The sequence below is a fragment of the Narcine bancroftii genome, chromosome 8, assembly GCF_036971445.1.
Source record: "Narcine bancroftii isolate sNarBan1 chromosome 8, sNarBan1.hap1, whole genome shotgun sequence".
Lineage (NCBI taxonomy): Eukaryota > Metazoa > Chordata > Chondrichthyes > Torpediniformes > Narcinidae > Narcine > Narcine bancroftii.
The window spans coordinates 102,811,432-102,872,379 of record NC_091476.1 but is presented as its reverse complement, the minus strand read 5'-3'; the positions used below and the strand labels follow the sequence as shown (position 1 = coordinate 102,872,379).

Here is a 60,948-nt window from a genome sequence, read left to right as displayed (position 1 = left end):
CATCTAATACAAATAACGAAATTCACACTTTTATTCTTCATCATTTGAATAAATCTCCTTCAGTTTTGTAGATAGTTCTTGCTTTTTTTGGTTTAAATATTCAAACACGTTGGTCATCAACTGTCTATTAAAAAAAAAGTATATATTATTACATTATATATGGAACTGCATAATTCCATCTGTGATATATGGTCTTGGTATATTTGTTGGAAACATAATAGGGAGTTTTACTCTAAATTGGTCACCCATTATGTAACTTCTTGGGTGTATTTGAAGTTAAGTGTGAAGTGGGAGCTTCCCTCTTCATGCAATCTCCTTGGTTAGTAGAGTACAACAAATCTACAGTTACTTATCAATGAAGATTTCTCTTCCAACTGCCTTACTTCAGATGCAACTTTAATGAAAATTAAAATTCTGTTTTCATTTAATGAATAGCATCAGAAGGAAAAGAGACGGGAACTCGGACCGTGGAGGGTTGCCGGGAAACCGGGGGAAGAGAGGGCGTCGCCATGGTAACGGGAGGCCGCCCGAGGGAACGGGGCGGAAGGGCTTTCGGTGAAACCAAAGAGAAAGAGGAGAGATAGATTCCCGTTGCCAGCGGACGCACCTCGACAATGAATATATTGATTATTTAACAGTTCTTCTCAACGCTGTTGCATTGGACAGAGCGGCCACGGCCTTTTACTGAGCGAGGCAGTCGCTTTGGGCCGAAGGGCAGGAATTGGAGCGAGGTGCGTTGAAGACCACGGTCCATCCGATTGCATGACCGTGAAGCGACTAAGGATGTTTGACCATATTAACGGTGCTTTGCTGATTGGTGTGGGTTTAAACTGATCATATCATCTTGCTTTGAAGTTTATTGCGCAAGATGAACATTGCAGCAAGGATAGGATCCTGGAACCGCTAAACCTTAATCAATCGCTTGACAGAGTGTGCTTTGTTTCAAGAAAGTGCCACATCACAAATGAAGATCAGTCAAACGGTGGGGTCCCGCCCAAAATGATGGTTTTAGCAAGTGCACTCCATGCTGTCTACTGTCCTTCATTCAGTTCATCTGATTTTGTTTCAACTCTGAAATCTTGACTCATGGCAACTTATAAAACTGAGAAAACATGGGGTGACTTGCAGAACAGGTAATGAGAAGAGTCGTATTGTATGTTTCGTTGCTAAAATTACAAATACTATATGTTGTAAGGATGGAAAAACTCGGTGGCTGCTTTATTCAATCTAATTGTATAGTTACTATCTAAAAATGAGAACTCAAAACTGCTTAGCTCATAGAGCCAGAAGCTGATTGGAGCAAGAGAGGTCAGGTGACCAAGGAGGCACTGAGGCAGCCAGGATCAACTCGATATGAAATGCAAGCTGATTAACAATGAAAGAATAACTTTATTGTATTACGTTATGCTACAGTATATCTGTTGTGTTTCATCAGGATTTGACTGGAACCAAGCTGTGATGGAAAGATTGCAAGGCCATCATCCCACAAATTGAAAATCTTTTGTAATTAGTGAAATATTTAAAGGCATTTTGATGGGATATTGAAGCATCATAACCTTGCTTGTCAGTGGCATTGCAGATGTAGTCAAGATTTTTGACCCTAAGGCAAGATGAAAGATGAGAATACATTGTTCTCTGGCTCTGATTTTCATCATCTCTGCACTTAATACAAAAATAACTTTTTAAAAATTACATCTCTTTGTGATCTTTTCATTTTATTGCTTTTAGTGTTGCAAGCACATTTATATTTTGGGCCCAACCCGCCACCTCTTTTGGTGCTTGTGTTGTTCATGGCCTTTAACTTGACCACCTGATAGTTTGTCCTTTTTGGAATTCTTTTCCCAACACTTGATTGTTGTTGCAAAGCAACTGACTGATTTCTGCAGAAGGGAACTTGGTAAATTTCATAACAATATTATTTTTTCATCTCCAAAACAATATGAATGCCTGATTAAAAATAAAAGAAAATGTTTACAAATAGATCTTCATATCATTTTGAAAAAATTCTTTGTTTACTTGGTACAACTTGCTGTTAATTCAGTCTGAGTCATCTCTCTCACATAATGTTCAAGAGGAATCTATTTTATAATTAATTGATTAAAGTTGTGTTAGTAATCTTCTTGGAAGGAATGATAAGGTATGGCTCATTTTGTTTTTGCATTTTTGGTGGTAAATCAGTACTGCTCCTTTATTCATCATTCAAAAGTTACACGTACTACATTAGTCTACAATTCAGGCTATTCTTACAAAACATATTACAAATGACAAATTCACACAAAAGACAAATCTCTGTTGATACTGTCAAACCCTTGGGGAGCCAACCATTTCCAGAGACCCTCAAAAATGCCAGTGAGCACTTTGGTTTTCAGAAGAGGGGCAGGCATTTAGTTCAAGCTGAACCCTCTACTGCCCGCTGCTAGTTATGGCTCACTTCAAAATGTGTTTTTCCTTTAGTCTTTAGAATTCACTATCCTTTATCATTATATTTTCTGTCACGTAAATTAACGCTGCAGAGATTCATTGAAAGGACTTTTTTTGTGCTGTACCGTACAGGAAGTCATCAGACTTATTTAAGGCTATGCCTACTCTTTAAAAAAGTAACTCTTTTCTTGTTAGATTTTCTTTCCACATAGCGATACCATTTTTCTTCTTATATTGCCTACTTATCTTTAGAATACCCACCATTTTATCAATTTATACATTCCAAATCCTAATCTCTCACAACCTCAAAATCTCCCAAGATACTTTACAGCCAACTTTTTAAAATTTATTCTGTTTTGTATTGTGTGGACACAACAGCTAATATGTGCACAGCAAGGTCCCACAATGGGTATTAAACATTGGCTCGGTCACTGTGGAATATTGTGTCCAAAAGGTTTCAAGATGTGCAGAAGAGAGAAACTACAATTATTCCAGAAATGAGTGACTTCAAAAATGTGAATAGATTGGAGAAACCTGGATTTTTCTCTTGAAACAAAGATTGTGAGGTATGCCGACAAAGGTATGAAGAATCAAGAAAGCATAAACAGAGAAGTTAGAAAGAAAGAGTTCACATTGATGGAGGAGTCAAAAACTGCTAGACATTGAATAAAGTGATCAGCAAAAGAACCCAAGGTAACAAGAGGAAACATTTATTTGTTCACTGGTTAAGATTTGGAATGTACTGCTATGGGTGATAATGGAACCTAATTCAATTGTAGCTAAATAAACATTCACATAGAGAATTTGCTGGGTGGGGAGAAAACAGGAGAGTGGACTAGCTGGATTGCTCTTACATACAATTGTTACAGGCTCAAAAGGCTAAGTTGTCTTTTTCCAAGCTCTAACCATTTAGATTTCAGATTTATTGTCAGAGTACATACATGACATCACATACTTCCCTGAGATTCTTTTTTCTGCTGGCGAGGCAGAATTTTGACTTAATGGTACTGCAAAAAATAAACTGTACTCAGTGAATACATGTAAGTAAATAAAGAACTGTAAACATATAACAAATGTAAAGAAACTGACTGCAATATAGAGAGAATTTTAAAAATCAATAAAGTGCACAATTAAGAGTCCTTAAATGAGTTGTTGTTGAGGAATGTGATGGTGGAGGGGTAGGAGCTGTACCTGAACCTGGTGGTTTACTTTATTACTCTATCAGTCCCTAATGGCACTCTATATTCCTTTGTAGTTTTAATCACATTCGACGACAGCTTGGCCTTGTTACTTGGACAGGATGGGATAACCCTGTGGATAGTGATGTTCATCAACGTGCCCATTCAAAGAGTCATCATTACAGGCAGAAGGTGTACTCCCCATCCAGCTTGCCCAGGTATGCTTATTTCAAAGATTCTTGATCATGTTTTTCCAATCATGTAGATAATTACTGATATGTACCTCAGATCCTTTCATACATATTGGCTGAATGTCCCTTGTTCATTCTGTAAAAATGGAAGCAAGGAAGAATACATGACAGCTGTGGCAAGGTGTAAATGACATAAATTGCTACTTTGCAGTAGGAGACAGCAAAGCTTCACTCCCAGATGAACACTTGATTTGACCTCAAAAATAAGGAAGTACCACTACTGCGCACCCCCTTGTCCCCTGATGATCTCCTGTCCGTATCTGAGGATGGCATGCAGACTGTCTTCAGGAGAGTGAATCTGAGGAAAGCAGTACACGGCCAAGTATTAAGAACCTGTGTTGACTAATTTGCCAATTAATTCACAGATATCATCAACATCTCCCTCCGGCTGGGCGTAGTACTGTGTTTCAAACAGGCCAAGAAAAGTGTAGTAACTTGCCTTATCGACCAGTGGCTCTCACATCCACAGTGATGGTGTTTTGAAAGGCTAATGTTGAAGCATATCAGCTCCTGTCTGAGTAACAACATGGATACGTTCCAATTTGAATGAAACATGAAAGTCTGCAGTAAAAAACAAACACTGAAAATCTGGAGTAACTCAGCTGGTCTTTTCAGCATCCATAAAAAGCAAATATATATTGCTGATGTTTCAGGCCTGAGCCCTTCTTCAAGGAATAAGAAGAATGAGCCAGAAGCAGAAAATCTCAAAATTCGGACAATGGCGGCCAGGGGAGTAATTCAGACCAACACAAGGTGATAATTGGATATGATAAGGGGTGAGGTAAGAGAATGGAATGGAATCCTTACAGGGGGCAGGGTGGGAAGAGGTGCAGTCAAGGAATTTGTGGGAGTTGGTGTGTTTGTATAAGATGTCTGCTGAGAGTTTGTCTTCTGAGATCGCATCTGCTCCTAGGATGAGATCTTCCATACCAGATCATTAGATCCGCCGCAATACCGTTGATCTATCAGTGGCCACCCATTTCAGTTCCCCATCTCATTCCCTTGCTAACACATCTGTCCATAGTGTCATGTACTGCCAGACTGAGACCACCTGCAAAATGGAGGAGCAACACCTCATCTTCTGACTGTGCACCCTCCAATCAGATGGCATTAATATCGACCACTTTGGCTTTTGTTAAACCACCTCCCTCACTTCTTCCCCCAGCTTTGTCTCTCTTCCTTTTCCCTGTCTCCTTTCGCACAAACATGATAAATTCTTGCCTCGTCCCTTATCATGCCCAATTAACACTATTTGTTGGTCTGGATTCTTCCCCCTGAGATTTCCTGAGATTCCTCCCTCCTGAGATTTCCTACTTCTGACTCATTCTGCTTATTCCTTGATGAAGGGCTCAGACCTGCAATATAGAGTTGCTTTTTATGGACACTGAAAAGACTGGCTGAGTTTCTCCAGCATTTTGGTGTGGTTTTTAATATGTTCAACTTTGCCTAGCATAGCAACAGGTCTACACTGGATGCCATCTCACTGCTTGACACATGGCCCTGCAACATCAAGGATACATTAATCAGGATGCTCTTTATCATCTACAGTTTGGCATTTAACACTATCATCCCCTCAAAATTCATCAGAGAACTCCAGGACCTTGGTCTCAATACCCCACTGTGCAATTGGATCCTGAATTTCCTCACCATCAGAGCATAATCAGTGAGGACTGGTAAGAACCTCTCCTCTACAATCTCCATCAGGTATGCAGCCCCCTGCTCTATTCACTATACACCTATGACTATGTGGCTCACAATGTTCCACAACACAATTTACAAATTTACTGATGATACTGCGGGATATTGGCCTGTATAAAAAGCGACGGAGAGTCAGCATACAGGAGGGAAATTAAAAACTTAGCTGAATGGTGCACCAACAACCACCTCACACTCAATGTCACCAAAACTAAAAGAAGGTGATTATTGACCAGGAAGGGAAAACCAAAGGTGTATGATCCAGTGATCACTGAGAAATCAGAGATGGAGAGGGTGAGCAAATTGTAAGTTCCTGGGAGTCAATATCTCACAGGATCTTTCCTGGACCCAACACACTGAGATCATCATGAAGAAAGCATATCAGCGCGTCTACTTCCTCAGGAGTTTGCGGAGGTTTGGTATGACATTGAAAACCAAGCAAATATCTCCACATGTGCGGTGGAAAGGTTGCTGACTGGATGCATCACTGTCTGGTATGGGTAGACCAATACCCCTGAGTGGAAAGCCATGCTAAAAGGTAGTGGATGCAGCGTAAGACATCACAGGCAAAACCCTCCCCACCGTCGAGAACATCTACAGGGAATGCTGCCATCAGAGAGCAGCAGCAATTACCAAGGATCCACATAACGCACACTCTGTCCTCACTGCTGCCATCAGGAAAATGGATTAGGTACCACAAAGTATGCACCACCAGGTTCAGAAACAGCTGCTACCCTTCCACCATCAGATTCAACAAAAAACTCATTCAGAGGCTCATTTAAGGATTCTTCCTTTTGCACTTTATTGATGGTCTTTCTCTCTGTATTGCACAGTTTGTTTAGATTTCTTTATCTGTCTACCTGTATACATATCTTAAATACAGTATTTTGCACTACCAATCAGTGGTAATTATACCTCAGCTGCAGGAAAAATAGTCTCAGGGTTGTATGTGTACTTTGACAATAAATCTGAATTTTACACAAAATCCATGCACTCTTAACTGAAAATTTCAAGTGATTCTAAACACACAGCTTTTTGAGGGAGTGTTCATAAGTCCATGTTTTCGCAGCTTTGTGTAGAATATGTGTTTCTTTATTTCAACTTTTGATCTGGAGTGAAACAATTTCTCTCTATTCTGTCAAATCAATTTGTCAATTTAAAAAGCTCACCTCATAATCTTGCTAAAACCAAATAAATGTACTCTAATCATGATTCTGTTTTTGGGTAGTTGAAATTGAAGCTGCTAGTGAGTTTGAATTTAAAATTCTTTAGATTCAGAAATGGCAAGAAAATTTAAATTCTGGATATGATTCTTTTAATCATTCTTTGAAATAGAACTATTCAGTACTGTCCCTCAAACTAGTTTATATTGGAGATGCATGAAATTGCAAATGCTAGAATCGGGGACAAAAAAAAACCAGATTGGTGGAGAAACTTGACAGATTGACTAGCATCTGTGGTGGCATGAGTGGCATATGGGTCTCAGCCCAAAATGACAACCATCCTTTACCTCTATAGATGCTGCTTGATCTGCTGAGTTCCTACAGCAGTTTGTTTTAAGAGTTTATTGTTCATGGGTAGATAAAGGATATAGTAGTTGGGGGGTAGGTTAGTGGGCAGTTGCCATGACTGATTTAGGAATAGTTCTGAGATCATGACAAAAAAAAAATTGATTTCAGCATGAGTTATTGAATAAGGCCCCAGCAAAACACAGTTCACCTGAAAGTTGAAATAGACTTCAAACTCATTACTTCCATCTCATTACAATGCTATTAACATAATTCAAGGATTCTTTGTGGAATAGAAGGTATCCCAATTACCATTTCCACTGAATAGTGCAGAGTAGCTTAATGTTTTCCTTATGTTTTCCTGTTCAATAAAAGAGTCATGGAGGAATATACAGGCTAAATTGCATTGCAAAAATTTACATTGTTATTTTTATTTGAGATGAGTTGATATTGTTTTTAATTTTACCATAATTAGCTTGGTAATTATTTTCTCCTTTGTGCACATTCACTATTCTAGGTTGTTGGTGACATCCAATGCAATTCCTAATCAATCGTTTGCTGATCTTCGACGGGGGCACTGGGAAGTGATTCCTCCACTGCACAATGACAGGTAGAGGAAATAAAAATCCACTTTAAATAATTGTGGATCTATCATTATTAAAATTATATTGTATTATAAAAGGATGATATGCAATAAGACAATAGGTGCAGGAGTAGACCATTCAGCTCTTCAAGCCAGCACCGCCATTCACTGTGATTATGGCTGATCATCCACAATGAGTACCCCGCTCCTGCCTTCTCCCATATCATATAACCATATAACAATTACAGCACGGAAACGGGCCAATTTGGCCCTTCTAGTCCGCACTGATCCAAGTACCCTCCTCTAAGCCCATTTACCAGCACTCTGCCCATATCCCTCCATCTCCCTCCCATCCATGTTCTTACCCAACTCTTTCTTAAATGACAAAATTGACCCTGCCTCCATCACCTTTCCTGGAAGCCCATTCCACAAAGTAACCAAACACTGAGTAAAGAAGTTCCCCCCTCATGTCACTCCTAAACCTTTGCCCGTCAACTCTCAACCCATGACCTCTTGTATCCATCTCTCCTACTCTCAATGGGAAAAGTCTTTCCACATCAACTCTATCTATCCCTCTCATTATCTTAAACACCTCTATCAAATCCCCTCTCAGCCTTCAACGTTCCAAGGAATAAAGACCTAATTTGCTCAATCTTTCCTTGTATTCCAGATGCTGAAACCCAGGCAACATTTTTGTAAATCTTCTCTGCACTCTCTCTATCTTGTTAATATCCTTCCTATAAATCAGTGACCAGAACTGTACACAATACTCTAAATTTGGCCTCACCAATGCCTTGAACAGTTTCATCATTTCTTCCCAACTCCTATATTCTATGCACTGATTTATATAGACAAGCATACTAAAGGCCTTCTTCACCACCCTATCCACATGCGCCCCTACCTTCAGGGAACAATGCACCGCTATTCCTAGATCTTCCTGCTCCACTGCATTCTTCAATGCCGTCCCATTTACCACATAAGTCTTGCTTTGATTATTCTTTCCAAAATGAAGCACCTCATACTTATCAGCATTAAACTCCATCTGCCATCTTTCTGCCCGCTCCTCTAAGCAGTTTAAATCCTTCTGCAATCTTTGAAAACCCTCTTCATCATCCACAATTCCCCGTATTTTAGTATCATCTGCATATTTACTACCGCCCCATCCTCCAGATCATTAATATATATGACAAACAGCAACGGTCCCAATACCGAACCCTGAGTACACCGCTTGTCACCGGCCTCCATCCTGACAAACAATTATCTACTACTATTCTCTGGCACCTTCCTTCCAGCCACTGTTGAATCCATTGGACTATCTCCGAATTAATACCAAAGGAATTAGCCTTCCTAACTAACCTCCCATGTGGAACCTTATCGAAGGCCTTACTGAAGTCCATATAGACAACATCCACTGCTCTACCATCATCAACATTCCTAATCACCTCATCAAAAAATTCAACAAGATTGGTCAAACACAACCTTCCACGCACAAATCTGTGTTGAGTGTCCCTGATCAGACCCTGTCCCTCCATTTACTTATATATACTATCTCTAAGAACACTTTCTATCAATTTACCTACCACAGACGTCAAACTTACAGGCCGATAATTGCTAGGCTTGGTCCTTGAACCCTTTTTAAACAAAGGAACCACATGCGCAACACGCCAATCCTCTGGCACTATACCCATCTCTAATAACATTTGAAAAATCACTGTCAGAGCCTCCACTATTTCCTCACTACTCTCAAGGTCCTGGGGAAAATCCTGTCAGGACCTGGAGACTTATCCACCTTTATATGTTTCAAAAGCTCCAGTACTACCTCTTTCTTAATCAGTATAGTCTCCATATATATCCCCTTTGCTTCCTTTACCTTGCATAGTTCAATATCCTTCTCCTCAGTAAATACTGAGGAAAAGAAATTGTTCAAGACCTCCCCCATCTCTTTTGGCTCCACACACATTTGTCCTTTCTGATTCTCTGTTAGACCAATTTTATCTCTCACTTTCCTTTTGCTATTTACATATTTGTAGAAACCCTCTGGATTTATTTTCACGCTGCTTGCTATAGCCACCTCTGATGTTTTAGCTTTTCTAATTTCTTTCTTAAGATTCTTTACATTCAATATAGAACCCAAACATCTCCTTTTTTCCCTTTTTCTTATATTTATTGTAGTACTCCCTCTTTATTCGAACCAAGTTTCCAATATCCCTTGAGAACCATGGCTCTCTCAAACTTTTGACCTGACCTTTCAACCTAACAGGTTTATAAAGATTTTGTACTCTTATAATCTCTCCTTTAAAAGACCCACCATTTCTCTATTACATCCTTCCCAGAAAACAAATTGTCCCAATCCACCCCTTGTAAATCCTTTCGCATCTCCTCAAACCTAGCTTTTCCCCACTCAAAAAACTCAAATCTGGGCCCAGACCTATCCTTTTCTATAATTACCTTGAAGAAGCTAATGGCACTATAATCACTGGACCCGAAGTGCTCCCCCACACATACCTCTGTCACCTAACTCATCTCATTCCCCAACAGCAAATCCAACACAGCTCCCTCTCTAGTTGGTACCGCCACGTATTGATGTAAAAAACTATCCTGCACACATTTTACAAACTCTAACGGAATGTGTTTCCCAATCAATATTCGGAAAATTAAGATCACCCTCAATCACTACCCAGTGCTTATTACAAATATCTGCTATCTCCCTACTAATTTGTTCCTCTAATTCGCATTCCCCATTTGGAGGTCTATAATACACCCCTATAATTGTAACTTCCTTCCCATTCCTCAATTCCACCCTAATAGCCTCCCTGGACGAGCCTTCTATTCCATCGCACCTAAGCACCGCTGTAATATTTTCTCTAATAAGTTGTGCAACCCCACCCCCTCTTGCCCCCCCTAGTTCTATCACACCTAAAGCAACTAAATTCAGGAATATTTAGCTCCCAGTCATATGTAAACATGGGGAACATGTTTCCTGCCTCTAGCTTGTCCAATCCCTTAATAATCTTATGTGCTTTAATCAGATCCCCTCTCATCCTTCTAAATATATATATAACAATAGATAACAACTAGACCTCTTAGTTAAAATTAGAGTTTTACATCATGTAAAATTTCACTGTTGAAGAACCATTTTCTTATCCTGGAAACCATGAAGTTGCTTACAGCAATATCCCAATGTTCATTTAGTGAAAAGCATTTCCTGAGGCTTGAAGATTGGCTGAAGGACTTGCGAGAACCACAAGATTCTTGGATGACTAGGGCAATCATAAATCAGAAACCTGTGTAATACACTTTAGATATCCTCACTTAGTAATCAGGTTTATTTGATGAAGGGCAAAAAAAAACTGCAAATGCTGAAATGAAAACAAAACAAAAAAATCAGGAAAATCAAAATTCAGTGAATATATATTGTAAACATATATATTTCATTATAAATCCTTGGTCGTGCTGAAAGGTAACGACATTTTATCTAGCCTGATATTTTAGTGCAGATTTGCCTTTTTAGAGGGACATTCGTTCTTGTGATTTGTTAAACAATCACTCAAATATTCCCAAATACTTGTTTCCTCATGCTGTAATCGAGAGTAATGGCTGTCATGTTCAAACCAGTTGAAAGAGTTATTTTTCAAGGACAACTGTGGGATAGCATTAAATGTTGGTCTGCATTCCATCACAAACATTTCTTCTGTTTTCTCCATACATCTTTCCTTTTGCAAAGTATGGTTCTTACTTTTCCAATTCTGATCAAGTTTCCTTGACTTTTTGATTTTGTTCCTCTTCCCATTGATACAGCTTGATCTGCAAAGTTATTTCAGCAATTTTTTTCCTGACTTCCAACGTGCACAGCGTTTTTCCTCTCCAATTGCTAATCTTCTGTTAATATCATGTGGTATGATTTTCTGATAAAATTTCTAAAAATGCCAATTGTATTTTTCAGACAAACCTCACAACTGAGTGCAATCAGCCAACAACCAGCTGTATCAGTATCAGAAACACTCTTGGAGGAAGAAATTAGTGACCTCATGAGAGAAATGATCAGAAATGTTTTTGAGGAGTTTAACATTCACCTGACCACTGCCACCGTCAATGAATTAATAATGGAGACGATTGAGCCAATGGTGCCACAAATTGTAGGTCTCCTTGAAGAATATTATTAGATTGAGAAGTATTCTCTGTAAAATTGAAGTTTGACATTTGTTAAATTTCCTCTTAATGAACATCGACTAAGCAATATTTTTAAAAAAATGCTCTTTTCCTATAATGCTGTCAAAATAATAGATGGATAAAATGTTTTCCATTTATTGGAATTGATAAATAAAGCAAGAAAATGTTCCCTATTTTGATTTTGGGCACTTCAAAGCACATCACAATCAATTAAACATTCTTAAATTGTTGTCATGACTGCAGAAAGTTTAGCCTGAAAGCCAGTTTGTGCACAGCATTCTCTCACCAACAACAATGTGATAATAAATCGAAGGATAAACATTGGGGATTTTTCTGCTGCTCTTAGAGATTTTTTAAATATTTCCATAATTAAATGTCTCGTCTTAAACCAAAAAAAACCCCTCTGTCTGTACAGCACTCTCTCAGCTCTGAAACATCAACCTTCAGTTTTGTCCTCACATCTAGAGTGGGTCTTGAACCCAACAAACTTCTGACACAAATTTACAAGTACTACCAACTGAATCATGGCTAGGAAAATGATGCATGGTACTTTAAAAATGGATGTTAAGCTCCAATAGATATAGAATCTGAAATGTAGTCACTGCTGCCATAGTGGAAATGATGGAGCCAATAGGTGCACAGCAAGAACTTGCTAAAAACAATAATGTTGGTTGAGAGCAAAAAAATATCTGGAACTCTTTTGCTCTTTTTACTGGTAGTGGCATGGTATTTCAAAGTTTTTGGCTCATCATCCAATCAAAATAATTTCACTGCTCAATGATCCCATGGTTCTGGTACAAAAAAATTGGCCAAGAATGTCAGCTCATGTTTGAATAAATTCTGATTAAATCCTCTGAGACTGCTTGAAGACGACCATTTTAGACAATATTTTTTTCTTAACCAATGCTTCAGAAATTGTGAAAATACCCATTCATTATATTGCTGTTTATGTAGTGTTGCTGGTGAAGAATGGTTGCCTAGATTTCATGCTTCTATATATCTGCCTCGGGGCACTCAAAGATGTTTGTCACTGAACCTTTTATTAACATCACAGGTGAAAGAAACAGTAAATGAGATGGTACTAGAGGAAAATATCCTTTCGGTTGTGTTGGATGAGGAAATAAGAGATGTTCTTCGGCTTCAATTAAGTGAATGTGCCACTAAAGTATATAAGCAGCAGGTGGAAAAGGTAAGTTTTTCAGGTGATGGTTGTTGTCCCTTGTGTCATGTTCAAGTCATGTCAAGTTTTTTATCATCTGATTGCACAAGTAAAACCTGAAGAAACTGCATTCTCTGGTCCTCAGTGCAAACAACATGCAGACACTCAACTAGACATACAGTCATACAGGCAAGCAATACCTATGCAGGACAAACTCCTATATAGAAATAAATAATTCTACATTGTTTAGTAAATATGAGAGTCTAGGATGGTTAGTGTAAGCAGTTCCTTTTGTCATTCAGCATTCTCGCTGCCCATGGGAAAAAGATGTTTCTCAACCTAGTGGTGCCAGCTCTGATACTCCTGTATCTATTTTCTGACGGGAGTAGCTGAAAGAGATACAGGAGTGGAAGGAATCCGCAACAATTTTGTGTGCCCTCTTCAGACTATGATCACTGTAAAAATTTCTAACCTACTGGGGAAGCAGAGACTCAAGGATAGCACTAGAGCAGTATCTTAAGTAATAAAATTGACATTGTTGTGAAGGGGAAATATTAAACGTTGGAGACACCAACTAGTTATCTCTGTTGACAAAGATAACCGCATGCTTATCAAGACCTCTGGATGTGATTGATGACCTTCTGCAGTTAAATACCTGGCTGGTAATTCCTGTTAAGGCTTACACATGAGCAATATTCTTTTGAAGAAGTACTACAGGACTGTGGTGATTTCTTTAATCTGTTTTTAAGCTATGCATCCTTAATTCAGGTGCAAGTGTCAGGATCCATTCCAGTGCTGATTTTGCCAAAGTTTGAGTGAGCAATGAGAATGTTATAAATAAGCTGGGTGGGTATCTTGGAGATATATCATTGAGACGTAGTTTGAAAAATGGTGACACTGTCAGAGCTGCTGTAATGGGAGTGCTGCTGGTGTGGACCCATGGGGAGCGGAGAGACAGTACTCCCATGGGGTCCAACCGCCCAGACTGACTGCCATCAACTTCGTTCAGGCTTTAAACGACCTGACGATGGTGTTATTTAAAATCCTGCAACCACAGGATCTGCACCCAAGATGGCAGTGCCTAGGATCAGCAGCAGCTACAAGGGATTGCAGACTCCAGGGAAGTGGAGGACTGGTCCAGGGCACCAGAAAATGGGGAGAAGAAAGGAGAAGCAGAGGAGATGATCCATGGGACATTGACCAAGGCAGTGAACGTTGGGGGTTCTGTGGCTGAAGGACCCACACAAACAGCGGGCTGTTGATAACTTGAGGAGAGGAACCTATTCAGGCTATGGGGTGTTGGAGACTGTGGTCCAGGGAGTAGCACCAGGTAGTAGACTGCTGGAGACTGGCTTGAATGGGTACTAGGTATTGGAACCGGATGCGAGAGGGTGCCAAGTAGTGCACTGAAGGGTTCCTAATCATATTGGTGGTTCTGATCTGGAACTCGGGTGGCTGATTATTTGAACTGGACTCTGAGTGGCTGTGGAGTCTGCAGGAGTGCTGGAGGCAAATCCTTGGACACTGGGTGACTCTGGGGAGAACTTTCTTTCTCTGACTGTAAGAGGCCCTTCAAGCAATTTCTGTCGATGGTAAATCTGTCTGCCTTACAGCAGACTTTTTATTACGTGACAATAAATTGAATCTTGACACAGTCTGATAAGCAAGTCTAAACAAAGCAGTGAATATTATCTCCTCTCTTAGCTCCTACAAGATCCATTTGGAGCTTCAGGTAACATAAGTGGACCTGATATTTATTGATATCAACTGATTGCAAATGTTGACTAAGAATTATGAAAATGTTAATATTGGATTTGATGGGATTGTATGTGAGGTGAATGTCTCAATGGATACTATTTTGTAAAATTACAAGCATAATCGGACGTTGCGAACTAACATAGATCTTTGTGCAGGTCAGAATATTTGCTGGCAGAGATTGATTAACGTGTTTTTTCTGCAGCTTCCATTGAAGACTTTGGGAAATGAAGAGAGAACATTCCCTGAAGAGACTGAACTGGACAGAGTGTTGGACAGTAAGTTCTATTCTCCTTCCATCCACTCACAGTAGAACACTTGGGTTAAGCAACCAACAATCTACTGAGTGACCAGTGAGTGGCAGTGCAGAATTTTGGGCTTTTCCAAGTTTCTATCTGCATGGTGAGTTTGTTGTACTATGCTGTCAAAGGTTTCCCAGCCAAGGAGGAGACAAATACAAGAACTCATGAAGTACCTTTCCTTGCGCTGCATATTGTAAGTTGTTGAGGACACTTTGCAGAGTTCCTAGTTCAAACATTACTGTAAGGAATATTGTGTAGAAAAGATGGGATGATGTGTTAGGAATAAGGAAATTTCCAGTTACAAATACAAATTGGTTTATGATTGTGTCATAAAGCAGGAATTCACAACTTCCTGTGTCATCTGAAAATGATATCACCAAGCTAATGAGGTGCATTCTCAAACAAGTTTGCAAAGAATGATTCATTTATTTTATCGCAGAATTTTTTTTGCTGGTTGATGACTGAGAAAAGATATCTCATCCTTTTTCAGGTTCAATGCTTGACACCCTTTTAGGACAATACCTCAACGTCAGTCTATACAATTGTGCTCTGAAGGATTACCATTTTAAGGCCTTTACAGATGTGGTGAGTGCAACTTTGTTACATCTGATTCCCAATATTTCCTTTTGGAGTTTTTACATCTTCATCCCTCCTATAAAATGTTATATATGGATTGTGGAGGAACACGTGGCCTCCCTAACAGCACCTAATAGCCTGAATACAACTGGGATTGTCTGATCTTGGAAGCTAAGTAGGCACAAGATTGGTCAGTACTTGGAGGGGAGACCGCCTAAGAACACCAAGTGCTGCAGGTTTCTGTGAGGGGCATTGGGCAAAGTGGCAACTCTCTGCCTGACAGTAGATAGAAGTTTAAAGAATTTCATTCTAAATGTAGTATTGTGTGACAATAATGGAACCTTTCTGGAATATTGTGCAGGGTCACGTGACCTCCCTGTCTGAAACTTATTTGGAAGTCACATCACATACCAATCAAGGTAGAGCACACCTTACCATTGGATCATTTAAATTACTCAGTGATATCATTGGCCAGATGCCCAGCTCAAAACAGTATAAAGGTCGATGCATGCCATATAATCATTTACGGAGCCGAAACAGGCCATGTTGGCCTTTCGAGTCCTCACCGGTTCACTAGAACAACTCCATCGTCCTTTGATAATTGAAAAACAGCTTACAATCCTCTTTGATGGTGCCTGACCTGCTATTTTCAGCATTTTATAATTTATCATCTTCTTTCTGGTTTAGTGCTGTGAATTTCCAAAGTAAATAATCAACAATAGATGCATGGAAAGATAAAAGAATTGAAAACAAAGAAAATCAATAAAGTGCTGCAAGAGTCCTGAAATGAGTTCCTGATTGAGTTTCTTTCCTTGCCTCTTGGCCCAGGTCCTGGACATTGGTCCATGCCAGGTTGCTAATGTGTCCATTGCTGGAGGAGTCACAGGCAAAGTGTGCAGTACACTGAGTTGAGTCGTAGTACTGCAATAGATCAGTGTTTGCAGAGAGCCGCATCTCCATTGGTACAGGGAATTAGGAGTGTGTTTGAAAGTCCTTGTCTGTTAAGTGTGTATGTGTATGGGAGAGTGTAGTAGGGTAAGCAGCCACCAATATCAGAGTCCCTTGTACCCAATGTGCCTGCTTGCACTGTTATCGTTTTTGTCTCGTAGAAGATGGGCAGCTACTGGTATCAGAGTCCATCCTAGGTTTGATGTGAATGTTGTGACAGAGTATTTAGAGGTGACTTGGGAGGAATCGCTAGAGCAGCTTGCACACACACATTATAAAACACAGAATATTTGCAGGACTTTTGCACAATGGTTTTTGCAAAAATATAACAAAGTAGCAACAGCAGCAGCTTGCCTGGAAGAGCCTGTGATCTTTGCAGCCAGGGAGAGAACAGTTTTGCTCTCAGAGAGGGAGGGTGTAAAACAGAGAGAGAGGAGACAGAAATCAGTTCCAGAAGGACAAAGCTGGCAAACTTTGGGAAGACTGTCTGATCAAAGAGAAGACTGTCTGTCTGAAAGGTGACCTGAAAGAAAGAGGATCATCTGGAAAACCCTGAAAGGGGCAAGTTCGTCAGCAAGACTGAATGAGAAGGAATCAGTTGCAGATGTCCTGAAAATCAGCAAGAATCCTCCTGAGTGGTAACCCTTTGCCTGTTAAGCACCAAAGCCTGGTGAACTTTGTTAATGCTAACTTCTGTGCACAGTCCAAGAATTGCCAGCAACCAGTGAGATTGGACTGTGATTCAAGAACTTTTCTAATCTTAAATTACATTACACACACCTGCACTTAGTATTAGAGGGGGGGAATTAAGTAGGTTAAGTAAGTTGATAGTAATAAGTTAATGTCCAATTCTGTTTCCTTGTTCAATTATAATTAAAAACTACTTTTGTTTAAGTACCCCTTTGTGTCGTGGTGCATATCTATTGCTGCTGGATTTTGGGGTCCTCTGGAGTCTGTAACAATATGTATATAGTTATATAGTAGTAGAGTAATTAAGTATCATTTGATGCAGTGGTTCCCAAACTTTTTGAGGCTGCCACTCCAGGGTTAATGGCAGCGCCAAGGGTAGTGGCAGCGTTGAGCGGGGGGGGGGGGGGTTAGTGATAGCATTGAACAGGGTGGGGGGGGATAGTGGCGGTGCTGAGAGGGGGGGGTAGTGACACCAGTACAACATTGTGACCACCGAGACCAACTCTCGTGAGAATCCTTGTCGCCGTTTATTTTGCTCATTATTGCCACCCCGACTCTGGCTAAAAAAAATTTCTGCAGTGGCTTTTTCATTAAACTTTGCAACAAACTGAATAACAACAAGACGGAAGGTTCAGACTGGCCCCTTTTATCTCAGTGCTCCCTAATCACCCCCTTTTTCCCTCACCACCCTCTTGGATCTTTTCACTGCCTACCGTGGGGTGGCAGCACCCACTTTGGGAATCATTAGTTTGATGTCTTCCCCTGTTCTGTCACCCATGTGTTTAATAAAATTACCTTTAATTGCAACACTTGCATCAGACCTGTCTCTCTGTGAACCCACCGAACCTGATACTTTACAAACACAACATAAAATCATTATTTTTTTCTCATTTTTAAAAAAATAATTTTTGTGATTCTTGTAATTGTCAGATCAGGGGATTTTAAGAAACAATTTCTGTTCAAACACTCACTACCAGCACAAGCTGGCTGCTCTATACAATGTCCTCAAATACTACTGGAGCAGGTACAACAGTTTAAGGAACAATCCAACTGTTTTACTGTAAAATGTGCTTCTATCTCTTTTCCAATGCACCATAAATTACTCGTGACTCGATTTCAGTTCCAACACTGATCAACTTTGAGGAAGCTTGACAAATTAAAGGATTGTTCCATCTTGCATGCACATTAATGAATGTTATGAACAACCAATAAAATATGGTTCCTTTTATTATCATGAAATAATACATTAAAAATGTAACATACGTGATATACTGTAACCTGCCACAAGGCAGACAAAGAGTCAGCATTAGTATTGTCCAGTGCCCCTTAAATGAGAGAAAGAGAAACAAAAGAGAGTCCCTTCAGGGACACTGAGTGTCTGTGGATTAACCTCCAGCATACCTGCAGCATCTACAGCTGTACAGATTCCTGTTCGATTCATTGGCAGTCCGAGCTCAAGATCCAAACTCCGACACAATCAAGAAGCCTTCAGCAACCGAGTCCTTCTTGCCCTCAGCATCCTCTTGAACCTTGGCATCAATATCTGGTTCCCATGAACCAGTATTCAGCAACACGCAGCCCATGTGGGTCCCCTAACTGTAAGACGCCCACAGGCTGTGTGGGTCCCTCAGCCACTTAGACCCTCGCTGGTCCGCTGCCATGATCACTCTCCTGTAGGGCCATCTCCCATTCTTCTCCTTCACATTCGGGTTTATTCTCCCCTTTCTTGGTGCCCTGCTCTGTTCCGCTGCTCCTCCAGAGTCTGCCATCCCTCAAGGCCGCTGTCCAGTAGAGGCACTGCAATCTTGGGCACAGACCTCACAGTTGCAAGATTTTACTTACAAACACTTTTGACTCCTTTAGCAGGCCTTTTAAAGCCTGCTAAAGTCGCAGGCATTAGGACTGGGCTTGAAACCTTTGGACCACCCGCTGTGTCTTCACCCACCGCTCTCCTGAGTCCACAGTAGTCCGCAGTCTGGCAGTGCCATCGTTATTTTTTTACATCATTATTATGCGGTGATAATACACAATGGTAATGGAATATTGTTGCAATTACAGTTTTTCCCCTCTGACATTTTCAATCTTTTTTACTGAAAATGTTCTTCAAAATTCAGAAGGGTTATTGAGAGTGAGGAATCTAGACTGTAATGCAGCCCATTACTTCCAGTGAGTTTTCCAGTCAGGCACCATTAAATTAATGATGATTGCCCTCTGTTTATATTGAACAGGCACTGGATGTGATCCTGACAGAAATGAGTGAATGGATGGACGATGATACGGCTGACCTTTTCCAATATGAAAATTAAGCAAAGGAAGTAGGCTTGCTTGTAAAGAAATGAAGCCATAAGACTCAGACTGCTGATGTTGGGGAGGTTCTAACTATGGTTCTGTCATCCTTCATCCTTTCCTGATTCACCAATCCTCTCCAGGATCCTATCCAACCTGTTGCACCTTATCCTCATTATACCAGAATTCAGAATACCTCTGAATTCTTAGTTTCGATGAAGGGTTCTGTCCTAAAACATTGCAAATTCTTTCTCTCCCCTGATGCTGTTTGACCTATTGAATTCCTTCAGCAGATCATGTTTAAGATTCAAGATTAAATTTATTATCATAGAGATAATACATGAAATTTCTTTTTGCCTGCTGCAAGGCAGACAGATTTGCCACCAGCAGAAATTGCCTAAGCGCCTCTTACATTTCTTGCAGTCAGACTTTCAGTCCGAGAAAGAGAAGCAAAAGAGAGTCCCCCCAGAGTCACCAGACTCCTGATAATAGCATTGATGTACTTATAAAAGGATTTCCTCTCTTAAGAAGATACTTGGGCAAGACTTCTTCCAAAGAATGTTTCATATTGAGATGGGCTGGTCTGCACAATTATTAGAATAACTCCTGTATCATTCCTTGCCGCAGGGTAATAGTTTCCATTCTGCTATCTTTACAGGTTTTATAAGGGACTGTCATTGCTGCACTTAGTAAATCTAATCAAGTGTCTTCAGTTTTGAAGTATTCAATGTACAGATTAATGAAGTGTTAAATACTAATGTTTTAAAGTAGAATAGGCCATACTGATACTGTAATATGGTGCAGTCTGAAATCTAATGGAGTAACTCAGAAAGTTCATTTATTGAATGACAGATATCCAGAAATGGGAAACTGATAAAATACATAATGCAACCGGTTTTTAAATTGGGGGAGGTTAAGTTCTAATGAAATTGCTGTTAGAGAAAATCACTTGCAGCAAATGGGTTGGGAATTAATAAAATATATTCTTCTTCATCTCGCCTCTCCCCATTTGTCACTTTAAGTGACCAGCTTGGTTAACTGGTCGCCACAGGGATTGTAGATTCACATCCTGCTTCAGCGGTTTAAACACAACAATATAGTTTGTTGCTGAAACTCAATACTGATTTACATTATATATCGAGTCTTGACCTTTCTTTTAATTAGAAATATGATTCAGTTCCATCGTAGGAATAAGGCCAGATTATTCAAAATCCTTTTTACGTTGATTTTCCATTAAAAATAAGCGCAGAAGAAAATTGCTCGAATAGTATAAGTAACAGAAGAGTTCAGCTACCTCGAGATTAACCTTGTTTGTTATCTTTAGAGAAAGTAAAATAATGCAGTGAAATATTATGACCTGTTATTAGAGTGTATAAAAGTGTTGTGGAAGTAAGTTAAAATAATAACATAAAAGAATCAAAATGAAACATGAAAGAGAAACTATACAAAGGTATCAAAAGCTCTTCTCCAAAAATTACCACTTGTTTCCTCATAAATAATTTACTTGGTTTCTTTATTTAAAAAGTTTAAAATGTTCTGTTCATGTTGATTTTTAAAAATTTTGTTGAGTGAAACTGCTACACATTATGTACAAATTATATCCATTCCTTCAGTTGCTGTGAGGATACCATTTATCCACGGCAATACAGGCACCAGAGTGAGCGTTTTGCTTCTGGGTTAGAAAATAATCACAGATCCCTCGTGTTGGTTAGATCCCATGACCCTTCTGTAAGATCTATTTATCTGGTCATTGAATAAGGGTAAAATCAGTATACATTTAAATGACATCCACATTCAATAAGGAAGTTGATACTCTGAAAGATTCAGTCGTGCAAGTAGTACTTTGGAACACATCAGCAGGTTTAAACTTGAGCTGACCTGCCTCTTATCCATGAGTCTTTCCATTCTGTGAGTGACATTACCTAGCCAGCTCTTCAACTACAGTAAGAAAGGTCTTGTTTTAATATGGCTCAAAGGTTCAACCATATAGATTTGCTAGGAATATAGATTAAGCTCCATCTTTATAATTGGTGCTTAGTGTTGGAATCTTTTTTAATTTTACAAATTTTCAAGTCAAACAGTCCAAGGGACAGAATAAGTTTCCGAAAAAATAGTAATATGCATCCATTAATAGCTATTGAATGTATAACTATAATTTAAAAAAAAAATTTAAGACAGCAACTCAACCAACCAAAGATAAATGTATAACTAATTAACCGTACCTCCCCTCCACTCCACTCCCCTTGAGGAAAAAGTAATAAAAATAGAAAAAGGTTAGAGAGCAAGAAAACAAGATAGTTCAAGACTAGACTAAAAAGAGATTTTTAAAAAAGGAGGTTGTCAGGTATGTACTGTCCACTTTCCGGGCCTTAAATTATCTAGCTTTTCTAGGTCCAAGGGAGGAGTACAGACGGGGCACTCTGAAGTAGTGATAGAAACTTGTCTCAAATGTCATTAAGCATCTAAACTTGGACGAACATTTATTTGACATGTGAGAGTTGTTTAAGAACCAACTGATCTCACATCTGACATGTAAGAGTCCAGGATCGCCATGTTCGATTAAGGAAGAAGAGCAGGGATGGGAAGGTAAGAAAACTGATGATGAAAGAGGTTACAAATTTAGCCAAAAGGAAAAGGAAGCGTATGTATTCCTTGGGGGAATATAAAAATAGGAGAAAAGAGTTCAAACAGCACATTAGGAGGATCAAAATGGGCCAGTAAATGTCTTGGGAGAAGAATTAAAGAGAATCGCTATACTTGCATTAAAAACGAGGATAACTGGGGATAGGGTAGGACTACTCAAGGACAAAGGAGGGAATTTGTGTTTAGAGTCAGGGGAAGTGGGCAAGTTGCTACGTAAGTACTTTGCTTTGGAATTCACAATGGACAAGAATATGGAGCATAGAGAGAGCAGTGTAATTTTTTTAAAGCATTTTGAAATCAAGAAGGTGGTAGTTCTAGGTCTAGGTAGATGTCCCTCAGTCCTAATGGGATATATCCATGTGATGAGAGGGGATTGCTGGAGCCTTTTTTATTTATTTTTTTAATTTTTCACACTATGAACCATATTAATCAAAATACACAAAAACATTTCCCTCTTGAATATACAGTGTCATTTTCTCCCCTTTTCCCCCCTCCCTCCTTCCCACCCCCCTACAAACAAATTAATCGTTCAACATATACAATACAATAAACCCATTAAACAATGTCATCACACAATGAAAATAAACAAGAAAATTATGTCATCTACTGTTACACACTGGGTCAGTTCATTTGGTCTTCTTCTCATTCTATCATTTTAGGGGTTTGTTCAAATAATGTGACTTTATTTTTTAAATTATACGTTATTTTTTCCAATGGAATACATTTATTCATTTCTATGTACCATGGCTGTACTCTCAGGCTCTCTTCTGATTTCCAAGTTAACATTATACATTTTTTTGATACAGCTAAGGCTATCATAATAAATCCAGTTCGAGGCCTAATTCTTTACTTCTTGTATTACTGAGAAGAAAGTTCTCTGGATTTTTTGGTATGTTGCTTTTTGTGATTTTAGTTAATACCTGATTTAGATCTTCCCAAAACTTTTCCACTTTCTCACGTGCCCAAATTGCATGTACTGTTGTTCCCATTTCCTTCTTACAGCGAAAACATCTATCTGATACTGTTGGGTCCCATTTATTTAACTTTTGGGGCGTGGTATATAGCCTGTGTAATCAATTCTATTGTATCATGCGTAACCTCGTGTTTATTGTATTTTTCATAGTTCCGGAGCATAGCTTTTCCCATAATTCATTTTTTATCTTTATGTTTAGATCTTGTTCCAACTTTCGTTTGGGTTTACAGCCAATTTCATCATTTTCTTTCTCTTGCAGCTTGATGTACATGTTTGTAATAAATCTTTTAATTATCATTGTGTCTGTAATCACGTATTCAAAGCTGCTTCTTTCTGGTAACCTCAGCCTGCTTCCCAATTTGTCCTTTAAGTAGGTTCTCAGTTGGTGGTATGCATTGTACCGTGAGTTATTCCATATTTGTACTTCATTTGTTCAAATGATAATAAATTATTTCCCAAAAAACAATTTTCTATTCTTTTAATCCCTTTTCTCTCCCATTCTCTAAATGAAAGGTTATCTATTGTGAAAGGGATTAGTTGATTTTGTGTCAATAGTAATTTTGGTAGGAAATATGAGTTAGGGGGATTACGTTTACCACATTTTCAAAATTATTATTATGAGGTATCCCAACTTAAATTTATCAGTTCATTGATGGATTTGGTACGGCCTCCTAGTTGGGCTAAAATCGAGATGGCAAGTATTTCTGAATTTGAAATACATCAATTTTTGTTTAGGTGGATATGAATTTGTTACAAATAATGTGCCTATATTAAAACATTTAATGAAGTTATGGATAAAGAAAAATAAAATGATAGGGGTAAATTATTGTCTTTAACTATAATAAACATTTCTTTTTCAATACATAATCAAAGTTTATTGTATTGGAGATTTAAAGGTGTGGAAAATTTGGGAGATTGTTTTAAAGAGTGTAAGTTTTTATCTTTTAATCAGATGAGGGAAGATTTTGGTATTGATAAGAATTCTTTATTTCTTTATTATCAAATTCGATCTTTGGTAAAATGTATGTTTGGTAGAGATATGATTTTACCTAAAATGACTAAAATTGAGACTTCTCTTATGAAGGTACCAGAGAAGGGTTATATTTCATTTATGTATCAAATATTACAGGATGGTGTGGATAAAAAGGGTTGGGATAGATCTAAAATTAAATGGGAAGCGGATATTGGTTTTACTTTTTCTGAAGAGGATTGGTTAGATATTTGTTATGATAGTGTAACTAGATTGATAAATGCACGTTATGCAATGATTAATTACAATTTTTTACATCAATTATATTTGACACCTGAAAAATTAAAAAAATATGGTTTTAATGAATCAAATTTGTGTTTTAGATGTGGTGATATGGTTGGAACTTTTTTTCATGCTGTTTGGTCATGTGTATATATACAATCCTTTTGCAAGAAAATTCAATCGTTTTTAGAATATCTGTATAAGATTAAAATAGTTTTAGATCCAACAGTATTTTTATTGGGTAGTTTGCAACCTCTGAAAGACTTGGGATTAGATAAGTTTTAGCTTGCTTTTGTATATTTAGCTTTATCCGTAGCGAAAAAATGTATGGCTAGTATGTGGAAAGATACAAATATGATTGATATTAATAGATGGCATAATGAGATGAAATATTGTTTAATAATGGAAAAATTATGTATGTTTCACATGATAATTATAATTTTTCTATTAATGTGGTCGTTATACTCAGAATATTTACATTTCAATTTATATTGATTAGATTTTAATATGTATATTTAACTTTTTTAATATTTTTTCTTTTTTTATGACTCTCCTTAGGAGTTGGCTGAAGGGGGGATCTTTTCTTTTTCTTTATATATCTAAAAAAAGGTTCATGTTTAATTGCTGTATATGTCATATTATTTGTTCTTTGAATGAATAAATAAAGTTTAAAAAAAATAGTAATTTTGGTAGTCAGTAATTTGTTTTTTTTTTCCTTTCTACGTGAATCTTCTTCCAAATGTTGAGCAGATGATGTAGTACTGGTGAATTGCCATGTTGCACCAGCTTTTCATCCCACTTATAAAGTATATGTTCTGGTACCTTCTCCCCTATTTTATCTAGCTCTATCCTGGTCCAATCTGGTTTTTCCCTTCTTTGATAAAAATCTGATAGCTATCTTAATTGTGCTGCTCTATAATAATTCTTAAAGTTGAAATCCGCATTATTTAATTGGCATCGCTTCACTTTTATTTGCATTGACCTTGTACTCTGATATTTCTCTATATTCTTTTAATTTCTTATGTAATTCATTTATTGATAATTCTGGTTCTGTTAAGTATACTATGATGTCATCTGCAAATAGACTGATTTTATATTCCCTCTCTTTTATTTTTATCCCTTTTATTTTATTTTCTGTTCTTATCAATTCTGCCAGTGGTTCTATTGCTAAAACGAACAGTAAGGGAGATAGTGGACATCCCTGCCTAGTTGACCTGCTTAATTTAAATTGGTTCGATATATATTCATTTACTGTCACCTTTGCCATTGGGCCCTTATATAACGCTTTAATCCAATTAATATATTTCACTGGTAGGTGGAATCTCTGTAATACTTTGAATAAATAATTCCATTCTACCCTGTCAAAGGCTTTCTCTGCTTCTAAAGCAACAGCTACTGTTGGCGTCTTATTTCCTTGTTCTGCATGGATTAAGTTAATGAACTTACAAACATTGTCCGTTGTTCGTCTTTTCTTAATAAATGCAGTTTGATCTAAGTTTACTATTTTTGGTACACAGTCAGCCAATCTATTTGCTAATAGTTTTGCTATTATCTTATAATCTGAGTTAAGTAGAGATATCGGTCTATACGATGCTGGTGTTAGTGGATCTTTCCCCAACTTTGGTATTACTGTAATTATTGCTGTTTTACATAAATCTGACAAGTTTTGTGTTTCTTCTATCTGGTTCATTACTTCCAGGAGAGGAGGAATTAGTAACTCTTTAAATGTTTTATAGAATTCTATTGGGAGTCTGTCGTCCCCAAGCGTTTTATTGTTCGGTAGCTTTTTTAATATATCTTGTATCTCCTCTATTTCAAATGGTTTTATCAATTTGTTTTGCTCCTCTTCTTGCAATTTCAGTAGTTCAGTATTAGCTAGAAACTCATCTATTTTGTCTTCTTTCCCTTCGTTCTCAGTTCGGTATAATTGCTCGTAGAATTCCTTAAAGTTTTCATTGATCTCTGTTGGGTTATATGTAATTTGTTTGTCTCTTTTTCCTTGATGCCAATACAGTTCTTTTAGCTTGTTCTGTTTTAAGTTGCTAGGCTAGTATTTTATGCGTTTTTTTTTTTCTCCTAGCTCATAATACTTCTGCTTTATTTTCATTATCTTCTTCTCCACTTTATACGTTTGTAATGTTTCATACTTTATATTTTTGTCTGCCAGTTCTCTTCTTTTTGATGCATCTTCCCTTGTTGCTAGTTCCTATTTCCCTTTCCAGCTGTTCTATTTCCCGATTGTAGTCCTTTTTCATTTTAGTTACGTAACTTATTATCTACCCTCTGATGAAGGCTTTCCCATAATATAAATTTGTCTTTCACTGATTCCGTATTTATTTCAAAATACATTTTAATTTGGCGCTCAATAAATTCTCTAAAATCCTGTCTTTTAAGTAGCATGGAGTTTAATTTCAATCTATATGTTCTTGGTGGGATGTCCTCCAGTTCGATTGCTAATAACAGGGGTGAGTGATCAGATAACAATCTAGCTTTATATTCCGTTTTCCTAACTCTCCATTGGATATGGGCTGACAACAGGAACAGGTCAATCCTTGAGTATGTTTTATGTCTACTCGAATAATATGAGTATTCCTTCTCCTTTGGGTGTTGTCTCCTCCATATATCCAAAAGTTGCATTTCCTGCATTGATTTACCATAAATTTGGCTACTTTGTTTTTTTCTGCTAGTCTTTTGTCCAGTTTTATCCACCTTTGAATCCAAATTAAGGTTAAAGTCCCCTCCTAACAATATATTCCCCTGCGTATCTACAATCTTCAAAAAAATATCTTGCATAAATTTTTGAATCTCTTCATTAGGTGCATATATATTGATCAAATTCCAGAGCTCTGAATATATCTGACATTTTATCATTACATATCTCCCTGCTGGATCTATTATTTCTTCCTCTATTTTAATTGGTACATTTTTATTGATTAATATAGCTACACCTCTGGCTTTTGAGTTATATGATGCTGCCGTTATGTGCCCTACCCTGTCTCTCCTTAATTTATTGTGTCCACTTCAGTTAGATGCGTTTCCTGCACGAATGCTATATCTATTTTTTTCTTTTTTCAGTAAATTTAATAGCCTCTTCCTTTTAATTTGGTTATGTATTCTGTTAATATTTATAGTCATATAGTTCAACATGGCCATCTCATACTCTGTTTACATCTCATTTCCACTTCCTCACCACCACCTTTTCCCTTTTCCCCATTTTCATTTCTCAGTTTTCTTTTTTTGAACGCACTGTGTATGACAACACTTCTAAAACATAAAATATTTTAACCATTCCCACATTTAAAATTCCCCTAATCCCAAGTGTCCACCCCCACCTCTCTGAGTCACCCCTCGTCCTTTGACGGGCAACCGCAACTCCCCTTTCCTTTCGGACTGCGAACTCGTTCGCAAGTGTCAACTGATTTTGAAGTGACTGTTATTCTCTTCTATCCAACCCCCTCCAGAAAAGACTTTTATCTTCACATTACAACAAAGCTCCCCCTCTTCTTCTCCCTTACTTCCCTTTTCTTCCCTCTTTTAGTTCTTACTTGTACATTATTTTTACATCTTTATATGTAATTTGTCGTCGTTCTTTGTTCTTCATCTCTCTTTCTGTCTTGCAGGCGTTCTGCAAATTCTCGCGCTTTCTCCAGATTAGAACAGTCTGTTTTGGTGCCCCGGGATAACTATTTTAAGCACCGCTGGATATCTTAACATAAATTTATAACCTTTTTTCCATAGGGTCGATTTTGCTGCGTTAAACTCCTTCCTGGATTGCTGGAGCCTTGAAGAAGATCGTTGTATTGTTATGAGCCCATAGGACCCCAAAACCCAGCAGCAATAGATATTCACCAAGACAAATGTTTACTTAAACAAAAGTTGCTTTTAATGATCTTTAAACATGAAAACAAAATCACACTTTAACTTATCACTATTGACTTAACTAACCTAACTTAACTCCCTTCTAATTCTAAGCGCATGTGTATGTAATGTGTGTGTAAGTTTAGAAAAGTTATTTGATTCACAGTCCAATCTCACTTCTCATTCCTCCAAGTTTACTGGTTGCAGGCAATTCTTATACTGTGCACAGAATTTAACATTTATAAAGTTCACAGGCTTTGGTGTTTGAAAAGTAAATGGTTACTGCTCAGGAAGGTTCTTGTCGGTTTTCAGAGAGATATTTGTTGTTCACTGGACACCCACAACTGATTCCTTTTTAATCAGCCACTTCAGTGTCTTGCCAAAGAAACCTGCACCCTCAGGGTTCTCCAGATGATAACCTCTTTCTTTCAGGTCACCACAGAGTTCCTTTTTGTTTCTCTTATTTCAAGTGAAACTTTTGGTAGCCAGTCCGCTCATCTTGCATGAACAACACGGGCTTTGACCAGGCTGAACTAAGCACTTGCAACCTGCCTTCCAAATAGGGTTTTCCACAAGCTTGCCAGCTTGTCCTGTTCCTGTCGCAGCTGCTCCTGCTGACTGTATAAATGCAGAATTGATCTCTGTCTCTCTGTCTCTCTGTCTCTCTCTCTCTCTCTCTCTCTCTCTCTGAGAGAAAAGCCTGTTTGACTCCCTCTGATTGCAAAACCACATGACCCTCCTGGAGCAGCAAGTTCTAGAAAATCTGTGGCTCTGACAATTTCCTTCATCTGTTGCCTTTTTGTAAATGACAATCCATTAGTGAAATCTCTTGGGTACTCTCCAAAGCTTTTGCAAAGGCTCTGGGTTTGACATTAACACGCTCCAGGTTTTTAAATAAGATCTGTTTTAAAATGTTTGTATATGACCTACACTAAAAAAAACCTGCCCCAATTTATCTCCCAAAAACATCTATATATAATACAAACACAACATAATCTGTCACGGTATACTAATTTGGCAATAGTTGAAGTGAAAAAGATGAGTGGGTTAGTAGGTATGCAGGTGACACATAGATTGGTGGAGTTAGAACAATGTAAAGGCCTATCAAAGAATACAGCTGAATATAACACAGTTGGTTTCATGAGCAGAATGTGACAGATGAAGTTTAATTTGAGAAAAGGAAAAACAGGTGAATAGTGTGCTTCGTTTCATTGGGCAGAACATTGACTATCAGATGAAGGAAGACATGTTGCAGCTATATAATTCATTGGTCAGGTCACACTTGGAATATTGTGTTCTTTTCTGTTCACCACTTTGCAGGAAGGATGTGGGAACTTTACAAAGGATACACAAAAGATTAACTAAGATGCTGCCAGGATTAGCGTGCATGAAGTACAAGGAGAGATTGGGAAAACTTGGGTTGTTTTTTGTGGAACATTGAAGACTGAGGGGAAACCTAATAAAATCCATAACATTGTGAGAGGGATAGGGTAAAATATCAAATACTAGAAGACATGCCTTTAACGTGAGGGGCAAAAGTTTAAGGAGATTTGCAGGCAAGCTTTTTTTACACTGAGTTGTAGGTGTCTGAAACAAGCTCCTAGTGGTAGTGGTGGATGCAAATATGATAGCAGAATTCAAGCATCTTGGAGATAAACACACATCAATAGGAAGGTAATGGAGAGATATGAATCATGTTCAGGCAGAATGCATTTCATTCAATTTGGTATCATGTTTAGTGCAGACATTGTGGGCCGAAGGGTATGTTCCTGTACAGTACTGATCAGTGTTCCATTTCAATTATGAGCCAAAGGAAACTTATGAGCATAAAATAGCACATGTTGACGTGACCAATCCAAGCAATGCACAACTATTCTTAAAAGATAAGCAGCCATAGCAATCACAATTAGCCAACTAAGACTATTATAGCACAGTTTATCCATTTCTGCAGTATAATGTTTTGAAATGTATATTTTTATGACATGTAAAGAGTCACTTAGCTGGTCAAGGCTTTTCCAGCACTCAGAACATTCATCAACATAATTCCACTTTTTTCTTTGTATTTATTCTCCCACAATTTCCCATTCCCCTAGACTGCTACCCACAATATGGAGGAAATTTATGGCAGTTACCAGCATGTCTTTGGAATATGGGAGGAATTAGGACTATCCAGGAATAACCCCAGAAAATCCCATGTGCAGACTCAACGCAGATAGCACCCAAGCTTGGGTGACAGGAGCTGTGCAGAACCATCTCTAACTTCTGCACCACCATGTTAGCCATACAAACATAAAAGCCATGGAATTTTCAGATTATTTTTTATTTCTTGATAATATTGTAAATCTCATCTAATACAAATAACGAAATTCACACTTTTATTCTTCATCATTTGAATAAATCTCCTTCAGTTTTGTAGATAGTTCTTGCTTTTTTTGGTTTAAATATTCAAACACGTTGGTCATCAACTGTCTATTAAAAAAAAAGTATATATTATTACATTATATATGGAACTGCATAATTCCATCTGTGATATATGGTCTTGGTATATTTGTTGGAAACATAATAGGGAGTTTTACTCTAAATTGGTCACCCATTATGTAACTTCTTGGGTGTATTTGAAGTTAAGTGTGAAGTGGGAGCTTCCCTCTTCATGCAATCTCCTTGGTTAGTAGAGTACAACAAATCTACAGTTACTTATCAATGAAGATTTCTCTTCCAACTGCCTTACTTCAGATGCAACTTTAATGAAAATTAAAATTCTGTTTTCATTTAATGAATATAATTTACTTAAATAGCATAAAGATTTTGTGATTACTTTGTTGTTTGAAATGTAGAAGAGGATCTAATGTTCTCCAAAGCAGTTGATAAAGTATTTTCAAAACTACTTAAGTAATCCCCAGTTTGTGGAGAGGGGGACGTGGGATTGACTTCTTCAACAGGGGTGGCATTACATGCTGTAAAATAGAGTTGAAAGATACAGTATTAGAACTACAGTAACAACAGTAGTCCATGTGTGCATTAAGTATGAAAAATTTTAAAAATGAGTCTGCAGACACCATAAGAATCAAAACCGCATTCAATCTAAGTTTTACCCCAGCCGGTGAATTCATTCTTAAATAAAAATGGGGTTGATTGTAACATCTGTTATGAGTGCTAATTGATCTGGTTCCAAAGTTCTGTCATTTGGTTGTGACTAAAATCAAGGCCCAGAAACACTGTTCACTTCAGAGTTTATGAAGATATGAATTTGAGCTAGAGCAAACAATCTTTTATTGGTAAATAACATTGAACTAACTTAATTCCTAATGTATATTTTCACTAAGAATATTGTTATCTCCCGCTTTAACTGTTCTCAGAAGGTTGCTAGGGCTATGAGAAGCGAGTCATAACCAAACTGAGCTAAGTAGAATTGAGACAGTTCAAGGCTGGTTGGGTGTGAAAGGTGGATACTGTTTCAATCCCTAGAGTTTTATTCAAATGACTTCCTGAGTAAATAAGAACATTTGTTAACAGTTTTTTCAGTTAGGAGTCATATACGTACCAGCCAGTGTTACAACCAGAAGAGCCAGTGTTATGACTTGAACCTTCATTTTGATTTTCTTGTCCTTCTATATTTTGGATTCTATTAGAGAAGTTGCAGTTAGTTGACAGCATAGTGTTGAGTTAGTGGGTAATCAGTATGAGCTGTTTAATTTCTGACTTTTTGATTACCTCATGTTTGTAGCCCTTTCTATTTACTCATTTATCCATCTCTCGTATCCTGATTATGTGACCCTCCATGCCAGTGCTTCCATTATACCTTTCTTTTAACTCAACCATATGTACAGCTCTTCCTGGATGTCCAGGCCCTTGACTGCCCATTATATTTCCTGCATTTCTACTTTCCCCCTTTCTCCCTGCATCTAGAAACAGGAAAGAATTTCCATACCATACCTCAGCATGTTGAAAGGTAAGGATAGTTGGGATGTGTACATAGTTCATAGACCAGAATATCAGAAGATGCAGATGTATTTCTGTCTGTCTTAATACCAGCTGTTAAAATTGTGAACTATTTTGGTTCAAACTTTTCTTCCCAGGCACTATTTCTCGAGTATATAAACTCACAAAAATGATGTCAGCAGAAGAGTAATGTCCAAAATGTGTCTCCTGAGAAACTTTTAATCACATTACTCTGAATATTGACAAACACATTTGCTTCCAAAAGAATTAATGCTGTAGTCTCAAAAGGAATGTTCATGAAAGACCAATTTTCTATAAACTACATTTATGATCAGACTACCATATGTCATTTTGCTTACAGCTTCTTCTGTATACTGCCCACATGAAGACTGATATTTCCATGTTTAATTTTTTTTTTAATTTAAATTTTAAATTTAGACGTACAGTACAATAACAGGCCATCTCGGCCCATGAGTCCGTGCCACCTAATTTACACCCAATTAACCAACACCACCCCCCCCCCCCCCCACCCACCCAATATGTTTCAAATGGTGGAAGGAAACTAGAGCCCCCAGGGAAAACTCACACAGACACGAGGAGAATGTACAAACTCCTTACAGATCCTGGGAGTTGAACCCTGGTCTTGATTGCTGGCTCTGTAAAGGCATTACCTTAACCACTATGCCAGCCATGCTGCCTTTCAAATACTTCGCTGCAACCAATCAGCAAATCACTGCAATCTGTGATCATTGGTTAAAATCTTACTCTCATCTGTATTGGTTACATGGACATGTGAACAAAATCTTCCTGATTTCTGAAGCAGTGATAGGAATTATTACCAAATTACTTTCTATTCCATTACATTGGGACTCCATCCACATATTAATCAGCCCACAAAAGCATTAGGTTGGGCACATTCACTTGTTTGCCATGCAGAACTTGCTGGAGAAGAGGCGTGCAGAGGTTAGAGTCATACAATGCAGGGAGCTTCCTGGAAAAATGCCTGTAGTTCTGGAGGATGTCTTTCAGGGCAGCTCATAATCTAGTATGCTCTGCAGTCTTCTGTCTATCAGCAAAATCCTCAACATCAATACCACCCCTCCCAAACACAAACAAATTATTCTGCTAACTTTGCAACGTCCTATGTTATTAAACCTAAGCGCAAATGCTCCACATTCCCAAATCTCTAATGAGGTTGTCTCCTGTAACTTCGTGATTGCCGACAGGCATTGTGTGCTCTCAGGCTGGCTGCTAATTTCTCAGTGAGATGTCAAAGTGCTGCTGGCAGTGAGAAATTTTCTGAACACCTTGATAATAATGAGAAAGCCTAACAAAACTTTAGGCACTCTTACACAGTCACTGAACAGCAGAAAATTTCTGCTCCAATGGCAGTGTAAAAAATGTTGGGATGGAATTTTTATGCAAATTCCATCCTGTAATTTTTCCACTCGTACCCCTACACATTTTTATGGAGTGGCTGCAGTGTAAATTGACCACAGCCTCTCCGTAAGAAACAGGTATAATGAATATGATGTTCCCCTGCGACAAACTCCATAATGCAGGAAGGCTGTGTAAACAATCATATCGGGACACACTGGAAGGAAGTATGCTAATTTTTTTCAGAATAATTCTGAAGTTTCTGTGTAAAAATGCCATTTGAAAACCACTATCTTGGAGCTATGTTAAAACAGCTCCAGAAACTTCCTCTGCTCTTTTGAAAGCATGTCCTCAAATATTGTCAGAATGGCCCATATAGCTGTTGGTGAATAGGGAGGGATTCCTATAAACCAGGCACTATGAGCAGAAAGCTGACACTCCACTATCAGTGGTCTTTATAATTTAGTATGCTTCAGCCCTTCCTACTCCAAAGGAAGCCATCCCAATCTATCCATGCTCTCCCTGCAGCTGAAATGGTCTTTTGAGGCCAATATTCTGATGAAGTATTTAGCACTTGAAATGAGGTGCCATGGAAAGCAAAGAGCAATGGTGTGAAATAAGATTAACATAGATAGGTACTTGATTGCTGACCTGGTTACTGGGAAATAAATGGAAGGATATAATTGATGGTTAACACTCTAGAGCGAGCTGATCTCAATGGCCTCCAGTGTTATGTGAATCTTCAGAATGGAAGAAAAAAATTGATAAAAATCTGAGTCATTGAAACATCTGCTACTGACTATGTTCCTGTATGGATAGAATCACATTGTGAATTTGTATCCAAATTAGAATCGCATATTGAAATTTAGTGTCTATTTTATATTTTGATTTTATTTTCAATCCAGTCACTTTAGTTTTCAAAAAATACTTATAAACAGCCAACACCACAATGTTTCAGCATTGTTCCCTGGTTGTTGGTCATGAGTTATTTTTCTTATTCTCTCTCTATTCTCACCCTTTTAATGTATATTCCTAAATGGGCAATTTAACATTTGGTAAACATAATCCATGTTATTCACATTTTCCTATTTTTAAATGAAAATTTGAAATAAAATGTTGAGCCATGTCTGAGTAACAGCCTCCTGGTTCAAATAATGGTTTTCATCCTGGCCCAGAAAGGAGAAAGGAGTAAATCTTACCTGGAATGTGCAAGCTGCTTTATGCTTCTGTGAAGCAGTTTGCCTTCTATATGTACACATTTATATATCACCTGATAAGGGTTTAAGATAAGATAAAGTTAGTGAATAGTCAATGTGTTATGAGTTTGTCAACAGTAGCACTCAAACCATGAATTCTGTTGTTTTCTGGTATTTCTGCTAATCCAATAGCCCATGTGCCTTGGCTTTTGAATCAATTTTCAAGATTCAATTTATTGTCATAGTAATAAAACGGTGTAATTTTCTTGAAATTTCTTTTTGTCTGCTGCAAGGCAGACAGATTCACCACTGGCAGAAGTTACCTAATTGGCTCTTACATTTTTTACAGTTAGAGAGAGAAAAGCAAAAGAGAGTCCTCTCCAGAGTCACCAAGTGTCAGTAGTTTTGCCTCCAGTGCTTCCGCAGCACCCGCCACTGCACAGAGTCCAGTCCAAACCATTGGCAAGCCAGGCTCCAGATCTGAACATCCAATACAGTCAGGAATCTTTCAGCAGCTTCGCCACCTCCTCGCATTCCAGTTCCGATACCTGGTACCCCTCCAGCCAGTCTTCAGGAGTCCACAACCCAGCATGAGTCTCCTGATAGCAGTTTCCAGCAGCCCACAGCTTCCTCACCTCCAGTCACCAGCAGGCCACCGCATGCGCTGGTCACCCAGCTGCAGAGCCCCTCGTTGGTCCATCACCACGGTCATCATCCCCTGCGAGTCATCTCCTCCACTTGTCCCTCTCAGATGGTGCATGATCTTCCTGTCCTCTAGTGCCCTGCTCCAGTCCTCCGCTTTCCCAGAGTCTGCAGCCCCTCATGGCTGCTGCCAATTAATAGGCGCTGCAGACCCACTGTCGTGGGATTTCAAATAAAATCCCCTGTCAGCTCCCTCAATGGTCCATTCAAAGCCAGTTCAGAGCCGGTGGCAATTGACTGGGTGGCTGGACTCCGCTGGAGCACCTTGGCTCCCTCGCTCCCAGTGGAACTGCACCAGTGGTAGCACTGCCGCTGTCTTCAATGGCCCAAATGCTGCATGTCGTTATAGATGCAGTGTTAAGTTACCCTCATCGCATTACCTTGATGCATTCTCATTCATCTCAAAAATTTCAAAATAAACTCAAAATTAATAAAGTTTATTTTTTTTCTGATGGGTGAGGCGAGGGGGGGCAATGTTATTTCAGAACAAGGAGTCACCATTTTGAAATTAGAATTAGACCATTCAAGAATGGAAAAAAAGGAAACTTTTTCACAGAAAAGACAATGGTCACCTAGAAAAAGTTCATCCAATATCAGGAATACGTAGAAAACCATCCAAATATTTGAGCTCTATACATTTTTGTTGTATAAATTTATCAAGATGTGAAAAAGATTTTTTTTCACATCATAATTTTCAAGAAGGCCAGTATTTATTGTCCATCTCCAATTGTCTCAAGAAAATGTTAGTGAACTGCTTTCTTGAACTGTTGCAATCATTTGGATGAAGATACATTCACAAGGGAGGGACTTAGATGCAGTGAACATGAAAGAACAATCTAGTAGGTCATATTAAGTCAAGGCAGTCTGAAAGCCACTGTTGATCATTAGTGCAGCAGCCCACCTCTGCTCTACTTTGCATCTGGCTAATATTCAATAACTCCATTTTGAGGTTAGTTTTGTTGCTTTGCATCATAGGTGATTCCTAACACTGAGTAATATGGTAGTACCCATGTGCTCTCCAAAAATGTACAAATGTTGGCTCATTGGGATTTTGTCTCCCTTTTGACAAGTCTTGTATTTAGTTTAACTGGGTTTGCATACCTGTACATCTTCATCACCCACCCAGCCTAACCCAGATCCACTTGCCAGTTTAATTACCAACACCCCAACCAGTTGTATCAGCTTTAAGAAATGAGCATGAACATTTTCAGGGTTTGATATCTGTGGAAGCAGAACCATCACAGCTAAAATAAGTTAGTTCCTTGTGACCTCTTTATTCCCACCTGACTCTTTCCACTCAAAACTAATTTTCACACTTTCCCAGTACTGTTGAAGGATTTTTACCTTCAACATTATTTCTGTTTATATTTCCAAAGATGATACCTGACACACTGAATGTGTCCAGAATCTCCCCTTTATACCACGTACACCGGAAGATGATTGTCATCGTTAGGTCCATTTTCTTCAAACCACGTCAGGAGTGTGAAGGAATGTTCCACACTTGCCAAGATTAATTCAATGCCAACAACTTTCAAGATGCTCAACAGTTTTGAGGACAAAGCAACCTGCTTGATTAGCCACCACCCTAAACAATAATGTACACTATCTACAAAATAAACTTCAGTTACTCTCCCAGATTACTGACTGCACCTCCTGAACCTGTGACCTGCATCACTGAGAAGCAAGGATAGCAGCTACACAGGTACTCTATCACCTGCCGGTTCCCCTCAGAGTTCCATATGATCCTGATTCAGAAATGCATGGCCTGTCTTTCATTGTCACTGGTTCCAAGTCTTGGAACACCATGTGCAGCAGCACCCACTATGCAAATACTACGGTGGATTAAGGAGGGCTCTGACTACCACTAAAAGCAATGCTGGATGGGTAATAAATGCCAGGTTTGTCAGCCATGCCTAGATATTGAATAATAAATGTAAACAAAAACAAGCAGGTGGTCTAAGTCAAATAGATATCAATTGATCAGCCAGTAATTGGATTAGTGTAAATTGATTGGGTGGAATTTTGGGTAATAAGGCAGTATGAAGCGAGTGGTCATTCACATTCTATTTAACCATATAACCATTTATGGAGCGGAAACAGGCCATGTTGGCCTTTTGAGTTCGCACCGGTTCATTGATTTTGTGCGCCCTCTTCAGGTATTGATCCCGGTAGATCTTCATTCAATAACGATGGACGAATTCAATCTTTTTTTTTAACTAATTAAGTCTGATTAAAATTACCTATGTGAGTGTTGAGAGCAAAATTTCACAATTGAGAGTGAAATTTCGCAGTTGAGACCTGGTCGCAGCACTATTTGCTCTAGCTCATGTGAGTGATTCCTGATCTCTGTCTTTGTGGAAAATATTAGGATCACAGAATGGAAGTAAATGAAGGAGAGTTAGAAGCTCAGGTTTGGGGATCGCAATACCATAGCAACCAAAAATATAAAATATGAAAACAAGATCTGAATTCACCGCTCATTGTGGCATTGTTTCTTGCAGACAAAAGTTTGTACCTTCAAGTCAGCAAATCAAAGAAATCAAACAAGATTACAATCCTCAAACCTTGCCGACTGAGCCTGGGTCTGAGAAACTGAAAGCGCAGGATGGGGAAAGGCTCTACTTTTTGGCTATTGGCCTCCTTAGGACTCTCTTCAAAGTTTATGGGCCACCTTCCCTGTGAAGCAGTCATTTAGTTGGTTTCTTCCATACTTCTCTCCTACTGATTACATTAAAAATATGGAAAATATTTTATGATTTCGGCCTCTGCCCTCCACTGAGGGCAGACTCAAGTCTATTGAGTCTGCTCCACCATTTAATCATGAGCTGACCCATTTTCTAATTCAGCCCCACTGCTGGGCCTTCTCTTTGAAACATCTTTGATGCTCTGGCTATCACTCTCTGTATTAAATACATGCAATGACCTGGCCTCCACAACAGCCTGTGGTAACAAATTCTTGTCCAGCCCACCTGAGCAGTCAGGGTTGTAGATTGGGGAAAGTCAATTGGACATATTTATTGTCGACAGCCACATAACGGACTGCAAAAGGAGTAGTGGGGAAATCATTCTTCTGGATTTCAGTATATTGCTGAATCATCAGGTGAAAAGGTTGGCTTTAAGCCTCTGATGAACTTTGCCTTTTAAAGTTCTTGCACAAAACATTACATTTATCCTTGGACTTTATACAGGTGACAAAATATCACCAGAATCATCAATTTGGTTGTAAGAGTTCACCTAAATTTGCATGGGACTTGGAACAATATTTGTTCAGTAAAATTTGGTTACAGTTTTACTAACCTCTCAGATATCACAGTGATAGTCCACTGACTTAATGAAAGGTTATTTGCCTTTTTTAAGGACAGTCCTCATATATCATTAACTGAGGAAAATCCATATTTAATGCCATCCTGCAATTCTTTGCCAGCAAGATCAGAGAGTAAGGTCAATTTTGCGGATGTAAAAATGGACACATTGAAGTGGCAACAGCAAGATCAGGAGCAGAGTCCTGACATGCTACTGTTTAAAAAAAAATATAAGAAACTTTCGATTTTAATAACTCAGGTACCACATAATCAAAATGTCTCCAAATTATTACTTCACTCTTGAAAGAAGCCGGTTCTTCTTTCTATATTTGGACAGAAAAATGTCATTGCACAAGATGGGGCACAATAAATGAATTCACATACAGCCAAGAAATAGGGCCTGGACAACTTTGCCCATCATCTGTTCTCCAGCCAATAATTCAGCTATTGGATTGAGGCAGAGCTTGAAGGACACTCCAGCTAAGCCCGGCATTAATAAAACTTGGATGGTGTTCTGATTTATACCTCATGTGCTTTTGATGTTAAATAGGCTGGGTATGAATTAGTCAAATGAAAATTAGGTGTCAATATGGAGGAAGTAATTTGAGGATATTGGAGAGTAAATCAGGGACTATAAATTTAGGAGGCCTAAATCTGGTGAGTGGATGTAAATGAGGGGATCATAGGAATGTACAGCAGAGAAACGGACCCTTTCTGCCGACACCATCTATGATGACCTTTATGCCTATTTACAGTCATCTCATTACCTAGGCTAGGCCAGAAACCCTCCATGTCTTTCCAATCCAAGTACTTATCAAATTCCCTTTTAAATCTTGTTACTGCATCTGCCTCTACCACTTCCCCTGGCAACTCATTCCAAATATTCACCAGCCTTTGTGAAAAACTTAACCCTCAAATCTCCTTTAAATTTCTCCCCTCTCACCTTAACCTGTGCCCTCTGGCTTTGGATACCCTTGCCGTGGAATGTTCTTTTACTATCATCCCTATCTCTGGCTCTCATAATTTTCTAAACCTGAGAGGGAGAGGGTGGAGGTTAGTCAAATGAAGATGAGACAACTGATGGAAGAAGACTGAGGGGAGGTTTGGTAGCAATAGAGATCGACTGAGGAAGTGACTGTAAACGAGTGCACATGCTGGTGTCAGATGTGTGAGTGTTTATGGTCAGAGCTTATTGATAAGTAGCTCTATTATATTTTCGTGCTTGTTTGTGTGTGTGTGTGTGTGTGTGTGTGTGTGTGTGTGCCTGCACCCACTGGATCTGTGCAGCAGATCCTTGTCTCCAGTCATCTTGTCTCCTTGCCATTAAACCCAGATTCCACTCTGTCAGGTCTTTGTGTCATGATGTGCAATGTCTATTCCAGGTTAAAAGGGAATCACCTGCATCATCCACTCTGTAAAAATAAATGAGAAATGAGTCAACCTTGAACCCAACTTTGTTGGAAAGAAGAAGAATTTAATATCATGAACATAAACAGTAAAACGTTTAAGTGGATTGCCACTTCTCCTCCTCTGGGAGGCAGACGAGTGCTTCTGGAGTTTGTACTCTGTTCAGTCACCAGTGAGCATTCTCTGAACATTATTCAATGACGACAGAGATTGATAAATATTTCTGATTTTTAAACTTCTAATCGTTTAAAATTATTATCCTGGAAGACGATTCCATATTATCTCAAGAATGAAAGGAGGGCATTTAACCACAAACCTCTAGTTTTCTGATTGCATCACAACTAACTTGTGGCTGAACTCTATTTACCTTTCTGAGCTTAGCACCCAACCAGAAATCCATTGCTCTCAGTGTTGAAAGCTGTAACAGGCCAAGGTCATTTTGTGTTCCCTTAGGACCTTGGAGTGATGCAGCACAGAATTAAAAACACAAATGTGGCGGAAAAAATGCAGCAGGGCAGGCAGCATGCATGGGAAGTAATGAGAATGAACTTTTTGGACCTGGGCACAATGATTTCACAAACCCAGGTAAGGGTTACATGAAGTGTCATGAAGAAATGGACACAGGAAGACTGCCCCCTCTCTCTTAAAGAGACAGTTGGAAGTGGTCATTCTCTTTCAATAGTCACTTATTCTGTGTTCTCCTTTGACCAGGAGTATCTTCAATTTGTCTTACTTATAGGATGGCCAAGCAACTTCTGGTTTAAAAATGTCTCCGTTTCAGTAATATGTTGTTCAAAAATGTCTTTAATCATGTGACGTGATATCATTGCTGATATGACTCCAAATTGTCTGCTGAGACCAGCCAGCAGAATGGCTGTGTGTGCACACAGATGCTTCTGAGCAAACATCTATTGTTTTGAGGTTTCAATGGAGAACAGTCATAAGCAGTCACACTTTCTCTTTAAGCAAACAGGCTTCCAGCAGAACAATGAATAAGCAGACAAATGGTCTCTGAGATCTGCCAGCTGTCATTTCAAAGGATTTACCAGTGTGTACTTGTGTATGTCTGTCTGTCCATGTCCAAACAAACAAAATAACTTTACTAAAAATATATAATGACTAAAGTTAATAATACAATTCCATCACACCATCTTACAACATTACTATAAAAATTTAAAATAATAGTGCATGAAAAGTAAGGCAGTGTCTTTGGTTCATTGATTATTTAGGAATCTGATGGCAGCGAGGAAGAAGCTGTCCTTATGCCACTGAGTGCTGGTCTTTAGGCTCCTGTATCTTTTCCCCAATGGTAGCAGAGAGAAGAGGGCATGGCCTGGGTGGTGGAGTTTTTGAGGATAGATGCTGCTTTTATTAAGACACTGCCTTATATAGATGTCCTCGATGGAGAAAAGCCTGGTTCTTGTGATGTAGCAGGCCGAGTTAACAACCATCTGGAGTTTATTCTTGTCTTGAAAGTTGGCACCTCCATAACTGGCAGTGATGCAACCAGCCAGAATACTCTCCACAGTTGTCGAGAGTCTTCAGTGACACCTCACAAAGTATAGCTGTTGGCGAAGCTTCTTTGTGATTGCATCAACATGGAGGCTCCTAGACAGATCCTTGGAGATTTTGACACCCAAGAATTTGAAGTTCTTGACCCTCTCCACTACTGAGACCTTGATGAGGACTGGCTCGTGTTTCCCTGACTTCCTCCTGAAGTCCACAATCATCTCTTTGGTTTTACTGATGTTGTTGTTGTTACACCATTCACCCAGCTGCTCTATCTCCCTCCTGTATGCTTCCTCATTGCCGTTTGTGATCCTGCCGACAACTGTGGTGTCATCAACAAACTAGTAGATAACATTGGAAATATGTTGGCCACTCAGTCATGGGTGTATAATGAGTAGAGCAGTGATCTAAGCTCACATCCTTGGGGTGCGTCTGTGCTACTGATCAGTGAGGAGGAGATGTTGTTTCCAATTCATACTGACTGTGGTCTTCCAATGAGAAAGTTAAGGATCCAGCTGCAGAAGGGGGTACAGAAGCCTAAGGTTTGTAGTTTCTTGACTAACACTGAGGGAATAATGGCATTGAAGGCCGAGGTGTAGTCGTTGAAGAGCAGCCATTTGTATGAATTGCTATTTTTGAGGTGATCCAGAGCACAGAGGATAGCCAGTGATATTACATCTGCTGTGGAGCGATTGTGATGACAGGTAAATTGCAATGGGTCCAGATCTTTGCTTAATTCTGCCCTTGACCAGTCTCTTGAAGCATTTCATCACAGTAGAAGTTAGTGCTACTGGGCAATAGTCTTTGAGGCAGCTCACTCTGCTCTTCTTGGGTACCGGGTTGATTGGTTCCCTTTTGACGCAGGTAGAAACGTCTGACTGCAGCAATGAGAGGTTGAAAATGTCTGTGAAAACACTCCAGCTAGTTGGTTGGCACATATTTTCAGTACCCTGCCAAGTACACTGTCAGGGCCTGACACCTTACGAGGGATCACCCTCGAATGTTATTCTGATGTCGCCCTCAGAGACAGATGTTAAAGGGTCCTCAGCTTTTTCAGGGAATCTAGTAGACACTGTTTGGTTCTTCTTCTCAAAGTGGGCATGGAAGGTGTCAGCTCATTGGGTACTGAAGTATCACAACCATCTATAGTGTTCACCCTCACTTTGTTGGCTGTAAAAGCCTACACTCCCTGCCATGTATCTGTCGCTGTCTCTAGCTTCCTCTGGAATTGCCACTTTGCTTCAGATATGACCTTCTGGAGGTCGTACAGGTACACAATCCTTTATCTGGAATCCTTGGGGGACAGTGTGTTCCGAATTTTAGATTTTTCGGATTTCAGAACAAAAGCCAGCTGCCTCAAATTTAAGCCCACCAAAATTGTGCTGCTGTATTCATCCCCTTCCAGTCATGCTGACGTCTCTCTCCCCACCCCTCGCCAACCCAAGTTGCGCTGCCATCACTCTTCCACTCCCCACCCACCCGAATCGCGCTGCCATCTCTCTACCCCCCCCGCCTCTGCCCGCCCGAGTCGTGCTGCAGTCTCTCTCTCTTTCCTCCTCCACTGTACCAGCACCAGAAAAAAAAATGCTGTAGTTTGGAGCTTTCCGAATTTTAGATGTCCGGATAAAGGATTGTGTACCTGTACCTTGACTTCTTTTAAAGATCCTGATCCCTGGCCATAAATGCCCTTTTTCTTGCCCTCAGCAGATTATGAATTCTCTGATTCATCCAGGGTTTCTGGTTGGGGAACACCCGGTACGAGTGCGTGGGCACACACTATTCCATGCAGTGTTATGATCACAATTCTGGCCCTCTCCACTACTGAGACCTTGATGAGGACTGGGTCATGTTTCCCTGACTTCCTCCTGAAGTCTACAATCATCTCTTTGGTTTTGCTGATGTTGAGCACAAGGTGGTTGTTGTTACACCATTCACCCAGCTGCTCTATCTCCCTCCTGTACGCTTCCTCATTGCCGTTTGTGATTCTGCCAACAACTGTGGTGTCATCAACAAACTAGTAGATAACATTGAAATTATGTTGACCACTCAGTCATGGGTGTATAATGAGTAGAGCTGTGAGCTAAGCACACATCCTGGGGGGTGTGGGGGGGATGGGTGGGTGTATGTGTGTGTGCGCACGTGCACACATATGTGGGTCTGCACCTGTTTGTTGTAAGCATTGGTGTTTGTGTACTAAAATCCAAACCTATGAGCAATTATGACTGTGAGTGGATTTTTCCATGTGTCTCTGTCTGTGAACATATCTTTGTGAGAGTGACTGTGTGCTCTTCTCTCTGAATTTACATGTGCTTATATGAATATGTTCTCTTTGACTGCCTTTCAATAATTTCTCTATATGTGTCTGACAGTGCCAATCTGTGTATGTTTTTGTGTGTCTGTGCATGTCTCTGTAAGCATGTATTTGAATTTGTCAATGAAATGTGTCTTTGTTAGACTGTATTACTGTTTGAATGTGATTTCAATCTCTTTATACCTTGTCAGAGAACATATCGGAAGCCATGATCCACCAGAGGGTTTCACCATTCACAGACTGGATTGGAACTCAAATTCTGGCAGAGGGAATAGTGGCAATTTAAGGCTTTAGTTAATTCTGGCTGGTGCACAGATGTTGGGGTCATGTTGACCTCCTGGTCCACTGAATTAGAGTAAATCTCGATTAAATGCAAATCCTTTTTTCTACTCCAAGAGTTCTCATCAGTGATTTTCACCAGAGTTTATATTGTTCCCAGTACAAATTACAAACAGGCTCTTGTGGTGCTGCATAATGTGGTCAGTAAACAAGAAATGGCCTACCATAATACACTACAGATCATAGTCGATGACTTTAACCAAGCCTATCTCAAGAAAACCTTGCCCAATTACCACCAGCTCATAACTTACTTTACCAGAGATCCTAGCACACTTGATCGCTGGTACACCAAGATAAGGAAGGCATACCATTCTTTCCCAAGATTGTATTTTGGCAAGTCAGATCACTCTGCCTGTGCTCCTTCTGCCATCATGCAGACAGAGCTGAAAAAGGGAGGCTCAGTTTAGCCAGAAAGTGGTCACAGGAGACCAAAGAACAGTTACAGGACTGCCTTGAGTCAGTGGATTAGTCGATTTTCAAGAACTCAGCTGAGGATCTGAATGATTACATTAGGGTAATTACAGACTTTATCAAAACAGCTATTGAAAAGTGTGTCTCACACGTTCAGGGTTTTTCCTAACTAGAAGCCCTGGTTGAACGATGAAATCCAGAACCTGCTGAGAGTAGATATGACCTAAAGCCATCTTGCAGGCAAAGTGGAGATTCCTGACGAAAATGGAACCAACCAAGTATACCCAACAGCTGAGGCAGGGCCTAAATGAAATAACTTATTACAAAATCAAATCTGGAGCAGTAGGAGACAGTAAATCCTCACTCCAGATGAAGTCAATGCCTGATTTGACTACCAGGTCAAGAAAAAGCCACTGCACACCCCCATGTCCTCTGACGATCCTTTACTGTCAGTACCTGGAGATAGAATCCAAGGAAAGCAACCAGTTTGGAAGGAGTACCAGCTGAATATTGAAAACCTGTGCTAACCAACTTACTAATGTATTCACAATTATCTTCAACATCTCCCTCTGGCAGGGCGTGGTACCTACCTGTTCCAAACAGGCCTCAATTATACCGGTGACCAAGAGAGTGGTCTATTGACCAGTGGCACTGATATTCACAGAGATGAAAGACTGGGTTGAAGCATATCAGCTCCTGTCTAAGTGGCGACACCTGCTCGACACAAAGCCGTGAAACACCTAGGTAGAAAAGACGCATATATTAAGATGCTGTTTATCAAATATAGTTCTGCATTCAACACTATTATCCCCTCAAAATTGATCAGTAAAGTCCAAGAAATGGTCCTCAATACCCTACTGTGTAATTAGCTCCTGAATTTCCTCATCTACAGACTACAATCATTGATAAAAACATCTCCATCCCAATCTCCATCAGTATCAGAGACCCCTGCTCTACTCACAATACCTCTTGAGGAAGGGCTCAGGCCTGAAAAATTGGACACTGCAAGACCTGCTGAGTTCCTTCAGCATTTTTGTGTTTTTACTGTAAGTAAATGTCTGTGAATATCTTTGTGTGTCTAATTGTTGCCTGACACACTTATTCTACTTATTCTTTGTTCTTCATCTGCGAACTCAAAAAGACATGCAATATTTTCTTTTGTTTAACTTTTCTTTGTCAATCACATTGAGCTCAGAAAAGTCAAGTATACTTTATGCCTGAACATTATTGAGAAACAAGAGGTCAGGGGTATTGAATGATATGAATGATTAACTCTGTGGTTTGACCATGAAAGAGATTTTGCATAAGCTGATCCACATTTACACTAAAAATTTTGATTCTCTTAAGTAAAACAACACACTGTATAGTTTTCTCTGAATGTATTTTAGCACGAGTATATAAGCTTCAAGGAGGCAAGTGAATCAAGGTCGAGGAAGGTAGAGGTCCCAGAATGGGGAGGGGAGACTAGTAAAGGGAGAGGAATAGAAAGGGAAGAAGAGGATAGAGGAGCAGAGGACAAATGGGACTGAAGGGGAAACTGAAGCCTCTTAATTATTGGAGTAGGAGAGAAAGGGAATTAGAGGAGGACAAGAGATAAAGAAGTGGAAGGGGAGAGATAGAGATATATTTCTGCACTACACTGTGTTTGCATAGAAAAGGGTTTTGGTTGCACAATGCATAATGCCAGAGAGAAAAGACAAGTGCCCCTTTTACACAGAGATACCACTTAATTGGCATGTGAATGACTAGCGTTTAAAGCCAGGTTGGGCCGTTCAGTGAACCAAGAAAAGCTGGGTCAGTGCAACCTTTTACATAGTAACCTGGCATCCCAAATGAAAAGGAGGTGGGACCTGCAGCATCGGCATCCTGTGTGATGTATAACGTACGTGCTGGGTGAATTTGAGGTACATATGCCATACACATTTGCTGCGCATCATTTTTAACTATTTGATGCGTACACAATCAGATCTTTATGAACAATGTTTACGTGTATTCAGAAAAATGTCAAGGAGAAATTGAAGAGAAGCAGGGAACTGTTTGAGGCAGAAAGGCACGCAGAGCTGAGAAGCCATAGACAGCAACATTTAGTTCTTTTGAATCTTCTTGTGCTGCTATCTGATAGAAGAATGTGGAGGAGAGAGAGAGAGACCACATGGGCCCGTGTTCTGGTCTAATGTCCTTGACAATTTTGATGAAGATGAGTGGTGGAGTCACTTTCAAATGTCTTGGAACACTTTTGATTTTGTATTGGAACTCCTCGAGACAAAATTGAAGTGCAAGGCAACAAAGTGACGACAGTCTCTGGAACCTCAGCTCAGACTCGCCGTGGCTCTGTGATGGTATGCCATCCCATGTAAAGATACATTAATTAGTCGTATTTTTGGTGTACATGTCGCCACTGCGTGTGTGTTGGTGCACCAAGTTAGTGGAGCTTTGAGGAGGACCCTTTTTAAACATCTTGTTGACCTGCTGAGAGATGCACATCTTCAGGAGACAAAGTATGGATTTGCAGAACGTGCCATCAATCACACACACATTCCTATCATTTCCCCCCCCCCCCTCACCCTTGAGGTTGCACCAGCCTACTACAATCATGAAGGGTGGCACTCCATTGTTCTTCAAGCTGTTGTTGACCACAACTGCCGGTAAGAATCATGGCCCGAGTTATAATTATTTGTCTTCAACAATCAATGTGTTTCTTGTGTCGATCAAAACACTGTGCTTTCGTTGTTCCAGCTTCAGAGCTGTGATGTGGTTGACCTGGTCACATGCATGATGCTCGAGTTTTGCTCAACCCACCCAAATACAGAAAGGCCAAGGATCAGGCTGCGTATTTCTTCCCACGTGAAATAAGTCCAAATGCCCCATTGTACAGTGATGTATGTGTAGCTCAAGTTTTTACTTGTCACTTGCGATCATATAGAATTCAATCAAAGTGAAATTTATATTTTTATAAACTGAAGGAATGGTGGACTGTGGGTCAGGTTAAAATCCTTATATTGTGCAATGGCCACTACAAAGCATTGGTGAACTGACTGTTTGTGCTGTCAGAAGCTGCATAATATACTTAAACATTTACATTTCTCTGCCCACAGAAATCTAAAATCGTTAACAGAGTGGAAATCCCTGTGCATCTAATCGGAGACCCTGCTTATCCCCTCAGGAATTAGCTAATGAAGGGGTTCACTAACTACCAAGCTCTTGATCAATGGCAGTGAAGCTTCAACTCCCATTTGAGCTCAGCAAGGATGGTGGTTGAGAATGCTTTTGGGTCTCTCAAAGATCGCTGGAGATGCCTGGCCAAACAACTTGATTTTTGTACCACTTTTGTGTCAGATATTGTTGTTGCCTGTTGTATCCTACACAATATATGTGAAATTAACAAGGAGAACTTCATGCCTGAGTGGATCACCGAGCTACCCAATCTCCTGAGCCTGATCGAGTTGCTTCTCAGGGTTCACAAGCATGGAGTCACCAGGCTATCCATGAAGCAATTAAGTCCATTCACTAAACAAATTATGCAAACCAATAACTCATTTAGTAACTGTTTATTGCACATGTAAGAAAACAGTAGTGCAAATGAAATATTTAAATAACAATTGACAATTAAAAGGGTGAATTCAACTGTGAATAACTATGAACAACTGTAAACCTGAACAAAATACCAAAAATTAGTTTTAATGCACTACACAATGATGACAACTGTTAAATCATTCCAACAGCTAGAAGAAGGAGGAAGAAGATGGTTTAAATGATTTGTTTCCCTCCTCCATGAGGTGGAGGCTGTCACGGTGATGTGGCCATGAATAATACTGCCGCAGGGTTGCAGAAGCACAGGAGCAGGAGCAGTTTTATGTGGTGCAGGAGGTGCCATGTGTCAATTCAGGTTCCGCAGAAGGAAGGTCTGTTCATGCATCTCCTGATGAATGTCTTTAATTATTCTGCCAAAGGTATCCATGCACTGAGCCTGCTCCCGTCTATCTGCCTCCTGTGTCTCTCCGCCTCCATCTGCTCCCGCTTCATCATTGCCTCGCAGCCCACCTGCCTTTCCTGTTGAAGACGAGCCCTTTCAAGGTCATCACAGTCCATCTCCTTTAGCTCCTCCTTTAGCTCCTCCTTTATTTCCATCGTGACCATTTGCATTTTCACCGTTTTCTGTTTTTTCTTCCTCCGTCAGCATCCTGAGAACAATAAAACATAAGGGGCAAGCACTCACAAAAAGACATGAGAAAAAAGGCCCTTATGAACAAAACTAAGGTTTTACCTAGTTGATTGAGAGGTGCAGATTCCACATTTGTAGTGGTGGTGTCTCTCTCCAAGCCGGTAACATCCTGATCAGCAGCACTGGTGCAGGAGGTCGGATATGCAGCTGGAACTGTCTCAGGGTGGGATGCATCCTCCATATTGCTCACAAGGGCAACAGGGTCTGCAGAGCGGCCTGTCCCCTAAATCACATAACATTGGTCCAAAAAGGACCAGTCCAACTCCCCTCTGCTACTCCTAGAATTGTGATTGTTGACCTGATGAAATTTTTTTGTTAGGGTCTTCAGCTTGTTAATGATCTGTGCCTCGTCCCTTGTAAAGCTACACTCCTTCGTCTGTAGTGCCAGCCTTTCATATAATGGCCAATCCCTTACTGTTCCAGTTAGATATTTGGGTATCTCGTCTTCCCCTCTGAGGGAAAGGAGCACTTGCACCTCCTTACCCCCCCCCCCCCCCAAATTCGCCATAGTTCATTTCTGCAGTTTCAAGTTTGAATCTCCCACTGGTAAGTTGCACGGATTCAATGTCATCAATGTGCCACAGCCTTTGGCCATCCTAGACCCAGAAAGGCAGGTAAGCCTTTTACCCAGGAGCCGATGCGAAACACATTAGCTCTAATACTACGTATCTTGGCAGGTAATACACAGGATGAAAATTACCCTCTATCCCACTTTCATTGCATTCACACAGGTAAGTGAAGTGGTTAAAAGACAGTTAATTCCCATCTTTTAACGGCTGTGTAAAAGGGGTACCTGAAAGGAAGAAGAGGATTGTAGTAGGTGGGTCAGTTCTATCATTCATGGTCCTGATAGAAATAGTTGCTGCTTCATTTTGAATCAGAATTTATTGGCATGAGCAAGTTATGAAATGCGATGTTTTGCAACAGCATCACAGGGCCAACATTTATATCATGAACCATCTTACAACAATAATATTTTAAAAAATTAAAATAATAGTGCACAAAAAGTAAGACAGTGTCTCTGGTTCATTGATTATTCAGGAATCTGAAGGCATCAGGGAAGAAGCTGTCCTTGTGCCGCTGAGTGCTTGCCTTTAGGCTCCTGTACCTTTTCCCCAATGGTGGGAGAGTGAAGAGGGCATGGCCTGGGTGGTCGGGGGTCTTTCAGGATAGAGGCTGCTTTTTCAAGACACCGCCTCACGTAGATGTCCTCGATGGAATGAAGTCTGGTGCCTGTGATGTCGCAGGCCGAGTTAACAATCCTCTGGAGTGTCTTCTTGGCCTTAGATTTGGCTTGTAGTCTGTAGATGAGGTATACAAGCAGTGATGCAACCAGCCAGAATGCTCTCCACCTGTAGAAGTTTTTGAGAGTCTTCGGCAATCCAATTCTTTTCCAAAAGGCACACTCCGCTTTCATCTGTCTTAGTAACTAAACCCACAAATTTGGGTAAAATCTTTCCAAATCTTGTCCTGCAATTCTTTCAATGTTTTTTTTTCTTTTGATTGTTTGTAAGTATAATATTTCATCATACTCGAAGTACAGCCTGCCAACTTCTTTACAAATCTGATGTATCTTTACTGCTTGTCAATACACAATGACATTCGTACATTGGGTCCAGGAAAGGTCCTCCAAAATAGTGACTCACTTGAATTTAAATTTACTCACCCTCTCCACCTCGTATCCCCTCTGGAAATAAACTTATGTTGCATTGCAATTACTTTACTGGACTAAAATTATATTTTTTATGGATTTTTCACCCATTTTCATAGATCCCATTGCTTCGCCATCCAGAGTTTATTTTTTATATTGTATGTGACATCAGTTTTGTTACCAAAGTACTTCAGCTCATATTTATCTATGTTAAAGTTGATTTGTTACTTAGCACCAAGGTGGGAGAACCCCAAGATCAAAGCAATGATCCCTATGTAGGACAAATATATATATAGATATATATATCTATATATATATATATAGATATATATATAAATTTTGTTCAATAAATAATAATCTCAAATGGTTAGTGAGAGCCGTTCATTTGGTCATTCAGCAGTCTCACTGCCCGTGGGAGAGAAAAAAAGTTGTTTCTCAGCCTGATGGCTCTTACCCTTTTCCTGACAGGAGCAGCTGAAAGATACTGTTTGTGCAGTTGAAGGGGTCCTCAATGATTTTGCATGCTTTTTTCAGACAAGGATCCCAGTAGATCATGTCGAAGGGGGAGAGGGAGACTCCAGTGATTTACTCTGCTGCTTTATAGTCCTGTGGATTGACCTCTGATCCACTTCTCTACAGCATAGAGCTCCTTTGAAAGGTGGACATGATGGTGGCTGGTAGCCTTGCTCACTTCAGTCTTCTCAGGAAGTGTAGTCGCTATTGCACCTTCTAGACAAGTGACGAGATTTTGTATGTCCAGAATAGGTCACTAGTTAAATGGACTCAAAGAAACTTGATTCTCTCCACTCTCTCCACTACAGAATTTTATTGATATATAGTGGAGGGTGGTTGTTCCTGGTCCTTCTGAATTCCTCTATCATATCCTTCATCTTGTCCACATTGAGACTCAGGTTGTTATTTTTATATCATATTATGAGTGTTTCCATCTCTTCTCTGTAGTGCGACTCATCATTGTTGCTGTTGTGGTCAACTACTGTTGTGTCATCTGTAAACTTGATGATATTGTTGGAGCTAGATCCAGTGATGCAGTCATGGGTCAGTAGCATGAACAGGAGAGGGCTGAGCACACAACCTTGAGGTGTGCCAGTGCTCAACATGATGGTGCTCAACATTCTGCTGCCGACCCAGACATTAAGAAGTCCAGAATCCATTTACAGAGAGGGGCTGTTAGTATCCATGAGGACATCTTCTCGACCATCCTTTGGGGAATGATCGTATTAAATGCAAAGCTGACGACGATGAACAGCAGCTGGGCGTATGAGGCATTGTTCTCCAGGTGGTCAGAATGGATGGAGGAAGAAGTGGAGGAACAGTTTCTTCTCTAGATAAATTGAATTGGGTCCAGTGTCTCTGGGAGGTGCACTTTGATACACATTCACAAGACGCTCAAAGCATTTCATAATGACGGAGGGCAGTGCCATTGGTGGTAGTCATTGAGACCTGTTACTGTCACCCTCATGGGTGCCGGAATGATAGTGTCTGTCTTTGAAACCCACAGGGATGATGGACTGCTGCAGTGAGGTGTTGAAGATATCCGTAAAGGCCTCTGTCAGTTGGTTCACATTACCTCATCCCCATTCCATCCCATTATCCCTTCATTTGTCTCCTCCAGACCCTGATCTCCCAGTCCTCATACTGAGATATCATCAGCCAGCACTATATAATGGATTACAGTATGAAATGCAGGAAGGTAGTAAGTTTTTGGCTAATACCAGCTGGTTTTTAGCTCCATCCAAGATGATTTTGCAATTCATCTCAATAGCTAAGAATTTAGGAAAAACCCTAAGAGCATATTGTTACTATTAACCCTGCTCTCTGGCACACCTGTAAATCAAGGAGAAGATTAGATGTCGCTATATTGTTTTCCATGGTGTAAAACATCATCAGCTTTCACTGGATAAGATCCCTTATGAAGAAATAGGTGAGGTGGCTGATATTATCAAACCTGATCCCAGATGTGGTCAGGAGCAGAAACTTAATCTGAGTAGCATTAAAAAATAGTGATATTGAATGTTATGTAAACCCTAATCTCCAATTCCATCTCCTTCAATTTAATGCATCAAGCCAGGTACACAATTGGTAATTATACCACAGCAGGTGTACAGTAATCTTATGCTTAATACCTCGGATTATAATAAAATAAGATACAGCTGGTTGTTCTTTCAGAAGTACCAGTAAGTTTATAACAGGTGAATGTAAAATGAATTGGTAAAGTATGGGTGGATAGGGGCATTGTTAGACAAACTGGTGAAAAGTAGGTGAGTACATCGCAAGTCAGTGTGTACCAGGTAGGTAGGTGTATAATTTCTGGATATTAAACAGGAAATGTATAAGAACAGGTGTTTATTCGGTGGGTCCCAAATGGGAAACCATATATAACAGTAGGATATATAGTGGGCAATCATTAATTGAATAACAAATGAGTATGTAACAGCCAGGTATTAAACAAGAAAGAGAATAACATTTGTGAGTTTAACAAATGGGTGTACAGCAGATGGTCCTTAAGTGGACTGTTATATAGTAGATAACAGCTGGTCAAAATAAAATGGTATGCTTAATTCATCCGCTACATTCCTTTGTCTTAGTATTCATATAAGGTGCCTCTCTCAAAACACCATCAAGCAACATACACATGACTATCCAGTAGCCAAGATTTTAAAAAAAATTTAGATGTACAACATGGTACCAGGCCATTTCGGCCCACGAGCCCGTGCCACCCAATTATACCTAACTAACCTACAATGCCCAGTACATTTTGAATGGTGGGATAAAACCAGAGCCCCCGGGGAAAATCCACGCAGACATGAGGAGAACGTACAATCTCCTTACAGGCAGTGCAGGATTTGAACCCTACACCTACTCACTGGTGCTGTAACAGTGTTGCACTAACTGCCTCATTAACCGTGTAGAATTGTTTAGGACATTGCACAGCAAGATCATATGGTAACATATCAACTGCCTTGCAATGCAAAAAAACCTTGGCTATGAAATTAACAGGGCTGATTCTTAACACAACCCACTTCTCAGTGAAATAAATTACAGATTCACTAATTTTTCATGTATTCCTCCTGCTTCCTTCCTTCCTGAAGGCTTATGATGGAAATCAGTTTCAAAGTGCCTTGAAGGAATGCATTAGTCAATTGGAAAATGATGATGCAGATGAGATCCAAAGGTTGAATAGGAACTAATTACATGACTGAGTACCAAGGTGTAAACTGGGGATATTATCACAGACTGAGATCCAGAGACATGATAAGAAATGACAAAAACATTGGATAAGAAATTGAAAAGTAGGCGCATTAATTGCAAATATCAATTGCCTAATCAACAGAAAATTGATCAGACTTTGCACGGTGGATGGATTGAACCAACTTCAGGGTTATTGACTGGAAGGTGAGGAGATGCAAATGACAGTTAAGCACAAAAGCTGCAGATGCTGGAATCATGAGTTTGCATGGGAGTGAGAGTGGGTAAGGGCAAGCCCAGGTCATTGATGACCCATTAACAATTAGAGATGATAAAGCCTTGAATAGGGGTCCCAACCTGAAATGTTGACTGATCATTTCTATCCATGGATGCAACCTGACCTGCTGAGTCCCTCTCTTTGTTTACTGAAAGTGGCAGTTAGCTGAAGACCGAACAATGGGTAGTGGATGTTAGCTGGAGTAGATGATTAAACCTTCTCTGCTTCTCAATATTATCAGGACTCACACTATATTCTTGTTCTCCTTCCACACCCACAAATTCCTATTGTGTCTAGAAATGTATCCATCTCTTTCTGAAATGTACTCCTATGACAGATTATTTATCTTCACAATGTAGTATGTTATATTTTAGAGAGGTACTTTGTGGGTTGGAAACAGGGAAATACACACATTACATCATTTTAAAGCAGATGCTCAGGCTCCGTTAAGTGGGACTCATCAAAGCCTTATCGTTGTTCAGTTAAAAGCCATAAAAACTAGAGTGATTGTTCCATAGAAATACTGAAGACAATGCATGTTTGCTGGAGAAACACCTGTGTAAACAGAAAGCCCTTTGCTTCATGACCATTATCAAAATAGCTGTGGATGAGTGTGTCCCCATCAAATCACTCAAGGTTTCCCCCAACCAGAAGCCTTGGATGAACAATGAAATCCGGAACCTGCTGAGAGCCAAATCACAGACATTTAAGTCCAGAGATTCAGATCAGTACAGCAGGAGCAGTTATGACCGGGCAAAGTGGAGATTCTGCATGAAAATGGAAACAACAAGGGATATCCCACAGCTGTGGCAAGGCCTGAATGCCATAACCTGTTACAACTCCAAATCCAGTAAAGTAGCTGACAACAAATCTTCTCCCCCAGAGGAACTCAATACCTTCTAAGCCCAATTTGATGACAGTAACATCAAAGAACCACCCCTCTGCATTCCCACATCCCAATGATCTCACTCTGTCCATATCTGAAGATGAAGTGCATGCTGACTTCAGGAGAATGAATATGAGGAAAGCATCCAGCCCAGATCGAGTACCTGGCCGAGTATTAAAGATCTGTTCTGATCATCTTACAGAGGTATTCACGGATATCTTCAATATCTAACTCCAGCCATATGTGGTACCCACTTGTTTCAAACAGCCGTCTATTAGCCCAAGAAGAGTGTAGTAACCTGCCTTAACAACCATCGACCAGTAGCACTTACATCAACAGTGATGAAGTGTTTTGAAAGCTTGGTGATGAAATATATCAGCTCCTGTCTGAGCAGTGACACAGATCCATTCCAGTTCACCTGTCATGGTAACAGATCTACGGCAGATGCCATCTCACTGGCCCTACACAAAGCCCTGGAACATCTGAACAGCAAAGATGCATACATCAGGATGCTCTTTATTAACTACAGTTCAGCATTTAACACCATCATCTCCTCAAAACTGATCAGCAAACTCCAAGACTTATTAGTTAACACCCCACTGTGTAATTGGATCATGGATTTCCTCAAGTTCAGATAAAAATCAGTGAGGATTGGAAAGAACATCTCCTCCACAATCCCCATCAGTATCAGAGCACCAGAGAGCTGTGTTTTTAGGTCTCTGCTCTACTCACTTTACACCTACGACTGTGTAGGTCAGTACAACAATAACACAATCTACAAATTCACTGATGATACCACATTAGTGGGTTGCACAAAGGAAGGGGATGAGTCAGGATATAGGATGGAGATTGAAAATTTGGCTGAATGGTGTATCAATAACAACCTTGGACTCCAAGGAGCTGATGTTGATTTCACGAAAAGAAAGCCGAGGTATACAATCCAGTGATCATTGGGAGATCAGAGGTGAAGAGGGTGATCACATTTAGGTTCTTCAGAGTCTCTATCTCAGAGTATCTTTTCTGGACCTAACACACCAGTGACATCGAGAAGAAATCACAAGAGTACCTTTACATCCTCAGGAGTTTGTAGAGGTTTGGTATGACATTGAAAAACCTGACAAATTTCTACAGAGGTGTGGTAGAAAGTGCGCTGACTGGCTACATCACGGTCTGGTATGGGAACACCAATATCCCTGTTCCCCACTATTGAGTACATCTACAGGGAAAGCTGCCGTCAAGCAGCAGCAATCATCAAAGACCCACACCACCCAGTACACATTGTGTTCTCACTGCTGCCATTGGAAAAGAGGTATAGATGCCACAAGACTCACACCACCAGGTTCAGGAACAGCTGCTACCCCTCCACCATCAGACTCCTCAACAACAAACTCAATCAGGGACTCATTTAAGGACTCTTGTGCATTTTATTGATTTTCTTTTGCTCCCTGTATTGCATAGTCAGTTTGTTTGCATTCAATATCTGTTTACAGTTCTTTTGATTGTTTACATGTTCACATTGTGTGCAATTAATTTTTGCACTACCAATTAGTTGTAATTCTGCTGTGCCCGCAGGAAAAAAAGGAATCTCAGAGTTGTATGTGATGTCATGTATGAACTCTGACAATAAATCTGAAATCTGACCTGTGGAGACAGGCCAGGGACCATTTGCTTGTTGACTCATCCTTCTGAAGAAACATCAAGGAGAGATGTCATGTCATGTGATACAAGAAAGTATCTTTAATATTATGAACAGGTCAGCTGAAGTCAGAGATTCAGTAACCTTCAGTGAGAAAGGTGCTGTTGTGTTCTCCCTTGCCAGGGAAGGAACACAGAATAAGTGGCTTCAAAAAAAAGGGCCACTTCAACTGTCTCTCTTGGTCAAGTGAGAGCAGTACTACTGTGGCCATTGTAATCATTTAACTCTTGCCTGGATTTTTGAAATCATTGTAAAAATCACAAGTTCTGCAACCTCCATGCAAGAGAGGGGAATTGCAAAGAAAGTCATTTGTATGAAGAAATATTTCTCTGAAAGCATCTCTACAATAATGTGAATTTTGAGAACTTTTGAACAATAATTTAAAGTCTTTGAGTTTCAACACAAAAGATCTCTAAGACTGAACTTTAAATTTGAATGTGCCTTCAGAATTGTGCCTTAACTGTAATGGTTTAGGATCTCTCTCTCTCTCTCACACACACACACAAACACACACACACATACACACACAGACTGGGGTTAAGTAAGAAATGTTATATAAATACCACTGTCTTGGTAAATTTCTATTGCTGCTGGACTAGGTTTTAACTCTCTGTGATTTGACTTCTGTAACTATTGGCAGTGAATTGCACAAATTCAGTCCCTTCTGAATGAAGCAATGTCATCTTATCTCAGTTCTAATGTTTTATCTTGTATCCTGAGAATGTTATACCTTGTTCTAGAGAACCCAGTCAGGATTTTTAAAAATCATCATGGACTTTTGAAAGGGAATTCCTAAGTGACAAAGCTACTGCAATTTCTTGAGGCTGTAAGGGAACACCAGTTCTTAAGGCTACTGTGCAAAATTAAACTGCATATATGGTGAAATGGGGTGGTGTGTTGGGGATGGGGAGGTGGGGAGGAGAGAATGGTACAATGTACCAGCATAAATGAAAAATGGTTTGCAAGACAGAAAGCTGAGAGTGACAAACAGAGGTGGCACCAAAAGGGTCAGTGTCTGGGCCTCCACCATTTACAATATACAGTTTGTCAGTGAACTAGATGATGGAACTGAATACTTCAGAGTCTGCTAGCCACACGACACTGAGTGGGAATGTGAGCTGTGAGGAGGGTGCAAAAAGACTTCAAGTCAATTTAGGCAAGTAGATGAATGGATGGATGAAATGTCAGTGTTAAGTTATTCATTTCTGTACTAAAACACACTTGATCAGATTATCACTTAAATGGTGAGAGCTTGGAAAATGTTGGTTTAAAATGAGACCTGGGTTATCACATACATCAATCACCAGAAGTAAACACGCAGGAAGCAATTAAGAAAGCAAATTCTAAAATAAACAATACTTTTAGGGAATGCTATTCCAACCTTTATACCTCTGAATTTAATAAAGATTATGTATCAATGTCAGATCTACTGGATTGTCTAAATTTATCAGAATAGTTGCACAAATCTGGAAGCTTATATTTCTCAAGAGGAAATATTGCTTGTAATTTCCTTCTTACAATCTGGTAAATCTCCAGGACCAGATGGAAATCCTGCTGAATTATATAAATCTCTCTCTAAATGGCTTGTACCTCATCTAAGTTCTATGATTGACAATTCATTTAAATATGGGAAGCTTCCATTATCCTTTAATGAGGTTCGTATATCTTTTATTTTGAAATAAGAGAGAGACCTAGCTGAATGTGCATTATACACACCTATTTCTTTACTCAATGTGGACATGAAAATCTTTTCCAAAATTTTGGCTCATAGATAAGAGCATATTTTACCATCAAATATTTCCAAGGATCAAACTGGTTTTATTAAGAATCATTATTCTTATTATATCATAATTTAGTGGTGTGGACTGGCCCACAAAATGGCTGATGAACGCAGCGACTGTGCGGACCTGGGGATGAAACCATTCGTCATCCCAGGTGAACTCCACACAGCGGGAAGATGGGAAATTCTGGCAGGAATGCCAACCGACCCGGGATCGGTGCTCTGATGATGCAGGGCCCTGACATCACTGCCATGTAAGCAGAGCTGCCAGTGCAATAAAACAGTCTTTGATTTCGACTCCTCGTGTCTTCCTTCCACACTCATCATAGCGTGTATGCTATAAAACATCAATTATTGAATATCTTATATTTGCCCTCCACACCTACCATTGAATGTGTTCTTTTACTAGATGCCAAGTAAGCTTTTGACCGGGTAGAGTGGGAATATCTATTTGCTATTTTAGAAAAGATTAATTTTGTTCCAGATTTTATTAAATTATTATATTCATTTCCTACTGCCTCAATTCATGTTAAATTATAGCAATCAAAACTTTTTAGGCTTTATTGGGATACTCGACAAGGTTGTCCCTTAAGTCCTTTGCTTTTTGATTTGGCTCTTCTAGAACCTCTTGCAATTGCTCTTTGGGAGAGTAAAGAATTTACAGGAATACATAGGAAAGGAGTCAAACACAAAGTTTCCTTATATTCAGAGGATCATTTGCCCAAATCAATAAGTTCCCTGGCTTTATATTAAATCTGCATAAAATCAAATTATTGCCCTTAAATGGCTATTTATCAAGATTCCCTTTTAAGTTAATGAAAAATAAATTTAGTTATCTTGGAATTACTATTACTAGGAGTTATAAATACTTAATTAAGGAAAATATTTCTGTGTAATTTAATCAGATAAAAATATTATTATCGGAATGGTCACCTATTACTATGATTTAAATGAATATTTTACCTAAATTTTTGTATCTTTTCCAATCTTCAAGTTTTATTTCTAAATCTTTTTTTTTTATTTACTAGATTTGTTTATTTCTTCTTACATATGGCAAGTAAAACACCTTCATTTAAATAAAGCTCACTTTCAAAAGACTAAAAGGAAGGGTGGATTTTTGTTTCCAAATTTTTGATTTTATTATTGGGTGGTCAATATACATCATTTGCTCCTTCTGTTACATTTTGATAAACTAATTGATAACTATCCTTCCTGAGTAGAAATGGAATTGAATTTTTCAAAAACATTCATCTCTGTTGGCACTTTTAGGGTCCTTTTTACCCTTTTCTTTTTATAAATTCACTGATAACCCAATAATGAGACACAGGTGGAGAATATGGGCACAATTTAGTAAGATTTTTGGAATTCAGAGTTTTTCCCCTGCGAGCCTTATGATATCTAACCATCTTTTTTAACCTTCTTTGTTAGATACAGGTTTTAAGGATTGGTATAGACTAGGTATTAAGTGTTTTAAAGATGTTTTCATTTGAGATCATTTTGCTTCCTTTGGACAATTGGTGGCAAATTTTAATTTATCAAACATTCAATTTTTTTAGATACTTACAAGTTAGACATTTTGTTCATTCCACGCTCTAGGAGTTTCCACGAATTCCTGAGACAAATTACCTTCTCCAGTCTTATTTTCTCTGTTTCTTTGTCTTTCAGTAAACTTCCATCACAGGCACTAACTGAGGGAAGTATTTCAGTCTCTCCACAATGCCCTGCATCTTAGCTAAGAGTCCAGTAACCCAGACACTTTCAAGCAAGTGAAACACAAGAGTGCAGTCGCTGTGATTGTAATCAAAATCAGAAATGCTGGAGGAACTCAGCCAATTTCACAGAGTCTATTGGATATAAAGAGATATTACTGACATTTTGGGCCTTAGCCCCCAGATATGAGTGAAAAAACAGAGACAGAATCAAAGGCCGAGTGAAAAAAGGGGGAGGAATAGAGACCAACAGATAAAAAGTATTAATTAGATATAATAAGAGGAAAGGTGAGAATTGATTTTCATGAAAGGAGACAGTGGGAAAAGGGGTGGGGGGGGGGAGAGACTGACAGACAAAACTAGAGGAAAGGAGACAGGGGATAAAGACAGGTAGGGTGATTTATAACAGAAACCACAGAAGTCGATGTTAATGCCATCTGGTTGAAGGATGCCCAGACAGAAGATGAGGTGTTGTTCCTCCAATTTGCAGTTGGTCTCAGTCTGGCAGTCAAGCAAATTGTCTTTTCCAAAGTCCAGCTTTCAAATTCATCCGCTTTTCTCATTGGTACTTAAAGCATCATAAAGGATGACCCCAGCCAGCCTCCCATTGGAGGTGACTTTGAAGCAAAGATGTCAGAGAGAATCGAGGCCATTCAGATTCAGGTTGCACAGCAGCTGAATGACCTGACCGAGAAGCTTTCTGTCACCATTGATGGTGTGCGTCAGAAGATCAGCATTGAAGGCATTACTCAAAAGCTGACGCCTGATTCTGAAGAACT

At 39.4% G+C, this 60,948-nt stretch overlaps 1 protein-coding gene and 1 long non-coding RNA gene across 11 annotated transcripts; one reads left to right on the top strand and one right to left on the bottom strand.

Moving 5' to 3' along the window:
• The first annotated feature begins 522 nt into the window (after window positions 1–522).
• Window positions 523–51,069, top strand: LOC138741092 (uncharacterized). 4 transcript variants are annotated; one of them, XM_069894623.1, is made up of 9 exons: window positions 523–1,133; window positions 3,677–3,817; window positions 7,571–7,663; window positions 11,580–11,772; window positions 12,861–12,995; window positions 14,926–14,998; window positions 15,513–15,607; window positions 40,625–40,756; window positions 47,837–51,069. In XM_069894623.1, the coding sequence occupies exons 1-9, from the start codon at window positions 1,087–1,089 to the stop codon at window positions 47,909–47,911; spliced, it is 984 nt and encodes a 327-aa protein (XP_069750724.1). In that variant the 5' UTR covers window positions 523–1,086; the 3' UTR covers window positions 47,912–51,069. The 4 variants fall into 4 exon arrangements, with proteins under 4 accessions (XP_069750724.1, XP_069750727.1, XP_069750726.1 ...); XM_069894626.1 differs by lacking the exon at window positions 40,625–40,756; XM_069894625.1 differs by lacking the exons at window positions 40,625–40,756; window positions 47,837–51,069 and adding an exon at window positions 19,465–25,074.
• Window positions 30,550–45,722, bottom strand: LOC138741094 (uncharacterized). Of its 7 annotated transcripts, none has more exons than XR_011343329.1 (7): window positions 45,708–45,722; window positions 45,332–45,481; window positions 38,432–40,176; window positions 34,764–34,834; window positions 31,790–31,870; window positions 31,064–31,202; window positions 30,550–30,717 (listed from the first exon to the last, which is right to left on the bottom strand). It is a non-coding gene; the product is annotated as an uncharacterized lncRNA (long non-coding RNA). The 7 variants fall into 7 exon arrangements; XR_011343330.1 differs by lacking the exon at window positions 38,432–40,176 and adding an exon at window positions 34,216–34,304; XR_011343328.1 differs by lacking the exon at window positions 38,432–40,176.
• Window positions 51,070–60,948: the final 9,879 nt, after the last annotated feature.

Coding starts and splice junctions, on each gene's coding strand:
- LOC138741092 (XM_069894623.1), top strand. CDS start 1,087: ATGGCAACTTATAAAACTGAGAAAACATGGGGTGACTTGCAGAACAG. Junction 1,134..3,676: donor TGGGGTGACTTGCAGAACAG/GTAATGAGAAGA, acceptor ATTCCTTTGTAG/TTTTAATCACATTCGACGAC. Junction 15,608..40,624: donor TTAAGGCCTTTACAGATGTG/GTGAGTGCAACT, acceptor GTGTTCCCTTAG/GACCTTGGAGTGATGCAGCA.